At 38.8% G+C, this 72,089-nt stretch overlaps 2 protein-coding genes, 1 long non-coding RNA gene and 4 other non-coding genes across 7 annotated transcripts; 6 read left to right on the forward strand and 1 right to left on the reverse strand.

Moving 5' to 3' along the window:
• Positions 1–26,870: 26,870 nt before the first annotated feature.
• On the forward strand, positions 26,871–28,996 carry LOC110883865. The gene is made up of 2 exons (XR_002560753.2): positions 26,871–26,972; positions 27,213–28,996. It is a non-coding gene; the product is annotated as an uncharacterized LOC110883865 (long non-coding RNA).
• On the forward strand, positions 27,031–27,133 carry LOC118483621. The gene has a single exon (XR_004870908.1). It is a non-coding gene; the product is annotated as a small nucleolar RNA Z157/R69/R10 (small nucleolar RNA).
• Positions 27,218–27,306, forward strand: LOC118483625. The gene has a single exon (XR_004870912.1). It is a non-coding gene; the product is annotated as a small nucleolar RNA R11/Z151 (small nucleolar RNA).
• On the forward strand, positions 27,354–27,466 carry LOC118483626. Its single transcript, XR_004870913.1, has one exon. It is a non-coding gene; the product is annotated as a small nucleolar RNA Z152/R70/R12 (small nucleolar RNA).
• On the forward strand, positions 28,240–28,328 carry LOC118483624. The gene has a single exon (XR_004870911.1). It is a non-coding gene; the product is annotated as a small nucleolar RNA R11/Z151 (small nucleolar RNA).
• A 3,835-nt stretch (positions 28,997–32,831) lies between the features above and the next one.
• Positions 32,832–36,068, reverse strand: LOC110880455. The gene is made up of 2 exons (XM_022128978.1): positions 35,748–36,068; positions 32,832–35,606 (listed from the first exon to the last, which is right to left on the reverse strand). The coding sequence occupies exons 1-2, from the start codon at positions 36,066–36,068 to the stop codon at positions 32,832–32,834; spliced, it is 3,096 nt and encodes a 1,031-aa protein (XP_021984670.1).
• A 5,286-nt stretch (positions 36,069–41,354) lies between these two features.
• LOC118482581 lies at positions 41,355–41,795 on the forward strand. The gene has a single exon (XM_035978109.1). It carries the CDS (start codon positions 41,355–41,357, stop codon positions 41,793–41,795), a length of 441 nt encoding a protein of 146 aa, XP_035834002.1.
• The last annotated feature ends 30,294 nt before the right edge of the window (positions 41,796–72,089 follow it).

Here is a 72,089-nt window from a genome sequence, read left to right on the forward strand (position 1 = left end):
GTTCTGATAGTTGGTGAATCTGGAAGTCCCAAAACCATTAAGGCTTGGGTCCCTGTATCTAACTAAATTTGTTTTGGTTTGTGCAGGAACTGCTAAGGAGGCTGATCAACTTGTGGTATGTTGACAATCACTGCTCCAGGCACATGACGGGGGATAAGAGGTTGCTTACAAATTTTGAAGAAATTAATGGAGCGTATGTGAACTTTGCAGGAGCAAAAGGTGGAAAAATAACAGGTCAAGGGAAAGTGACCAATGGGAAGATAACGTTGGACAAAGTCAATTATGTCGAGCAGCTCAAACACAATTTGATGAGCGTGTCGCAAGTCTATGACAAGGGTTATTCTGTCCACTTTACCAAGTCTGGGGCATTGGTGTTAAAACCTGGTTTGATCATTCCTGATGATTGGGTAGTTATGAGGGTGACAAGGAAGAATGATACCTATGTCATGGACATGAATGTCAATGATTCTTCAATGGTATCTACATGTTTGTTGTCGAAAGCATCTGAGGAAGAGTTGATGTTATGGCATAGATGCATGGCACATATCCACTAAACAAAAATGAATTATATAATCAAAAATGGTTTAGTGGAAGGTGTGCCTATGCAGAAGTTTTCTATAGATGATAAATGTCTTCCTTGTAAAAAGGGAAAGCAACACAGAAAACCTCATAAGTATAAAACCGTGAATTCCATTGCTTCCCCACTCGAATTACTTCACATGGATTTGTTCGGTCCAGTATGTAAGGAGTATTGGAGGAAAATATTGTTGTTTAGTTTTTATTGATGACTTTTCTCGTTTTTCTTGGGTTTTCTTTCTAGTGACAAAGGATGAGACAACAGAAATGTTGATCAATCTTTTTGCAAAGTTGGAGAATCTACTTGAGACAAGGATCAAGCGCATTAGAAGCGACAGAACATCAATTTAGTGCTCCATACACACTGCAATAGAATGGAGTGGCAGAACGGAAAGACAGGACTTTAATTGAAGCTGCTAGGACCATGCTTTCTAATTCTAAGCTTCCTGTCCTCTTTGTGGGTAGAGGCTGTGAATACAGCTTGCTATGTTCTGAATAGGGTTTTGAAGGTTAAACGACATAACAAAACATGATATGAAATTTTGAGAAATCGTAAACCAAATTTAGAAGGGTTTGAACCATTTGGGATGCATTGTACAATAATTAGAAATAAAAACCAACCAAAATTTGGTTAAGTTACTGACGAAGGATTTTTCCTAGGTTATGTAGACGGTTCACCAAACAAGAGAGTTTTTAATAAAACTAGTGGTAAAATTGAAACGGTTATTAATATTGAAATTATAACGTATTCACACAAATAGTCCAGCCCAGGTCCAGCAAAGTTATATGATTATGATCTATTCTTTGAGTCTTCTAAAATTCCTGAGTTTTTTGATGCAGGTGATGTGGAGATAATTCACAAATTGACTAGGGATGGAGATGAGAGTACTTTCGGTCCGAGATCAAGTGTTCCAATTACGGATGTGCCAGGAATTTCCTCAAATGTAAATGCAGAAGTAGCGGATTCGAGTGATAGTGAGCCGAAACCTCTTGAGGGGAGGACTTTACAAATCCGTTTGCTAATCAAAATGGTCAAGGGGAGATTGGATCAAATCTAGGGACTAACTTGGAAGTTGACGCCATTGCTACTACAAGAGCAAATAGAGATCATCCAGTTAACAACATTATAGGCGATCCGAATGCAGGTGTTTAGACATGGCGAAGAATAGCAGAAGGTTCATGCTTGTATGCTAGGATTGAGAAGACTGATATTATCAACAAGTGCTTGTATAGCTGTTTTATTTCTCAAGAGGAGCTGAAAAACATTCATATGGCTCTGAAGGATAACTCATGGGTTGAAGCTATGCAGGAGGAACTAGCTCAGTTTGAGAAGTTAAAAGTTTAGGAGTTAGTTGATTTCCAAGAAGGAGATAAAGAAATTGGCACCAAGTGGGTGTTCAAGTGTAAGAAAGATGACTGAGAGATCGTGACAAGGAACAAAGCTCAGTTAGTGGTAAAAGGATTCAGTCAGCAAGTGGGGACTGACTATAATGATGTGTTTGCACCAGTTGCAAGGTTGGAAGCAATTCGGCTGTTTCTAGCGTATGCATCTTTTAAGGGCTTCAAAGCTTATCAGCTTGACATGAAGAGTGCATTTCTTTACGGGAAAGTCAAAGAACTGGTGTATGTCTTACATCCAGATGGGTTTACTGATCCAAACTATCCAGATCGAGTGTACAGATTGGATAAGGCGTTGGATGGATTACATCAAGCACCCAAGGCGTGGTACGAGACACTATCGACTCATCTTTTAGCAAATGGCTTTGAAAGGGGTCAGATCGATAGTACACTTTTCATTAAGAGGAAGAAGGAAGATTTTCTGTTAGTACAGGTATACGTGGATGACATCATTTTTGGTTCATCTGATGAGAGCATGTGTCATGAATTTGAGGTGGTGATGAAGAGTAAGTTTGAGATAAGTGCAATGGGTGAGTTATTATTCTTCTTGGGGTTGCAAGTTGAACAAAAGAAGAATGGGATTTTTATTCATCAGACAAAGTATGTATATGACATTTTGACTCATTTCAAGATGGAGGATTGTGCAACTTTCAATACACCCATTTGTGAAAATCACAATATTGGTCTAGATGCTGAAAGTGTGGAGGATGTTGATCCAACTCAATATAGGGCCATGATTGGATCGCTAATGTATCTTACTGCTTTAAGACTCTAACATCATGTTCACCATATGTATGTGTGCCAGATATCAAGCAAATCCAAAGGAGTCGCATATGAAGTGTAACAACCCGACTTTCCGAAGTCGAAGTCAAAGTACAAGTCAAAGTCAAAGCCAAAGTAAAAGTCAGGTTGTTATTTAAATCTGTCTTTTCTTGCTTAATTATTGTCTTGTACTCTCGAACTTCGATAATCGATATGTATTGGTTAACGCTATTTTAGACTACGATTTATTTATTATTAGAAGTAATAATGCGATAAACGGAACTAAACGCTATCCTATTTTACGCTATCACCTCGCTATCACCTCGCAACACGAATCGCAGTTATTGGTATTTGTTCTGTGTGTTATTATGTGCTTTACTTGTGTGTGCTGATGATATGTTTTGGGATGTTATTTACAAACGCAATCGCAACTCTATCGCAACGCAATCTCATCGCAAGGGCCTGAAAGTGAATCACAACCATTATGTGTTTATGCTTTTTATGAGTTATGTTATTTGTGTAACTATAGTTTAATACTATCGCATCGCTTACTCGCAACTCGCCTAAACGCAACGCAACACTCAAGGCATGAAACGAAGGTCGGAAAACTAACTCACGTAAGCCAACCGATCGAACGACCAACGTATCAAATGGACATCCAACCGGATGACCATTCGACAGATGGCCATCCGATCGAACGGTCGTCCGACCTATGTAGCCCTACACCGCCTCTCACCCTCTCACACTATAAATAGTCACCTGTCACATCAACTTTTCATTGATGTGACAGCTTTATCCGACCAACACGCTCTCAAGCTCCTTTTTCTCTCGATTCCTCGCGATTCTTGTAAGTTTTCTTCCTAAATCTTATACTTCCATCTTCATTACACACTTTCTCATCATCTTCTCCATCAAATCACTACTTTCCAACGTGAAATCACCTGATTTGGGCTGTTCTAGGGTGACATCACCTCAGGTTCTTATGAACATTGAAGTGTGACCTCATCTCATCAAGAACGGTTCGGATCTAAAGGATTTCTACATGTTTTTAAACTTATTTCGTCTGAATCTAAACATGTTCCAACTGATTTCCACTTTTCTTCAACATTCTTCACTTTTTACACAAAACCGTTAGAATCTGGACTCGTTCAGGCTCTCTACTCATTCTCTGGTGGAGAACCGGTCTGAGAACGGATTTCTACTGAAGAGACGACTGATTCACGGGTTGAACATGAAACTTCATCTTGAACAGTTAAGTCTGATCGAATGGGGTAATTCCCATCCGATCGACTGAGCTGAACTTAGAGTGGTTTCCGTTGTTTGACACGTCGTCACACAGTCTCGGTTAAACCGCAAAGCTTTTTAACTTAGCTGATTTTACAAAGTTTACAAATGAAAGGTTGCACTATCGTCACTCATCTCACTCGACATGCTGTTAACACGCTGTTCAACGCTTACACTATCGTTCTCTGATCAGGCTAATCTTCCAAGAGCTCCCTTCAATCCAAGATTGTGTTTATTTACTAAATACGCTCTGTGAGTATACTCGATCCCTTTTTGCTTAACGAACTTTTGGTTGTTACATACGTTACCTATATCAAATCACTTCTAACACACAATGAAAACACTTTTAACGCTAACCGCTCTTGCATGTTATATGTGTCTCGATGAATGCTTGTATGTTATGTTTACACAGTGATTGTTTGCCTAACACCTTAGCAACGATAGTACTATAGTTTGGACTCAGCACCTGTCGTGGACAGGGGTTGTTAAGGGTTTTACTTCACATGGTCATAGTGGTGATTATGTGTTGCGCATTCTACAACTCGCAGTCATGTTGGTTGCATATGTCATTGTCGATAGCTTACTTGCTTCACATTTCTACGTGTTACATGCTGGTTATGCGTAAATCGCTTTCGCTACTATATGCTATTAAACTTGTGTACTCACCTTTACACTCTGTGTATTGACTTTATTTTAACGTATGTGACAGGTGTTTAGGATGCTATACTATGCTTGCTGATCTTTTGAGTAATCAAGATAGGCAGTCTAGAAACTACATCAATTAGAAAATCTAGGTTGTCAGACTTGTTTTGTTTGAGAGAAACTCATTATCTGTAATAATTATTTGTCGAATATTTGTTGATTGGTATTGGACAATAGACCTTAAAAATATTGGTAACGTTTAGTTGTTATGGATCTCTTGAGAAATCTGGTTTGCCTAGTGCCACGCCCTGATGTTTTCGCCATCGGTCGGGGTATGAGAGATTGGTATCATTGCCATAACTATAGGGAATTAGGCAAGACACGACCTAGTCCGGGTTGATGTCTTAGAATTGACCTAGTCTATAGCCTAAGCACCAACAGACCACCTTGTGCGAACCCAGCAGGGGTTTCATACAAGCTTACTCTCGATATACTCGGTCGAACTCGCGAAAACTACTTAGCTTTTCCTAAAGCTAACACAATACACACACAATTTCGAAAACACTCGCATAACACAATCGAGTGATTCAGACGAGAATAGGTGTGAAAACCGAGAACTCTCGATAAGATCGCTCATTCTACACGCATTTTTACTATCAAACACGAGAATTTGCATTGAGTCAGGAGTGAAATCCATATCTCGACAAAATTCTCCATCACTATTCTGTGGTTATACCGCACAAACAGGAATGAAGTTGTTAAGTTAGGGGTGAAACCTGCATCTTAATGACTTGTTCCGCTCTCTATTTGGTTTTACAAAACTCTCACCAAAGTCTCGACGGACTCCAATTGCCCGAGTCACACAGTAGCTGGAAGGATGCGTGTCGTTCGCCCAGATTGAGGCGAGAGCACAGTCTAGAAGGCCAAAGTGTGCACTCGAAGTCTTTGTGAATAGTCAAAACACTTTGGGTGTGAGACATGTTTTGATGGAACCCAGACACTCCGTTTGGATTCTAAGCTCGCAGCTGTCGACTCTGTGGATCATTGATTTTATGTGATTTTACATGTTTAAATGTTTGTATGTTTCAATTTTGGAGATTTATTCGCTATTCACTTTTCGCTCATCGCTTTGTTAAACACGCACAACTCGCACAGCACACATATCTCAACACGCTATTAAATAGTAGACACGCTATGGGCTCTCATATGCTACTAGCAAATCGCTACTCGCACTCGCAACTCTCGATCGCCATCGCAGCTTTAAAAGATAGGCGAATACATGCAAAATATATAGGTGAATACGTGCAAAATATAATGGAATGTATGCTTACATGGACTATGTGCTTCTGTGATTACGTGCTTATGTGCCTATGTGGAATATGTGCCTACGTGACTATGTGCCTATGTGTTAGACGTGTTCCTGATGCTTTATCTAGTAACAATAAGTATGTTGGTATGGAGAGATTCGATTATATCACATCTGAATCCTATGACGATGTCTGTTGCAGACAATGTCGTCATTTGGATCTCACACCGCTCGCGCTACTCGCCGCAACCACGCTGACAAATGTATCACAATCGCTGGTGGCCAAGGAAATGGCCAAGGTCATTCCACAAATCGTCAGCGAGACCAACAAGGTGAAGAGTAGCTCCTCTGTTAAATCTAAGAGCGACTCGCCGAAAGCTTCTTTTAGCTTCAAACAATTCAAGGCCTGCGGTCCTAAAGACTTCACCGGTGAAGACAGGCCCAACGCCATGTTTCAGTGGTTTGACTCGATTGAAGTCACTCTTCGTCAAAGCGGATGCCCAGACAACCTCCGCACTGTTAACGCAACTGGGGTCTTCCAGTCTAGGGCACTGGAATCGTGGTCTGTTGAACGAAACAGGCGAGGTAACGATGTAACCTTTGGACTTTCCTGGGAGAAACTGAAGGAAGTCATGATGAAAGAATGTTGTCCCCCACATGAGCTCCAGAAGCTGGAAAATGAGTTTTGGGGTATTAAGCAAGAAGGTGGCGACAATGTTGGTCTTACTGCTCGCTTTAAGCAGCTTAGCATTATCTGTCCTGGCCAAGTGTCAACTCCCGACATCACAATCAAGAAGCATATCCGCACTCTACCCGATTGTTTGACGATTTTGTGCAAGCCTCTAAGCCAACTACCATCAAAGAGACTTATCAACTCACCGTTGAAATCAATGATAAGCGAGTTTTGGCTGGTTACTTCAAGAACACCACCAAAAGTCTCCATCAAGTCACCGCTACCCCCGCTTCTAAAACCGCCGCATCGCAAGGATCGAAATCTTCACGCCACAAGCGCAAGAGCAACAACAACAACAAGAACTGTGCTGTCACCGCTGCTGCTCTCAATGTTGTTCCTGCCCAACCTCAGAATCAGAACCGACAAGTCGCAGCACCAGTGACCAACGCACCGCCTGCTAAGCGTGCTTATACCGGTCCTCACCCTCTGTGCCCTACTTGTACTTACCATCACCCAGCTAGGATAACTTGTCGTTTCTATGTCCACTGCAATCTCTACGGACACTTCACAGCGAACTGTCACACTGGCCCTCATCAGCAAGCTCAAGCTCCTCCTGCACTGCCAGCTCCACTCCCCGCTCTTCAGTGTAACCAAGCAGTTCCTGCTCCCGCTGTTCATGCACGAGCCTACTTCGCATGTGGTGACCATAACCACTTTGCTAATGTCTGCCCAAACCGAGTGGCGAAACAAGAGCCGCAGCAGCCACCGCAGCAACAACATCAACAGCAGCAACTAGCAGCCCGTGGAAGAGCTTTCAACATCAATGTCCGCCAAGCTCAAACTGACAACAACGTTGTCAATGGTACGTTTCTTGTCAACGGTATTTATGCTTCGTGTTTATTTGATACTGGATCTGATAACTGTTTTGTGTCGTTTGAATTCGAAAAACTCCTAAACCGTAAACGCGCTAACCCCCCATCGACGTTCGACATAGAAATTGCCACTGGAAGAACCGTCACCGTTAGTTCTGTTCTCCGTGATTGTACTCTTGAACTCAACAATCACGTTTTCCCGATCGACCTTATTCCGATGCAACTTGGTAGTTTCGTCATCATAGTAGGCATGGATTTTCTTCGTGAAAATCGTGTTGGAGTCATTTGTTTCAATAAGATGATTCATTTCTCTCTTGCTAATGGCGACCAACTCTGTGTCTATAGCGAAGTATCATCGAAGGATTTGAAACTAATGTCGTGCGTACAAGCAAGCAAGTATCTCCAAAAGGAATACATCGCTTTCTTGGCACACATCGTAGAGATCATGGATCGAGAAACCAAGAAACTTTGACGCTCTCACATTCCGAGAGTGAAGGTTCGCTGGGAAGGCAAACGCGGTGCCGAGTTCACTTGGGATATCTAAAGTGAAATGAAAGCTAAATATCCACAACTATTCGTTACGCCTGCACCTTAATTTCGGGATGAAATTCCCTAAGGTAGGGAAGGCTGTAACAACCCAACTTTCCGAAGTCAAAGTCAAAGCCAAAGTAAAAGTCAGGTTGTTATTCAAATCTGTCTTTTCTTGCTTAATTATTGTCTTGTACTCTCGAACTTCGATAATCGATATGTATTGGTTAACACTATTTTAGACAAGGATTTATTTATTATGAGAAGTAACAATGCGATAAACGCAACTAAACGCTATCCTAATTTACGTTATCACCTCGCTATCACCTCGCAACACGAATCGCAGTTATTGGTATTTGTTCTGTGTGTTATTATGTGCTTTACTTGTGTGTGCTGATGATATGTTTTGGGATGTTATTCACAAACGCAATCGCAACTCTATCGCAACGCAATCTCATCGCAAGGGCCTGAAAGTGAATCGCAACCATTATTGTTTATGCTTTTTATGAGTTATGTTATTTGTGTAACTATAGTTTAATACTATCGCATCGCTTACTCGCAACTCGCCTAAACGCAACGCAATGCTCAACGCATGAAACGAAGGTCGGAAAACTAACTCGCGCAAGCCAACCGATCGAACGACCAACCGATCGAATGGACATCCGACCGGATGACCATCCGATCAGATGACCATCCGATCGGATGCCATCCCATCGAACGGCCGTCCGACCTACGTAGCCCTACACCGCCTCTCACCCACTCACACTATAAATACTCACCTATCACATCAACTGTTCATTGATGTGACAGCCTTATCCGACCAGCACGCTCTCAAGCTCCTTTTTCTCTTGATTCCTCGCGATTCTTGTAAGTTTTCTTGCTAAATCTTGTACTTCCATCTTCATTACACATTTTCTCATCATCTTCTCCATCAAATCACTACTTTCCACCGTGAAATCACCTGATTTGGGCTGTTCTAGGGTGACGTCACCTTAGGTTCTTATGAATATTGAAGTGTGATCTCATCTCATCAAGAACGGTTCGGATCTAAAGGATTTCTACATGTTTTTACACTAATTTCGTCTGAATCTAAACATTTTCCAACTGATTTCCACTTGTCTTCAACATTCTTCACTTTTTACTCAAAACCGTTAGAATCTGGACTCGTTCTGGCTCTCTACTCATTCTCTGGTGGAGAACCGGTCTGAGAACGGATTTCTACCGAAGAGACAATCGATTCATGGGTTGAACTCGAAACTTCATCTAGAAAAGTTAAGTCTGATCGAATGGGGTGATTCCCATCCGATCGACTGAGCTGAACTTGGAGTGGTTTCCGTTGTTTGACACGTCGTCACACAGTCTTGGTTAAACCGCAAAGCTTTTTAACTTAGCTGATTTTACAAAGTTTACAAACAAAAGGTTGCTCGATTGAATAGTCATCCGATCGAACGACTATTCGACCTGGTGACTTGACTTTATAAATTCAACACTTAAACAATTTTTCAAAACTTCAAAGAATATCAGCTTTTCAAATTGGATTGCCATCCGATCGAACGGCCATCCGTAAAGATGACCATCCGATCGAATGACTTTATTTATACTACAACGAAAACTTCAAAATTTCAAACATTTTACAAACCCACTTCTCCAATCGAATGACCAGCCGACCGAATGGTCATTCGTCTGGATGACCATCCGTCCGGACAGTCATCCGATCGAATCGCCATTCGTCACTCATCTCACTCGACACGCTGTTCAAAGCTTACACTATCGTTCTCTGATCAGGCTAATCTTCCAAGCGCTCCCTTCAATCCAAGATTGTGTTTATTTACTAAACATGCTCTATGAGTATACTCGATCCGTTTTTGGTTAACGCACTTTTGGGTGTTACATACGTTACCTATATCAAATCACATCCAACACACAACGCAAACACTTTTAGCGCTAACCGCTCTTGCATGTTATACGTGTCTCGATGAATGCTTGTATGTTATGTTTACACAGTGATTGTTTGCCTAACACCTTAGCAACGATAGTACTATAGTTTGGACTCAGCACCTGTCGTGGACAGGGGTTGTTAAGGGTTTTACTTCACATGGTCACAATGGTGATTATGTGTTGCGCATTCTACAACTCGCAGTCATGTAGGTTGCATATGTCATTGTCGATAGCTTACTTGCTTCACATTTCTACGTGTTACATGCTGGTTATGCGTAAATCGTTTTCGCTACTATATGCTATTAAACTTGTGTACTCACCTTTACACTATGTGTATTAACTTTATTTTAACGTATGTGGCAGGTGTTTAGGATGCTATACTATGCTTACTGATCTTTTGAGGAATCAAGGTAGGCAGTCTAGAAACTACATCAATTAGAAAATCTAGGTTGTCGGACTTGTATTGTTTGAGAGAAACTCATTATCTGTAATAATTATTTATCGAATATTTGTTGATTGGTATGGGACAATTAACCTTAAAAATATTGGTAATGTTTACTTATTATGGATCTCTTGAGCAATCTGGTTTGCCTAGTGCCACGCCCCGATGTTTCCGCCATCGGTCAGGGTGTGACATGAAGGCGGTGAAGCGAATTCCACGTTACTTGAAGGGAAAACCTAAGTTTAGGTTATGGTACCCTGCTGATAGTGACTTGGAGTTTATTGCATACACTGATTCAGATTTTGGAGGGTGTAAATCAACCAGAAAATCTAACACAGGTGGTTGTCAGTTCTTAGGGGGAAGACTTGTGTCATAGCAGTGCAAGAAACAAGCATGTGTGTCTACGTCTTCGTGTGAAGTTGAATACATTGTTGCAGGTAGTTGTTGCTCTCAGGTTCTGGGGATTCAACAGCAGATGGGTGATTACAGTTTAAATTTCACTCGCACCCCTATTACGATTGATAATAATGCCACAATTTCCATCACAAATAATCCCATAAAACACAGTCGCACAAAACATATTAACATTCGTCATCATTTTATACGGGATTGTGCTGAAAAGAAAATGACTGAACTGTACAGAGTCGACACATTAGATAACCTAGCAGATCTTTGCAAAAAAGCATTTAACAGGGCTCAATTTGAACATCCAGTTGAACTCAACGGGATGAGGAATCCTTGAATAATCAGTTTTCATAAGAATTTTGTCAATAGTTTATGGATTTCTTAAAAAAATCAAAAATTAAAAAAAAAGTAGAAAACCATACAATAAAAAAATAGAAAAAAATAAAAAATAAGTTATCACTGTGTGAAAAAGAAGAGATGATAGTACATCAGTAAGTTAGACTGTCACACTGAAACTGAAATTAAATTGCTTAAGTGTGATAGCAGCTTCATCATATGATGTACTAGTAGGCAAGAAACTTGAAATAATCAACTTACTATGGTGATATAAACATAACGAACTATGTATGAGTGGGTAACATATCAGTGGCATATGGTTTTATAACTTTAAATCTTGCGTTGCTAGATTGTCAAATTCTTAGGTTTTAGGTCTTTATACTGTTATTTCATCTGGGGATATCAGGGTTGTCCTTCTGCTGCATTCAGATATATGCTGACCTAGTCATAACCAAGATATCTTAAAAGAGCTAGTCAAAAACCAAGAAATTGAAGAAGCTCTCCTAGAGAGTCATTCAACTGTGCACAATGCATAAATCGTACCAAAATTTGGTATTTGCCTTACCCCCCTTGGATATGGGTCTCTTTGCTATACGGAAGTACTGACCTGATCACCAATTATCTAATGTTGTAAAACAAAACGGATAAATTCAGTATACTCACCTACTACGATGAAACTTTATGCATTCCATGATCACGGGGGTATGTCTTGAAGTGGGACACACTAGTATATCGGAATAATATTACCTTAACGTATCACCTGGTAAAGGTACTTGAAATGTTCATGTGTTTTGTTTAAGTGGATAAACAATATTGGTAATCGTCTTGAACTGCTTTTCATGAAAATAAAAAAAGAATTAACTACAAGTGTGAAACAGTTTAAGTTAGCTGATATGATCTTCTTGACCAGTGATTCTCACAAAAACTGAGTGTTTATTTTTATTGTTATTCTTTTTGTTATTTATTTGCTTTCATAAAAATATAAAAATCCAAAAAGAATTTTTTTTCTTTAAAATTCTTAACATACGGAAAATGGTTGTTCAAGGAGGATTTATTACCGATAGGGGGAGCTGGTGATAGAATTTAAGTTCTAAATTTTTACTTATTGCCGGTTCTATTGTGTTGGAAAAAGTTTTGAGAGTTTGGTGTTGAGTTGAAAAAGTGCTTAATCTGTAATACAATTTTCACATCTCTCGATTAATAATAATTTGTTAACTTGTGTTGAAAAATTCTTATGGTTTCTCGAGATGTTTATATTGTATACAGATAGTTGCAATTTGTTCCTGTGAAGCAAAGTGAGGTAAAATGATGAGTTGCTGTAAAGTTTAGTGAAGAGGAGTCTGATTGGATGCATGGTAGAAACCTCCTTTCTACATTGCTGACAAAGATTGAAGAGTTTAAAGATTGTTATACAAATGTTGAACTAGAGTTTACTCAATGTATAACGATTTAAAGATTTGGTGATTGGATGCATCAGCTTAGGGGGAGTCTGTTGCTAACAAAAGCTATTGAAGCTGAAGCTATCCAAAGACTAAAGATGATGAAAATACTACAACAAAAATGGCTTTTTAGGACCTTTTCTGTGGGACGCTTGCGAAAGAGGGTCCTAAAAAACTATTTAATAGAACTAATGAACTTTTGGGGTCCTTTTATAATATACTCTACTAAACCGGTGTCCTAAAAAACTATTTAATAGGATGGATGATTTTCTTGGGTCCTATTATCATATAATTTAATAGGATACTTAAAATGTAGATCCTAATAAAGTACTTTATAAGACATTTAATTGTTAGTGTCCCATTATGTGGTACTGTATTAGGACACTTGATCATCTGGGGTCCTATTATAACATAACTTAATATGACACGTTGTAGTTAAGTCATAAATGCTTAGTGTTATACGACCCATTCTAGTTGAAGTCATATTAGAACTTAACTTAATAGGACACTTGATACTTGGGTCTTATAACTTTAAACTATATAGGATGCTTAATAATTGTGGTGTTATTATGATACACCGTAATAGGACACTTGATATTTAAGTCATAAAACATTAGTTTTATAGGACGCTTATTCGCTAGAGTTTTATTATAATATAACTTAAAAAGACACTTGACACTTCGGTCTTATAAATTTAACCTTTTATAGGACGCTTAATCATTGTGGTGTTATTATAATGCACTGTAATAGGACACCTGAATTTGAGTCATAAAACATCAGTTTTATAGGACACTTATTCGCTAGAGTTCTATTATAACATAACTTAATAGGACACTTGACACTAGGGTCTTATAGCTTTAACCTTTATAAGACGCTTAATCATTATGGTGTTATTATAATACACTGTAATATGACACTTGATATTTGAGTCGTAAAACCTAAGTTTTATAGGACGTTTATGTAAACTCTCGTATTTTTTTGATACAAAATGTCCTAAATTGGGATCAGAATGGAATTTTTATTCCCTCCTAATTTCTACGAAAAAAAATTAGAAACTCCCTCCCATTTTCATTCTTTGAATTCCCATCATAATAGGATCTCAAAGTATTTAATCCTTCATTCAATCGATGACCTATTTTCTGCTTCAAGCAACTGCTATTCTGTTAAACACTGGCACTACTAGAAAATAAGACTAACACAACTTTTTAGATGCAACCTTTTCCAAATTAGTTGCATTTGACTCTAATGCAACTTAATTAAACAGAAAGGTTGCATTAGAAGATCTAATACAACCATTTTCAAAAAAGGTTACAAAATTGTAAAAAAATTGCAACCTTTTTTTAAAGGTTGCAAAATTTATTAAAACTTTGTAACTTTTGTTAAAAATGTTGTATTATATAAATTCAAATGCAACTCTTATTCTAAAGGGTTGCATTTTTAAAAGTGAAATACAACAAACAATTTAAAAAGTTTTATTCAAATGTGCACGGTGTCATGTAATAACATAATTACTTATTTGTCCACAAACTTTCACGACATAAAAGTTTTAGGTTTGAAAATTAAATAAAAACGACAAAGAAAATATAGGAAGCCTTAATATTTAAATAGTAGATAAGTTGGAGGAGTTTAAGTGGAACAAAAAGAAGAAAAATCCGGTGGTTTGTGGGCTTGGGGTAGATTCTACTCAACAAAAGAAAGGGGAGGAGAATTTCTAAAATCTGTTTGGTTTTAAAAATTGTGGACACCCCTCATAAGTTAAAAGAAAGGGGAGGAGAATTTCTAAAATCTGTTTGGTTTTAAAAATTGTGGACAACCCTCGTAAGTTTTAACGAGATGCAACAGACATACTTGAACAGTTGAACGCCCAACTGAAATATTAAAATCCAGTTGGAAGCCTCATCTTGCCTGATAATTATTAAAGTCCAAATCTCATCTTGCTTGAAATCTGGTTGAAATCGACTTCAACGACCAAAGTTGAATTCAGTATAGGCATTTTGAGGAGGGCTGGTCAGAATTCTCAGGCTAGACGGTATGGGGAGCGTCCTCCACCCGTCCAGGCCCGGCGACGAAGCAAACACCGTGCCCCCAACCCCCCCCCCCCCCCCCCCCACCAAAGTTGAATTCAGTATAGGCATTTTTGAGGAGGGCTGGTCGGAATTCTCAGGCTAGACGGTATGGGGAGCGTCCCCCACCCGTCCAGGCCCGGCGACGAAGCAAACACCATGCCCCCCCCCCCCCCCGGGGTCCTGAGCGTCGGCCACAAGCCGTTTGAGACGGAGCAGAAAATGACAAAAATGGTGGAATTTCGAGGCTCGTGACCGTTTGAATAAAAAAAATAAATTCCAATATCCAGTTAAATTCCAACGGCCATTTTTTTAAAAATTTACCAAAATCAAACCAAATATTATAAATATTCACCACTTTTACACCATTTTTCACACCTTTTCACCCACTACAATCTCATATCTCTCTCACATTTTATAAACACTCTTCCCTTTTTACATAAACTCAACATATTATATCATTTTTTACTCACTACCATCCCATCTCTCTCTCAAAATTTACCATGTCTTCATCTTCTTCCATTTTTTCATCTTCTTCGTCTACGTGGTATTCATCATCTTTGGAAGAGAATGGCGCATTTTTCGAAAACATGATTATGTACGTGGCTCAGATCTTCATGGCGGATGATGAAGCGTCGTCCCAACAGCAAACTAGACGAGCAAAATTAAACCGAGACAAAGAAGGTACTTTACTTTTTTTCCGTATGTTTATTTAAATTTAAAAATGTATTTTATAATGAATTTGATATATTTTTCGTTTTAAATATATAGCCGTCCACGATAAACTATTGGCCGATTATTTTGCCGACGAACCCGTACCAGACGAGATGTTTCAGTTATTTTGGAACAACAAGATTTGAACATCTTCTCTCTACGTAACGAGTACACACATCATAACCTACAAGCGGACTTGGTGAAATACATTTGGAACAACGCTCAAAACGAACTAGACAACCACATGCAGGATGAAGACTAGTAGCTTTTTTAATATTTTTTTAATCCTTAGGATTTTTTTAAGTTTTTTTTTTAGTTTATGTTTTTTTTAAGTTATTAGGATTTTTTTTTAAAGTTTATGTTTTTTTAAGTTTATGTAATGTGGTTTAATATTAATGAAAATATTTTCTTATTTTATTTGTTAAATGTTAAAAAAAGAGGATGTTAAAAAAACAAGTAAAATGGTGAGATAAGATCATCCTCCCATTTTCATTGATTTTGTGGGATTGACCATCCTCAAGAGGATGATAATGTGATGCCTAAGTGGCCAATCATCCTCCAAGGAATGATCATCCCCATACCATGTAGCCTCAAAAGGGCCTATTAAGTGGCTTTGATAAACTATGGTGGAGCCAATAACCGATAATGAATGGTATAAACAAACTCGTTTCCCCTCTTTTTGCCACAATGGTTCGAACTAGTGCTAGAACAAATATATTAGTTTATACAAGAAATTTACAAATAATTTATTTTATTATGAAGGGCATGTTTCGCTAATCTTTTTGAAACAACTTATTAACTTATTTGTTTTTTGAAAAGTCATAAGCTCCAAAATGACGTTTGGCAATGAGGGTGTATGTGAGGGGAAAAAACCAATAAGTCAATAAGTCACTCCATACTAACTTTTTCAAAAAGCCAATAAGTTTTTTCAAAAAACTTAGCCAAAACATGCCCGAATTATGATTCTCTAAAATTTAATTCTTCGTTACAATTTTTTTCACGTTCCCTCCTATTTCCCCCCACGTAGTTTTTGTAGGACATGGGTCACGATAATAATAAAAATTATATAAATAAATATAAAAAATAGTAAAGATATCCTCTTTACATATTTGGGAAATTATAGTACATGTACCGTGTACAAATCCTTACGAATATAACGTATAAGACAACATATGTATTTAAATTGATTCAAACTATGGTCTTCAACAAGAGCTTTAACCGCGTCTTCTTGTATAGTCTGTTGTGTTTTCAAACCTTTGTGTATGCTTCAACGAGGTCTTGAACCACGTCTTATTGTACATTAATTTCCTACAAAAAGACCAAACAAATGTTGACGGTTGTGGCTGAGGCACGTGTTCAACACGCTTCCCTTAAAACAGATTTCGCGTCTCTAATAAAGACGACGCGTCTGTCTTCCAGGGTACAACAGCCGAAACAGTCTGTACTGCCGGAGAAGGCCACGTGCCCGAGTTTACACCGGGTAAAATCATAGTGTTAGAACTTTTGGAAACTAAGAATAGAAATGTAGTTGAATCGTGTAGAGAAAACTTATCTCTATATGTTCCCAACATATGGGTCATCAAGTACTTCTTCTCCAAGGACTCTTCATGCATACATCTCTCTTTCTTGTATTTAGCCTCATCAAAAGAGGCACATAGCCTACTAAGTATGCAAGAGTCATGCGTGGTGAAAAGTCCAACATAATTAGAGACTTAATTTTGCCATAAAATCTCTAATCAATTGTCATAAAAGATATCAATATACTACATAAAAAAGTACTTAATTTTGCCATAAAATCTCTAATCAATTGTCATAAAAGACATCAATACACCACATGAAAAGTTTATTATATTAATAGAAAATTAAACAAGTGACATAAATAACTCTACTCAAAAGTTTATCACTATATGTAGAATTTAATATTAATAATGTCACTAAATTTCCATTCATCACATTTAAAAAATTTCCAAACAGTTTTCCCCAAATTGATTTCAAACTCCCCAAAATTGAGCGCACACATTACGATCTTCACTCGTTACTTTTAGCCCTAAATCGGTTCTTTTCTCTGAAATACATTCCACTTTCCTGGTTATATATAACTTTAATGGACAAAGATGATGACTGCGGATACCGCGGTGGTGGCCATAGTGTCGTTGCTTGTCGATGGAGGTTCAACCACAATGATTCTCGATTGGTTTTGCCTCCCTTCACTCTCTATCACACCAGTGCTTCTCCACCATTCACTGCACCGTCATGTTGGCATTTAGGAGGTAAGTTTTTTCTGTTTTTATTTACTCATTACGCCTTTTTGCATATTGGGAAATCCACGCCTCTTACGGTTTTTGTTGTTTTTGATAGCATGGCTTGCTATCCTTAAGGGAAACTTACATGATTGGCTTCTTCTATCACCATCCATGTATTGCAACCCATCCTTGTTTTACTTTTCAATTACTCACTACATACAACATATATACATACGTATACCAGATTATGTGAAGAATCATGTTGTTTTCAAGTTCTGACTATGTTTCATGAGATGGATGCTAATAGTGCAGTATTACTTAAATGTTTATTGTGTTTGCAACACATCTTACAAATTGTTGGTGAATGGTTTATAAAATGTGCAGTTGGATACCTAAAACGAGAAACTAATGGACAACTTTAGACTTTGCATTCAAAATACATGTCTATCTAAGGGCTTTATATTTTCAAATAGGTTAGAAAATCTTGCTTTTGTTTCCCATCTCCTTTAAAGGGGTTCTTTTTTGTCTTTTAATAATTTAATGATAAGAAACAAGCTAATGTGTGGGGAAGAATACTTGGCTCTATAAAGAAAGCTTTTGTTGTGCACTAACAAAAAACAAGAGGTAAAAGATGCATTATCCCTTATAGCCGAACTGACAAAAATACTGCTGAGGGACTACCTGATTTTCATACTCAAAACCCGATATACCTTAATTGTTCTACCTGTATTATAAACAAGTTGGTTATTTTATTCAGGTATTAGTTATTTTCAGGAGTCCTATATGTTATGGTTAAAGAAATCATAATTACTTTTTGAGTCTCTGTGTTATAGTGGTTTTAACTACTTGAGTCCAAGATCAAAAAGTTTAACGTCATGAGTCCCTATAGTCACTTTTCTTAACCATTTGAGTCCAAATTTCTAACACTGTTAACATTTTTTGGTTAATTATTGTTAAATGACCAAAGTACCCTTATAGTTAAAAAATAAAAAAATAAATTATTGTCAGCAAACATTCAGATCTTCTTCATGGAGTTTTCATCCCTGACATCAACTCAACCAAGTTATAGTTAAAGACCACTTCCCCCAATTCACCCGTTATCCCTGACATCAACTCAACCAAATAAATTTACTTCAAATCTCATATCCAGTGTGCAAACCCTCCATCGGATCTTCATGGGGTTTTCATCTTCTTTCTGATTTTACAATTTTCTTGAATAATATAACCCACCTTTACCTATCATCACCACCACCATGTAGATCAAACATAAGTAAGAACCCTAATATTCTTTCTTACCACAAACTGCAACCTCCAATCATCAGTAACGATTCCCAGAAATCAAAACCCTCCCAATCTCAAAACTCACAAACGCATCAATAGCCGCATACTGCACCTGAACCGGAGTAAGACACTCAGTGGCGAAGGTTAGTTGGTGCCCAGGGGTGCGCCCGCCTACCCCAGGGTTTCGGTTAGAAGTGTATAGGTTCTGATTTTTCGTTCCGAAATTTTAAAAATTATATAGAATCGCCTCCCCTAAATTATTTTTCCTAAATATTTATACAATATATAAATTAAAGTAAAGTTTGTTACCACTTTGTATATCCTAAATATTTATACAATATATAAATTAAAGTAAAGTTTGTTACCACTTGGTATATAAGTGATGGAAGTAAAGTTTGTTACCACTTTGTATATAAGTGATGAGTAGTTTTGTAAATATAGTTTAACTCTTATTTGTTTAAACCTAGATTGCTGTAACAACTGTCACTAAAATCAATAATTAGAACGATAATTAGTCAATAAGAAAACCCTAATTGAGACACCCAAGTAATTCTGCATTAGCCCTAAAATTTTCAGAACAATCGGAATCAGGATCAGGGCCCCTAAAACTCAAGGGGGGCAAACCCTAGTTGAATAATTATCTAAATATTACGTTGCTTAAAGCTGATTGGCCAAAAGTTTTGATTCACCCAAGCTAGTCCCGAGCCTAGGCAGCCTATGAATTAGACTGCTTAGCTTACGAACCGTAAGGGATCAGGCATACGGTCCGTAAGGGAGTCCCAAAAATTAGTATAAATAGCCGACCTTGGGACTTGCCTTCTTCCTTTAGAACGACGTTTGTGTACGTCGAGTTATACTCAAAACAGTCCCCAACACACACACGAATCAGGAGGTGTTGCCGCAATCAGGGTAATAACTCGATCGCTATTACGATTCAACGTCCGATCGATTATAACTATCCAACGATTGTTTGAGTGCTGCTCAAATTGAACTGATACTTTGTTATTCATTGTGATTTCGACTTGAATGTTTGAGTGCTGTTCGAATTCGGACTATGCTCTGTCATTCGTTGTGAATCCATTGAGTTATTAAGTATTGCACTTATTAATTGTTGTGAATGTTTAATCTCGTGAATTGACGTAACTGCTGAATTAGTTACTAACCCGTTTGTGTGTGCATTGTTAATTAAATTAGGTTAATCACAGGCAAATCAGTAAGGCTTAAACTCTGCTTGTAAAATCTGCAAAGTGAGTCATTCTCTTTTTATCAACTATTTTACAAAACTCCAAATTATTTTCAAAGTTATAATTACAGGGATTAAGTCTTTGTAATCACCATATTACAGCCGGCATGTGGGGTTTTGTATACATTACTTGATAATCTTCAACATTGGGGCAGCCAATGGGTGATATGACCATAATCACAGACACCACTGGACAGGTGGGCCAGTGGGTCGAGTGGTAAAGTACCGTGGGTAGTTGGTTTGATATCAGAAACATTGTAATCGCTCTTAATACTGTGAATTATAACTAATGTGTCGTTTTAGTAAAAATGAATGATTCACTCAGTATTTCCCCGCTGACAAAACCTTTTTCAAACATGTTTCAGGTGATATGTTGTGAGCAAAGAAAGAGAAGTGCCGTGAAGCACTCCCAGCTTAGAAAAGTGGCTCAGTGTAAATAAATAAAGGAAACATGTTTTGAAAATAAAAGATTTCCTGGAGAAATCATATTATTGTAAATTATGGGATTTATCCCTCAGCTATAAAACGGGCAGTTTGAATTATTAAAAGATCCTGTTTTAAAAAGACTTCCGCTGTCGCCTAATATTTAATACCGCAGGATTTCTGTCCCGCGGCTCCTGAAACGGGTCAAACCGGGTCGGGGGCCGTGACAATTGCCCACCACACAATAAACTTAATCGCAAGTTTTTTATGTGTAAGAATTGGTCCTTAGAATGAATGAAATTTTCTAGTTTTATTTGGAACTATTATTATTTGACCTGACCCGAATCGATTGCCGACCCGACCCGAAACATAACGATAGGAAAAAATTGGGTCCCATCAATTTACGCCCCCTCGAAACTTTTGGTCAAGCTCCGCCACTGAAGACACTTATTGTCCCAACCACTCATCGTAACCCCCTTCACAAACGCTCCAGTGGTTTTTGACGCATAGTTGGAGGGTGGCGACGGGGTTTGGTTGGGACGCCATTCGACGTCGAGGCCCATGATGAAGGAGTGGAGATGGTGGCGATGGTGTGCTGGATTATGGAGATCCATGTGTTCACGTAGGATGGTGTGTCAGTGACTTGGGTTTCGATGGTGTTGTTGAAGAATGTGAGGAGGTAGCCGTTGTGGGTGTTGTTGATGCTGGAATTTGGGGATTTTGAATCGGAAAAGCTTCGATTTTCTCCGATCTGAAAACCGGGTTTCTTCTGATGCATTGACTGGAAAACGAAATTGATAAACTTGATCAACAATAATGGAAATTTTATAAAATCTTGATTTTTTTGGTGTGAATTTTCAAGATAGTTGAATGGATTTGAAGATGGGTTTTTTGGGATTAAGAGATTGTTAAGATTTTTGGTTTATTTTTCGTCTGGTTTTTGGTGCGACGGTGACGATGGTGACTGTGCTGGAGGTTTGTGGTTGTGGTGGTGGTTGGTGACGGAGGTGGTTGTGGCTGTGGTGGTGACGGAGGTGGTGTGGTGGTGTGGTGGGGATGCAGGGGAAGATGAAGAGATGAAGGGTGAAGATGAGAGGTTTGGTTTATTTTTTTATTTTTTTAACTATAAGGGTATTTTGGTCATTTAAGAATACTTAACCAAAAAATTCTAACAGTGTTAGAAGTTTGGACTCAAATGGTTAAGAAAAGTGACTATAGGGACTTAAGGCGTTAAACTTTTTGATCTTGGACTCAAGTGGTTAAAACCACTATAACACAGGGACTCAAAAAGTAATTTACCCTATATAATATATCCCATACCCAGGAAAATGAAGATGCAAAATTGACCTGTGGCGTTTTTCAATCTTGAAGTTAAAGATGCTTCGTAGTTGAGCTTGAAGGTTTCCAAAAGAAGTAAGTCAAGATTTAACCTTTTTGGCTTGATTTTGATAATATTGACTATTTTGTGAGTTTTGTATCTACAAATCAAGGAGTTGAAAAACAAAAAAAAAATAAAAAATCCAGAGTAGAAATTGTTTTACTTTGCTTTGATTCCATAAATCTGATCCGCCACTGCATATTCACTAGATATCGTCTTCGCAAAGACTATGCTACTAGACTGATTAATGTTATGGAGTATGAGGAACATGAGAAACGAGCATGGAGTGTTGATTTCTCACGTACTGAACCTACAATGCTAGTATCTGGTAATGATGATTGCAAGGTACTTTGCTTTTGGTGGGGATGTGTACTCATTTTTCTTTTGGTTTCTTAATGCATTGCATAATATCCAACAGGTAAAGATTTGGTGTACCAAGCAAGAGACAAGTGTTGTTAATATTGACATGAAAGCAAATATTTGTTCGGGCAAGTATAATCCTGGATCTAGTTATCACGTTGCAGTAAGTTTTTACACATTTAAAAGCTTATCTGTCTGTATACATTCATTCGCTTATTGGCACCTTGCAGGTGGGTTCTGCATTCGTTATTATGACCTCAGAAATATAAGTCAACCATTGAAGTAGTAGTGGATATCAGGTATATATTTTTCTATAAATGGCTATTGAACAACAAAATATAGGTTTTCTATAGTATGTTGAATGAATGCCTAAATGTTTGAGTGAGTGTTGAAAACACACTGGTCTTCACAATTTAATAAAGACAATGGCGGCATATGTAGATGTTGTTTGCATAGAACAATGATACAAATAACTTAGATTAGATGATGCAATAGGGTATGTTTCATCAAATGGAATACTAATTGTTATTGTGAATGTTACGCATGTATATAGATGATGCAATAGGGTATGTTTCATCAAATGGAATACTAATTGTTATTGTTTAAATCGTTTCAAAGTAGTTGACATTGTATTAGATCATTTATGTTGAATAGGCAAAACATGGGATTGACAATTTGGAGTAGGGATGAGCACAATATCCGTTCGGTACCGAACCGGTACCGGTACTGAAATACTGGGAAAATTGGTATCGGTACCGGGCTTGGTACCTGTACCAGAATACAAGGAAAATTGGTACCGGTACCGAATATATCGGTTCGGTATCGACCTTTTATTATTTTTCAGATTTTTTTTTTATTTTTAAGAGTTTTATTGGATTTTTTTAGAACTTTTAGAATTTTTTAGAAATTTTTTTATTTTTTAGATTTTTTTTCTTTCAATTTTACAATTTTTTTGTTGGACCATGGATCGGATAATGATTCAAATGGATCGGATAATGATCCATTTAAGTTGGATCATTAGTGGATCGGATCATTAGTTGGATCATGATCCATCCATTAGTTTCAACTAACAATGGTTAGTTTTAAGTTAACTAGGACCATTGGGAAAATATTTTAAAAACATGGGATTATTATGTACCAAGAGTAAAGGTGAGATTATTGTGTACAAGATTGTAAACGTGAGATTATTAAAAACTAATTTTCTTTAGTTTTTCTATAAAAATGTTAGCCTGCTAGTGTAAAACGTTATTAATTTTTTTTTTTTTTTGTAAAATGATTTTTTTGCACTATTATGACTAGAGTTTAATAAACATTTGTTGAAAACTAAAATCTAGGTCGGAGATGAAGTTTTCCTCAAAAGCATTCTAAACTCTACCGAGACTCTAGCAAGAGGAAGGGTCCAGAGCTTGGACCCAAATGATCTAGTTGGTGGTACAGAGATTGGACCAGAATGGTGTGAGGTAAACGTTCAAGTACCAATAAAAAAGATGAAAACTTGTTAAGACCATATGGTTTATTTTCTACAATTCAAGATTGTATTGGTGCATCCATTGCATGGCCCTATTCATTCATATGGGTATGTATTTGTTAATCTTGTGATACAAATAATTTTAGTATCATGGAACTTAATGCTTATACATGGATGGTTTATTTGTAGGTAGTCCATGAGGATTGAGGATGCATGATGACTCAAAATTTTATGCTTCTTATTTCTTTAATTGCTTTTAATTTCTTTGTTAAATGTCAAGACTTTATGTTAGATAATATTATAACTTATTTATGGTTAGTGTTTTTGTTATGAACATGCTTATTTGAAATATAATGAAGTTTTATTTCTTTCATTAGTTGATTATACAATAACTATTAGGATGTTATATGTTGATGGTCTGTTTATAAAATTGGTTTTATAATCTTATTTGGGATATTAGGACCATTTTCTTGATATTAAAGTAACTATAACGTTACATCATAAGGGTCCTATAAATTAATTTTTAAGGACGCTTGTATGTGTATCAAAAGATTAAAAGTAGGTAATCACATATTAGAACATTGTAAAAGTATCCTAATATGTTCTTTTAAAGTAGCTATAACGTTACATCATAAGTGTCCTATAAATTAATTTTTAAGGATGTTTGTATGTGTATCAAAAGATTAAAATTAGGTAATCACATATTAGAACATTGTAAAAGTATCCTAATATGTTCTTTTTAGGACCCTATTTGAGTTGTCTATAGGCATATTATGTGACCATAAAATTGGTTTCATAATCTTATTTGATATATTAGGACTCTTTTCTTGGTACTAAATTAGCTATAATGTTACATCATAAGGGTCCTATCAATTAATTTCTAAGGACGCTTGTAAGTGTATCAAAAGATTAAAAGTATGTAAGCACATGTTAGAACATCGTAAAAGTGTCCTAATATGTTTTTATTAGGACACTATTTTGGTTGTTCAAAGACATATTACGCGACCATAAAATTGGTTTCATAATCTTATTTGAGATGCTAGGACGCTTTTTTAGTTCCGGGACTTATTATGACCCCTTTACATGAAACGCTTTTACCGTTATTCCTATTAAATGAAAGGTCCTATAAAGCTGGAATTTTAGGATGCTTTTGTGCGTACTAAAAACCCAGTTTTCTTATAGTGGTCTGTTGGTGCATGTTTATGACAAAAACTTTTAGATATGGGTCTTTGGATATCTTGTAATTAGAGAAACGATAAATGGTTAGCGGGTTTAGCTTTGTATTAGTTAATTAGTATTGATTAGGCCAAACCAAACCCATATTGAGGTATGGGGGCCGAATTGGGCCTTACCCAATTCGAAGCCCATGTGGTGTAAACCCTAGCCCATGTTGCAAACTTGTGTTATATAAACAAGTCCTTGCAATTAGGGTTTAGGTTAATCACCATATTCACTAGAGACTAGAGAGAGATTTCATGAGAGCAAAAGCTCGGACGAATTTGTGTGGTTAGAGATTTTGATTGATTGTAATCGTTTGATAGATAATCAATAAAGATCGGTTTGTTGGTGATTTACGTTTCTGCTTATTTCTGTAACAATCTGATTTAGAGGATTCCGCACTCTAGATTAGATAGACAATTCTCTTAAAATCCATAGGACTAAAGGGACCTACAAATTACCTATATTATCTCTAATAATAGGGTTAAAATGATAATTGGTCGGATTAACGAATAAACTAATGATTTTAACATGTCTATGGTGAATTTCTTCTTTATAGACACACCAGTAATGAAACCAATCAAATAATATTAGCAAACAACAGTACACATAATTATAATCAGCAACAATCAAAAATATTTTAAATTTTAAACATAAACTTGGATAAAAGTAAAACTGGACAAGTAAAAAACACATGATTAGTTCATCAAACCTAGGCGACTACAAAAGTTTAGCCTCTAAACATGTTTGTATAATCAAAACAAAGTTCAAAAGCAATAAACATCATGTTCAAAACAAAAAAAAAATGAATAAAACTTGAAACCAAAGCCTTAGAGTAGTTGGCTTCAATATGCGATCTCAACCTTCGAACTTCAAATCTTTCACCACGTTGTCTACTCTTATTCTCACCAGATTCACCTCACTGCATAACAGTAGCAGATGGTCTCCATAACAGTAGGTTTGGTATATTAATACCGATTGCATGTGTTATACGGTGGTACAATTGGAATAAAACTCAAATTCTACTAATGGGTTGCTAGGTGTTTACTTTACTACGGTTGTATTTAAGTTTTCAAACAATGCATATTATAAAGCAAATAATTTGTACTTGAGTGAATGTTTGTTATTGTAATTTATTTTAATTACTTTTACAAATTACAAACCAAATTTATTTTGTATGTAAAATAAATAAATAAAAACTTATTTTGTTAAAACCGGGTATACATGAAGCCGATCATACCCTACCGTACACAAGGTATGGCTTTCCTCCTCAATACACGTACCAGAACTCTACCCGGTTTCTCTCAATATTTCATTTTTCAATACACAATCATACTTGAAACCGGATCCATACTCCATGTATTAGAAAAAGAATCCGATTTGTGCACCTCTACCACCCGAAAAACCCCTGCCTTAGGGTGTGCGGGGTGGGTTAGGCAACCCCCTTCGGCAACCCCCTTGCCGCACGACATGTCCACCGCCAACATCAACTTGCCGATCGGGTGGAGGATTTTCGAGGAAACTATGCCGCATGCGGCAAAGATGAGGAGAGGGAATAAATGTGGGGCCCACTACTTCTCAACCAATCACGTGTTTTTTTTAATTAGTTTGCCTAATCTCATTTTAGGCATGCACCCCTTGTGTTTTTTGGGCAAGAGAAAAGAATAAGAGGGAAAATGACATGACACAATAAAATTGGGTGGGGAGAAATTTTGCTAATCTCATTAGACATGCACCCCTTACACCTTTAGAATTTTAAAATGGCCTAAATGTGTATCCTTAAAGCCTAGTGTAGAACTTTAAGATTAGACTAAACAAAGGCCTGAATGTGTATCCTTAAAAGCCCAGATTACACAAGCCCATAACGTTCACCTAAAACCCTAATCAGGCACACTCAAACGCCATAAATACGCATAGTGATCTTCTCTTCTTCCATCATTCGTCGTTCTTCTCTAATGGCTGGACACGTTACCATCACTGGTAAGTTGGTAACTTCATTTTTTTAATTTCTGTATTCAAATCGTTTTTGAAATTGTTAATTTGTGCGGTGATGAAGCATATATTGTGGACTAGAGTTTCTGATGTTGGGCTCTTCTTCCCATTTCTTTTGACGACAAACCCTTGGCTGTCTGAGCACCAATTATCAATCTTTATTTTTTCTCCAAGTTTTCTTAATTTTGTAAAATATTTTCACTCAAATTTTGATTGTTTGTAAATTAGGTTAAGAGCTAATGATGAGAAATACAATTATCTTAGCGGATTTCGGTGAGATTTCTTTGAATCAATGATCTGATTGTTACACACACTGAAGCTCTTAATAATTTTTTTTTTAAATTAAATGGGATGTAAATAATAATAATAATAGCAGTGATGAGGTAAAACACATGAGGATGTGTTTAGGGAAGTGGACAAGACGATTAAAACCGTTTTGCCGTGATCCCCATTTTAAACGACTTCTCCTTCCACTGAGCTTTTTTTTTATTTTCATTCCAACTTTTATTCAAAAATACAGTTTTCGGACTCAATTTGCTGCTTAATGATTTCGAGTAATAGTGAAACTGTTACAAAGCAAAATGAATATATGGTCATCAAACAATTTAAGGGTGCTGAAAGTAGTAGAGTAGAGAAGGAGAAAGCACATCTCATAAGGATGATGATAAGTATGTTTTTAAGTTATTATTATTGTTTACCATTTTTCAATTAGAAACCTGAGTTAAAAGTTTTTTTCAAGAAGCTTTGGTAAAAAAAGATAATGCAGTTGTGATATTGGCAGTTCTGCTGCTGGTGGTACGATGATACTTGAGTGGTCCGTTAGTAATTCAAATTTGCTGTTCAAAAAAAATATTCATGGGTGCAAAGTTGTTGGGCGCTCTCTAGTTGTTTGACTAGGGAGCTGAGAGAACTTGGCTTAGACAGGGAGAGAAATTAGTTTTTGCAAATATAAATATAAGTCAATTAATTTAAAGTCAAATTCGGCTCAGTTGATGAAATTTGTCTCTGCAGCTACTAAGGAAGTAATTGGTCTTAGAGATCTTGCTTTACAACCATGGTAATAATGTATTATTTAATTTGAAGACATGTAAATTGTTAGTTAGTGCAGTAGAGTTTCTGATATTGGGCTCTTCTTCCCATTTTATTTTGACGACAAACCCTTGGCTGTCTGAGCACTATACCTTTCATCTTATTCATAAGTTTTCCACTGATTTTTTAATACTCAGAGTTTATTCTTTTTATAAATTTTGGTTAAGAGCTAATGATGAGACATACAATTATCTTAGCGGATTTCAGTGAGATTACTTTTAATCAATGATCTGATTGTTACACACACTGAAGCTCTTCAATCTCTTTATTTTATTAAATGGGATGTTATAGCAATAATGAGGTAAAATAGAAGATAAGTAGTTATTTATTAGGCCACTCGGTGTGGAGTGTCCCCTGGCCGTCATGGGGTGGCGCCGCCATATCCTCCCAATTCCCTTGGAGTGCCGGTGTCAAGAACAGCATCCACAAGACGTTGAAGACTTGCCATGTGAAGACAAAATATTGCTCGTTCCAAATCCACCATCTGAAAGCTCCGAATAACCGGTGGGTAAAATTGAATTTGGGGTTCTGGGTCTGATTCTGTTGAGATTGAAGATCGAGTGAAGTAAAGATCTCTGTTGGTTTCCAAATCAAAATCTTCTCTGTCACAGTTGCCGGAGAAAGTGATGGAAATGGTGAACCAGATGGCATCAGTGATGGTGAACCATCTGCCATTTTTGGTGGTGGTTGGTGATTTTTGGTAGGGAAAATAATTAGTTTGGTTTTGATAGTGTAGGCAACGGCGGTTGGAGATGGAAGATGGTGGAGGTTGGATGAAGGTGGTTGTGCTGTGGTGGTTTTGTGGAGGTGGTGGTGTTTGTAAAGAGAGACTGAAATTAGTTGGTTCTCTCTATTTTTTTAATACTGTTAACTTTTGTTTAATATTTTAAATGAATAGTTATGAAATTGAATAAATAAGTGGAGTCAATTGCCAAAAACTAAAACAATAAATAAATTAAATAAGTGGGGTAGGACGATCAACCATTTTATTGGTTCCATCCTTGAAGGGGCATCCTTTAAGGACAGTGACGAGTTGTTGAGGTAGAGGAGCATCCTCTAAGGGTGATCGGGGCACCCTTCGGGGACCCCTTCGGTGACTTCGGTTGCCGCATAGGGGGGTGCTGCCAACCATTCGGGGAGGGAAATCGGGGACCATTTTTGGTGGCTGTTCACCGCAAGCGGGGAGGGAGAGAAATGGTGGGGCCCATTTTTCCAACCAATCAAACCTTTTTGTTTTTTTTTTTGAATAAAAAAACAAGGGTAGTTAAGAGGGGAGTGGCGCCATCAAATTGGGGTGTTAAGGGAGTTTAAGAGGGGAGTTGACGTGGCACACGAGGATTGGTTTGGCGTAAGAGAGGGGACTCACCTATTAGGTGAGCACCCCTTACACCCTAATAACTACCCTCCTTTCGTACCAAGTAGCCCTAAGGAAACAAGATAAAGCTAGTGCAGAACTGCAGCCATAGAAAACTTGTAATGCATGTTTCATTTTAGCTTTATATTTTTTTTAACAGCATTAATGATAATAATAATATACCATTCGATTTGAACTCATGTTACCTATACCTTCACCAACCCAATCGTCCCTTGTGTAAGCAACAAAGCCAATCTCTTTAATAACAAGAAGCAAAATAATGAGAACATAACATAACCAGCATTGGTCCATTTCAAGCTTTGCGCTTCTGAAACTGTTGAGCGAGAGCATCAATTTTTTATCTTGGTATTAAATTGAAGGAGAAATTCCATATAATGCCTGGAGCGGGTCGGTATAATGTTCCGGTATTAGGTGGTATTTCTACCTGCAACTTTGCAAGAGTCATCTGTTTTGATCACTGAGCAATTACACTTATCGTGGGCCCGGGTGAGTTTTTCCCTCAAGGTTTCAAGTTTGAGTCTGGGTGATATGAGTTTCTCATTGAGGGGTTTAAATTTAGGATCTATTGTGCGAGTGAGCTCTCTAGCGGGGACCTGGTATGCTAGACCTCCCGACATTTGCAAATATTCACACCTTTCAAAAAAATCTGTTTTGGTCACCAATTAGCGGTATCCCACAACTTAGGTAGAAAAGAGTGTTTGGTTAGTCATTCCAAAATGCATTCCATTCCCTCAAAATCATTCCATCCCTCCCCCCCCCTATTTTTTTCCATTTCATTCCCTCTTCACCCTTCGTTAACAACACCAAAATCCACCAACGTTGCCACCACCCACCACCACCATCATCCACCGTCGCCACCCGCCACCGCCGCCACCCACCATCGTCGCGGCCACCACCCACCTTTGATCATCGCCGCCGTCACCACCCACCTCCACCACTGCTATCAACCGCCACCACCCACCGCCGCTACCACCTGCGACCACCGTCGCCGCCGTTACCACCTCTGACCACTGCCACCACCATCACCACCGCCGTCACCTACCTCCGCCATCACCCACCACCACCACCGCTCTCACCACCCGTCGCCGTCTCCACCCACCACAACCGCTGTCACCACCTGCCGCTGTCACCACCCGCCGCCGTCTCCACCCACCACCACCGCCACCGCTGCTACAACTGCCACCTATCATCGCCCCCATCACTGACCAGCGGCATCCGATTTTATTTCTTCGTCTTTTCTCGCATACCAAACAACAAAGAGTAATGGCTCATTCCATTCTCACATGGTAACCAAACAAGACATGGAATGATAATGATCAATTCCATTACCTTATCCATTTCATTACCTCGTCCAATCCATTAACTCGTCCATTCCATTACCCCATACCAAACAGACCCTTCGTCTTAAACTTTTTTGTAAACTAAAGGCCACAAAGTTTTTGTGAACTCTACAAAATTGCTTCATTTTCATTTTGGATAGCTGTAAACGAACGGAACTAATATGAACAAGGTCTTGTTCGTTTGTTAAGAAAACTAGTTTTGAGACCCGCGCAATGAGGCAGACCGTTATACAGAACACAAAGTAACATAAAATGTTAATCCATACACACGTGTTGCGACACATTAATTTACAAAAAAAAAAAGACTGGAACGTAAAATATAGAAAACAATAACTAACTCGATAGAGCACATGCGTTATGACAGGGCTTTTAAACCAAAAAAAAAAAGATATAAAATGTTGAACCTTATTTAACTGTTATTTTTTTTGTTTTGTTTGATGTATCAAACACATTTGAAAGTGTGATCACAAATTCATAATCAACTTATAAAAATAGCATAATTTTTTTCTTTGGAGTTAGTTCTTGCTTCACTAAAAAAAAGATAGAAATAAAAAAGAAAGAATTAAAAAAGAAGAGTTAGAAGTGGGAGACAACATGGACCAATTAGCTAACGATATAAGAGAATGATAACCAATAAAAACAATTAAAAACTGAATAGTAAATATGTGAGAAGAATAAATTTTTCTAAATAATAGAGTGTTAATGTTAATAAGTTGAAATAAGGAAAAGAAGTCAATAAATTCTAAAGTGATTTTTATTTGTTAACAAATAACAATGTTTATGTTTAACAAAATTACTTAGTATAACATATAATAAGTAAACAATATTCAACATTCTAAAGTGATTTTTTTAACGAATAACGAAACCTGATTCATTCAGATAAACACAATGACAAAAGGTCATCCATGCCAGTGAACACAGACCACGCTTGTAACCCATCCCACCACCATTCCAGAGAAAACTCACCACTAAAAACCCTACTACAATAAAACCTTCTCTGGCTCAACCCGAAACAATTTTGCTCCACGTAAGACTCAAACTTATGACCTCCACATTGGAGGTCACGAGTCTGTCAAGTCAACGCAACAGAAGGGCATCGGCAAATATGATTTAAAAAAGTTAAATAATAAGTGTTAAAAATAATTAAATATATTTACTTTTATTTTAAATTTGCAAATGAAAGATTTTGAGATAACAAGGAGAAAAGGAAATTGTGATTCTTGAAAATAAAAGAATTGAAAATGAATAAGAATGAATGGGTAACCAAACCGTCCATCCTCTTTTTTTGATATCTACTACAAGAAGTTACCGAAAATCTTGGGATTTCGCACTCCATAGCTAGTAAAATCAAGAAAAATTACAAGTTTTGTCATTTATCTTTATAAGGCGGTATTCTTTTTAATGAATTTTAACAGGCGATGTCCTTTACTAGGTATTTTGTTGCAAGTTTAGTCCTTTACACCCAACTCAGTTAAAAAACCATGTTAACTGTTGGGTGTAAAGGACTAGACTTGCAATAAAATACCTAGTTAAAGGACTAAACTTGCAACAAAATACCTAGTAAAGGACACCGCTTGTCAACAATTAACAGTGTTTTTTAACTAGGTTTGGTGTAAAGGACTAAACTTGCAACAAAATACCTAGTAAAGGACACCGTCTGTCAACATTCATTAAAAAGGACACCGCCTGAAAAGTGGTATAAAGATAAAAGACAAAACTTATAATTTTTCCTAAAATCAAACATTATTCAATTTATTTATTATAGTTATTCAGAGATAATATTTCTAAATAAAAATCTTGATACCTTAAAATGTGTTCCCTCCAATTTCTTAATCAGAAAAGAAAAGATGGACACGTGGCAGTAAAGCTATTCTCATTTATTAAATAGTATAGATAGATATAGATATAGATTTTTTTTTGAAGAAAGGCTATCTTATTAAAACAAAACAAACTGACAAAAAACCTTAGCATCTTGCTAAGGTAATTGCCCAGGTACAACACACCAACAATTCAATGTACAGAGTAAAAAAAAAAAAAAAAAAATCACTTGAAACAACTAAAATCTCCCCATGCTCCCCATTCTAGATCCCTTCTACCAGCTCTTTCTTTTACCCATAAAAATGAAATTGCTTTAATGTCACCAATAGCCCTTGAAATGTTCGTTGACCTGCAGTTGAAGATTACATTGTTTCTGATACGCCAAAGTGTCCAACATGTTGCCGCAATAATCATATATGCCGCCTTCTTTTTTTCTTGTAACGCACTATGTGATTGAATGTGTTCCATCAAACCAACCACGCTAAGCAAATATCTTGGAAAAGGAATTTTGACCCATAACGAAATCGTCGTCCAAACCAATTGAGCATATTGACATGAAATCAGTAAATGGTCGACCGATTCGTTACATCGATTGCATAGCGCACATAAAACCGAGGGAATTTGTATATTCCTAATCGCCAATGCTTCTCTCGTCAGGATTCTATCTTGCACCGCTCTCCATAGAAAACAATTAATCTTCTTTGGTATCCAGCCCAGCCACATAAGAACTTGAGTTTCCGGAACCGGATTAATCCCATCCAATTCTGATCGCAGATTTCCCACGCTGAATTCTTCTTTGTTTTCTTCCTGTTTCCACAGCCATCTATCCGTTTTCTTATTAAATTCTACATTTTGTAACAGTGATTTGCATTGTTCCCATGTGTCTTCGGCTTCCGATTGAATAACCGAAGTGTCGCCACCCCATTTCCAGGAGATAACTCCGTTCTTGATACTATACATGTGTTGAACCAAGTTGTGTTTATTAGTTTGCAGAGCAAAAAGACTTGGGAACCGATCTTGTAATGAGAAATCGCCTGCCCACTTATCTAACCAAAAAAGCGTTTTATCTCCACAACCGATTTTCACCTCCAACCTTTTTTCAACATCAGATAGCTTAAAATTTGATCCCTTTCCCAGTTGTACAATATTTTTCCATACCCCTGTTATTGAATTCTTCATAGGAATAACATTGTAATTGCGTATTTTCCCATGTATAGCCATAATCACTTTCGTCCAGAGATGTAATGTTTCATTTCTGAATTTTACGATCCATTTTACCATCATAGCTTTGTTCATCGAAGCCAAATTGCCAATACCCAAACCCCCCTGTCCCTTCGAAGCCACCACTTTAAACCACGGTACCCAACTCATCTTGTTTTTATCCATGCACCCCCCCCAAAGAAATTTACGCCTTATTTTTTCTAGATAGTTAATCGCATGCATTGGTGCACTAAATAACGAGAAATAATAAGTTGGAAGGTTACCTAGAACTGCTTTCACAAGTGTCATCCTACCTCCAAAAGATAGCGTCCGTGCCTTCCATAGTGAGAGTTTTTTTTCAAAACGATCAATGACAGGTTTCCAGTTTTTCACAAGACCCATGTTGGAGCCTACCGGTAGACCTAAGTAGGAAAAAGGTAGCGAACCTTTTTCATTCCCAAGTATCGAAGCCATTTCCGAGACATCATTGTTACCGACCCCAACTCCAAATACTTTACTTTTTGAGAAGTTTACCTTTAGCCCTGAGGACAGATGAAAACATCTAAGAAGTCTGGCAAGATTGTGAAAATTTTCTTCCGACCATTCGCCAACAAATAGTGCATCGTCTGCATACAGGAGGTGTGAAATAGATGGACCCTCTCCAGGTGTTTTAACGCCTTTGAAAATGCCCACATTAACCGCACTTTCAGTAGCTATATGTAGTGCTTCCATAGCCAAGATGAATAAAAGTGGCGATAACGGATCACCTTGTCTGACCCCTCTTTGAACATCAAATTCCAACGTTGGTGAACCATTTACTAAAATCGAAGTTCTGGCCGTCTTTAACAATCCCATAACCCATTTCCTCCAAAGTGCCGGAAATCCCATCTGAGATACAACCGAGTCTAAGAAAACCCAACTTATCGAATCAAACGCCTTTTCAAAGTCTACTTTAAAAAGCATAATCTTTCTCTTACTGCTCTTTTCCCTAGAAATGATTTCGTTAATAATTAATGGGCCTTCAAGAATGCTTCGTCCTTCTATATATGTTGTTTGCACGTCACTAACCAAAAAATCCATGACTTTCTTGAGTCTGCTCGCCAAAATTTTTGTAACTACTTTTGAGATACAACCAATCAAATTAATTGGCCTAAAGTTGCTGATAACTTGAGGATTGTTTGTTTTAGGAATAAGAGATATGAAGCTCGAATTACAACCTCGATTCAACTTACCATGTACATAGAAGTAATCGAGAGCTAAACCAAAATCCTTTTCAAATAGATACCAAAACTCTTTGATGAATTTGAACGTAAAGTCGTCTGGGCCTGGAGTTTTGTCTCCACCACAATTCCAAACTGCCTCTTTGATTTCCTCCTTTGAGAATCTCCTCACTAGCATCGCGGACTGTGCCAAAGATAGTACTTTGAAGCCGTTATTGATGAATTCTGGTCTATTGGATTCTTGATCTGTAAAGATCGATTCATAATACATTTTAATATTCTTTTTGAGCTTTGCCCTTTGTTTTAGATCCTCCATCCTGCTATCATCCAATTCATTTATTATTTTCAGTGACGACTGTTCGGTCAAAACATCCGATTCGGCTTTTAGATCCATCTCTTCCACCTTTTTTTGAAGTTCACTTAACCTTTTCCGGTCCCTATTTTTTAATTTAGCACACCATGGTTTTATAGCGGCTTTGACGGTTTTCAATTTTGCTGCTAGAAGTTTGTCTGGGGGATCCGAGCCTGTTACTCCCTCATACGTTTTTTTCACAATTTCTTCTAAACCCTCCTCTTTTAACTAAGAGTTGAAAAATCTGAATGGAGGTTTGCCAAAAGATACATCAGAACATAACAAAAGTAGTGGTCTATGATCTGATTTATATCTCGGTAGTCCCCATAGCTTCGCTGAGGGCCAAAGAGACAGGAAAGAGTGGCAAACCAACATACGATCGATCTTGCTAAGCTTTATTCCATCATCAGTCACATACGTAAATGCACAACCCAACATCGCGTATTCTACAAGGTCAGCTGCATTTATGAAATAATTGAAATCCTCTGCCTCAGTTTTGTTGAATCTTGAGTTTTTCCTTTCACTAGGTTCTCTTACAAAATTGAAATCTCCCAGGAAGATCCATGGACCCGGGAAGGAACCCGTAAGAACAAGTAAGTCATCCCAGAGCCGTTTTTCCTGATTTTGATCATGAGGTGCGTATATGTTTACGATTGAAATCTCACCTCCCCCATTGCGAAATTCCCCCATTGTGGCTAAAAAATGTCTATTCTTTACGGTTGCCTTTTTAGCAAACAGACTAGGGTCCCAAATACTAAGTAAACCCCCCGATCTGCCGGTTGCATCAATTGATTCAAACTCGAAAAGAGAATTATCCCAGAAGTTCCTGACTTGTATAATTGATGAGTTCGACATCTGCGTTTCTTGAATGGCGATAAAACCAAGTTTGTTGTTCTTTTTGAGATTCCTGATGTGCTCTGCTTTGCAAGAGTCACCTACCCCCCTGATGTTTGATGTTAAGAAATTCATTGAGAATTGTTTGTCACCTGTACTTCACTAATCTGCCTCTGTACCCTTTCTTCATAACCGGTTACACGAAAACCAACATTTTCCCCAACCTGAATAGTTGCAGATGCCTCTTGTGAAATTCTTTGTTGATTACTGTTGACCGTATTTCCATCAATTTCCACATTGCCTCTAGCCGATGGGACATCTACCATTGACGATTCTCCATTACCATTCGATGATTTACTCTTATTCTTCGCTAAATCAGAATTCCTGCCACAGCACAACGTATCCTTCATCTTTAATGAGGGAAAATTATGCTTTTTCTTCTTTGGAGCAATCTTCTGATGAGATTGAGGATCTTGAGTATCACACCTAACGTCGCTTTCACTGTTATGTGAGGAACATGGGGCATTGTTCAGGTCAATCTTTTTATTCTTTTGTTGGGCCTCCTGGTTAATCAAATCCATAATGTTAAATGGGTCAGACGATGTGACTACTTGATTCACAATGTTGTCTTCATTGGGCTTAAGTGGTGGAGTATCCTCAACACAATCATCATTGTTAAACAGCTCGTGTAAGCCCAATCCTGAGTTGGGCTCCAAAATGGGCCCATGTTGACGTATAGGTGGAGGTGGTGGAGTGTTATATGGATCTGCAGAGCTGTCAATAGTGGGTGAGTCATTATCATCAGAATTATTAAAATCTCCATTATTACCTTGGTCAACCTTGGAGTTTATTCCATCCGCCGTATTTCCAACGGCATCATTAATAATTTCCTTTGTATTACCAAGATCCCCATCATACCCATGAGACGTATCGTTTCCCGAAGAGGCTGTACCATGCACATGCACAATGTTTGGCATTTTTGTCGTTCCATTCCCCCATTCCGGTGACCCTTCATGTTTCCGGCAAACTTCATCCCCTCCATTCCTAGTGTTTTCCGATTCTGATATCAAGACCATGAGAGGCTCTCCTCCCCATCTTAACGTAAGCATACTATTAATACGACCGACTTTTTCTGATATAACTCCCACCACATTGACAGAAAGATCATCATCGTCTTCGGAAGCCTTCGAGGGAACTATCACCTTACCAACCAAGTTACCCCGATCTGGTTAAATAAATCTGAATCCCAGAACTGTAATGGTATACCTCTAATACTAATCCATGCGAACCTTTGATAAGACATGTTTTGCCCTTCCCACCAATACATTGAGGAGAACCATGTAGACCATAGTGCTTTTTTAGATTTAACAAAATTCTCTGCATCAGTACTATTAGTACTATTACTGAATAAGAGTAAGACCCGTAATCCGCCCAAGTATTTGGTAGAGAAACCCTAAATGCCGTCAAGTTTTAACAACGTTTGTATGTCTATTAGATCCATAGGGTTTTTGATTTCGCTAATAATTGATCTACTCCTCCATTTTTTTAGATATCACTCTCCTTTAGCTTGATCTCCAACTTTTCTTCTGGTACTCTTAGATCTTGAATACCCGTATTGAGATTTGGTTTCGTACATGCCTTTGTTACGTTCACCTGAGCCTGCTCTGTTGATCGTTTTGGAAACCATGCATTGTTTTGATACGGATTTCTTTGATGCCCATCCATGTATCTCGCCCTAACCGGTTCAACCTGTGGTGGTGGTGGTTTTGGTTTGTCATGAGGTAGTGGTGGTCTTGCTCTTGTCTCCATTGGCTTCTTCTGAGCATATCTCACTCTGTCATCATTCTTCCATTTCATGTAATTGTTGTTGCCGGAGTTGTAGCTTTTTTCAAACTTTTCCAAATTAACCGAGACTCTCTCTTTATCGATTTTTACTGAACCCAGATTCTCCCCATGAGCATGTACATCTCTTACTCTAGCAAACCTTATAAAACTAAAAGTGTTTCCAATCTTGTCTTTCTTCTTTGCAATATAAGCATCAGTCATATTCCCAAAACCTTGAAAAATATCCCATAGAAGATAACTTGAGCAATCATTTGGTAGGTTGCCGATGAAATACGTGGTTTCTTTTATCTGAGGTCTCTTCTGTTGAATATCTTCCTGAATCAGTCTTTTACCTTTATATTTAGCAATTCTCCATGGCTCTTCTCTTATGTTGTCTTCCCGTCGCATATTGTCGTCGTATCTTCTTTCATGGTCAACGAAAGGTCGTTGGTCATCATATCTCCACCCATTGTTGTCGAATGCTCTTCGTCCTCTCTCCATTTCTGATGAAAGTATCACCACACTCGCAGACACAAATCTTTAATATGTTAATAGGATTCGTATCAATCTAGCTTAACTATAAATATAGCCGTGATCAATAACAGACCTACTAAGCTATCAAGATTTCGACTCGAGCGATGATAATCACAGAAATTTAAACACGGGTATGAGAACCAAGTCCCAGAGGCGAATGGAAGAATCAATGAATCGATTTAGAATGAAAGGTAGCTACCGATTATCATCAGGTATGCTAATAACAACAAAACCTCGCACGCTAAATCAGTCGATCTCAACTTCGTCGAGCCGCCGGCAACCGTCCGTTGGGTTACCCGGCGATTTTTAGATAGAGAGTTCTACTTTACTATCAAATAGTCAAACTTGGGTTACCCGCCTAACCATAGATGGTTGTATAGATAGATATAGATAATGTGTTTATAAACACTCACCGAACAAAATCTTATGTCTGTGGCCGTGTTTGTTGTATTAGCTTTAGGTACTTAACAAAAGTGAATGCAAGCTAATGCAAACAAGTGTTCATAAATAGAAACAAACACAAGCTGACATAAGTTAAATTTCAAATAAAATTATCTTAAATTGATCATAAAATCTCAAAAAGAAAAACTAAATTAACCCAAATTATATTAAACTTGAATTCTTCAATTAACAAAAAAAATCAAAGTCTTCATTTAATTCATCTAAAATAATAGTTAATCAAGTGAAGATATGCTAATATGTAATACACTAAATTTAGTTTAAATTTTTAAATAAAAACCATACTATAAGAACTATCTTAATCACATAATTATCTTAAGACTAAAATTGCAATTTACATCCTTTAACTAATGAAATTACACTGAATGTCTTTTATGTTATTGTTTCTCACTAGACAATATCCTTTTGGTCTAACCCAATTTTTTTTGGTGTCAACTTTTAAGACGTGGCACTCACGCGAGGTTATAGTGGTTATTTTCACTTAATATCTAGAGTAAATTGCATTTGACGTCCTTTAAGTTTCAACCAAATTCCAGAAGTTGTCCATTGGTGTAACTCATCTACAGATCTTGATGTTTCAGATTTTATAGAGAAGATGTCCATTGTTGTAACTCATTTACATTTTAACATTAAGTTAGGTCATGTGCCACTCATAGGAGTGAATGCAGTCATTTTTGCTAAATAATACACACACATAACAACAAAATAAGCCTCCCTATTCTTCTTTTTCTTTCGCAAAATCACCATCATCTATCTATCTCTCTCTCTCTCGATATCAACCATCAACTCTCGGAGTCACCGTCGTTTGAAACCCCAAATCATAGAGGTTGATCTCAACAATCCACGCCTACCCACCAACAAAACACTTTAAGTTATGTAAAATCAACACGCAAAATGATCATAATGCCCTAATTTGAAACGTGCAAAACCTGACTTAACGTTAAAATTTGGGTTACAGCAAAAGGGCATGAATTAACGCCTGAAATTTGGTTGAAACTTAAAGGACGTAAAATGCAATTTACTCTAGATATTAAGTGAAAATGACCATTTACCATTATGTGAGTGGAACGTGCTAAGAGTTAACAAAAAAGTTAACCGAGTTAGGGTAGAAGAGCAATGCCTGATAAGAACCAAGAACATAAAGGATATCCAGTATAATGTTATTAATTAAAAGACAACACCTGCAATTAAGCTCAAACTTATAGGAGGTAAATTGCAATTTAGTCTTACAATAAAACAATGCCTCAAAAAAAGCTAAATTATTATATTAAACTTGAACTCTTTATGTAATCCATCTAGAATAAACTCGAACTCTTCTTTTAATCCACCAAAAATAAATTCGAAGTCTTTGTTTGATCCACTCAAAATAATAAGTATAGTAATACTAATCTATACATATAATAAGACTGGAGGGTGTGGGGGCGCCACCCTTGCCAGCTGGCCATCTATAGCGCCCCCCCGGCGCTATAACACCACACCCCAGGCGCCATTGAACTCTCGCCACCATGGTAACGGGCTTTAATCGTGTTGATCGAGGATGAATGGTCAAAATGACCGTTTGACAACGGTCCATTATTTAAAAAAAAAGCTTTTTTTATTTTATTATATATATAAACCTATCCTAAACTACAAAACTCACCAATCACAACCAAAAAAACACACCAATCACAACTAAAACACACATCAATCACAACAAAAAAATGTCTTCTTCGAGCTCCTCATCCGACGGTGTTCTTGATGATATGGTTATCGCCATGACGCAGGAGGCGATTAATTATTTGCTAGAAGAAGCCGAATCCTCTGCATCGCGTACCAGACAACCGCCTATTGAATGGAATCGGTTAGCTGCTCATGAACGTCTAGTGCAAGATTATTTTTGTGAAACTCCTTTGTACGATGATGTTCAGTTTAAGCATGCGTTTCGTATGAGCCGATGACTATTCGTTAAAATTTCCAATGATCTTGCGGGTGAATCCCCTTTTTTCACGCAAAGGGTAAGTGCAAGTCGCAAAGTTGGTTTCTTTGGACTACAAAAGTGTACAACAGCAATTAGGCAACTAGCCTACGGCACAGCGAGTGATGCGTGGGATGAGTATTTAAGGATGTCGTCAAGAATGTGTCGTGAGTCTCTTGAAAATTTTTGTGAAGGTAATTTTTATCAACACTAGTATTTATTATTTTTATTTACGTCGTTATTATTTTTTAATTAGCAATAATTTATTAGGTGTAATCTCTCTGTACGAGAGACGATATTTGAGGATGCCAACCGCAGCCGACGTTCCACTTCCATACGAGGCCCATTAGCGCATACACGGGTTTCCTGGAATGTTGGGTAGTCTTGATTGCATGCACTGGGAATGGGGGGCATGTCCAACCGCTTGGAAAGGGCAATATCATCGTGGTGACCACGATGGTCCTACCCTAATATTACAAGCGGTCGCTTCTCAAGATTTATGGATTTGGCATGCATACTTTGGCATGGCTGGTACGAACAATGACATTGCAGTTTTAATGTCCTCGAATCTATTCGACAATGTCATAGACGGTGTTGCACCAGATACTTCACTCTATGCAAACGGCGTGCAGTATAAGTATGGCTACTATCTCACAGACGGTATTTATCCCGAGTGGGCGACGTTGGTAAAAAGTCTTTCGTGTCCAGATGACGAAAAAAGATTGTATTTCAAGAAAAAACCAGAGTCAGCAAGAAAAGATATCGAGCGTGCTTTCGGTGTGTTAAAGAAAAGATGGTCTATCATCGTCTAGCCGTCGAGGATACTTGAAAAAAGTAAAATGAGAAACGTCATGTATACGTGTATCATTTTGCATAACATGATATTGGAGGACTCGGGTAGAGCGTTTTGTGGAGAAAGCTATGATGAAAGTATCCAACCGACGAACCCAATACTAACATACGCTGAGAAAGAAGATATCCGAGCGAAGATACGGGCTAGGCACACACACCATAACCTTCGAGCCGGTCCGACAGAGCACCTATGGTTTTATCGTGAACAAGGAGGAGTCGACACAGACGACGAGTAGTGTTTCTATTTTTTTAATGAAATTATGTAGTGTTTTTATTTTATTAATGAAAAAATGTAGTGTTTTTATTTTTTTAATGAAATTACGTAGTGTTTTTATTTTTTTTAATGAAATTATGTTTTTTTTAATTTTCTAGTTAAAAAATTAAATATTTAAATAAATAAATAATTAGGTAATCATGACATGGGGCTCCATCCACACCCTTCAATTTAAAGGGGGGCATGATAAAGCCCTAAGGGTGACATGGCGCTAGGGATAGAATTTCACAGCTTATGGATCATGGATCCTCAAATGCAGCTTGGATCACGGATCCTCAGTTCAGTTTGGAATAAGGATCCTCAGAAGATATTGCAGGACTAAGGATCCAGGATCCTCATTATTATCCTAATACTAACAATTGTTTCCATCATTTTTGAACTTGTTTTGTAGGTGTATTCGAATAGGACTTGGTCCAACCGAGATTCTAGGGGAATATGCTTAGAGATTCTGCACGTGCTTGAACTCTTCGACCGTTGTGGTGATCGTGGGGAGCTTGCACCTTTTGTGGATAGTTAGTTAGGCTAGTTAATTTCTATTTTTAAATGGGGATACAAGCTTGATTTAGCAACAATTAGCAACACAACTGCACTACACTCGAACTCTCAAGAACTCTCTGCGATTACACACTTTTGCACACTAGTGATCCTTGTACCAAGCTTGTTATCATCTCGATTTGTAAACCTTGTTTGTTTAATATAGTTGGTGATCGGTAGTTTCCATCACCTGAGGTTTTTTATGCCGGAGATCATTCATTGATCAAGGGCTTTTTCCTCGTATAAATCCTTGTGTTCATCACTCATTTCATATATTTGTTGTTCATACATTTGTCCAATTAACCAAGCATCATACCTCACAAAATCATATTTGGTTGCATTATCCTTATGTGATTTTTGACCAAAACAGTTTGGCACCCACCGTGGGGCAATCGGTGCTTCATTCTTGAAAAATTTTGTTCATTTCATCCATTTTCGTTCATTACCTTCAACTACATGGCTTCTCACGCGAAGAACACTTCAAGCTCCATGCCGGCGATCACCTCTTCACAGGGCATTCCACCTTTGCCTCTTGTCTCTTCTGGATCCCAGAAGAATGCTGAGAATGCTGCGAAGAAGCCACTCCCCGTTTTCTCAAAAGCGACTACTACTGTTTCTTCTAGTCCTACTAACAATGATCTTTATTCTTTGATATTGCAGATGAAGGATTACATGCAGCAGCAGGACAGAACTAATGACAGGATCCTTCGAGAAATTGATGAAATCAAGAAATTGAAGAGATCAGCGGAGGATGACTCTCCATTGGTGCCGAGATCACTGAATTTCGATACTCTAACCACAACTGGCCAGCATTCCACAACGTCAGGTGTCCAACATCAGGGAGGATCATCAAGTATGCACTATGGATCATCGACAATGACACAGGCTCAAGGATCCTACTTCCAGCCTTTAGGATCCTCTCTTCAGCCTCAAGGATCCTCCTTCCAGCATCAAGGATCCTTCTCGAGTTCAGGAGGATACATGGGGACATAGTCAATTCAAGGATCCTACTCTCAGTATCCAGGATCCTCAACTCAGGTTCAGGGATCCTCATCTCAGGTTCATGGATCCATAGATTATCCTCCAAGACCCCCAGCTTCGGTGTATTAGGGATCCAACATCTTTCAGGATCAAGGATCCTTAAGGAGTGTACAACCCAGAAGTTCAGAGATTCATTTGGGAGACTTCATACCTATGCAAACTATCGCCTCATCTGGTCCCTCAATCGTGCCAGAATCACATCAATATGGATTCACATCAGGAATCCCAACCTTGAATCCGTCAGGTGGTAACACTTTAAATACTTCTTATAATGCTAACCATGGCTTTGTGCAGGATATAGGAATCAACCAAGCTATGGCTAGGGAATTGCAAAAACTCAAGGATATGATATCCAGCGTCCCAAGAGTGGTTAAGCCCATTCCTGAGATTTCGGATGGGAGTCACATGATATCTCGTTTTGCACCACCTATTTGTGATGCAGAGATACCAAAGAGGATTCAAACAACAAACATGAAGCTGTATGATGGCTCAACTGATCCAGAAGAGCATGTAGCTCAATACAGGGAGAGAATGAAGATCAATCTCATTCCTGAAAGGTTGCAAGAAGCATGTCTATGCAAGGGTTTCGGATCCACACTGACAGGATCAACTCTTAAATGGCTGCTAAGTCTTCCCCTTACTCTATTACTTCATTTGCTAACCTAGTTAATTTGTTTAATAGCCAATTCTCATGCAGTATGAGATTTGAATGATTAACTAGTGATCTGTATAGGGTAACACAAGGTCAAAATGAATCACTTAGAGATTATATAACTAAATTCAGTAGAGAATCCTTAGAGATTCCTAATTTGGATATTTGTTGGTACACTGAATGTCTGTTTACTACGTCTTAATCGAGTCTTAGGTCTAGATAGATTGATTAGGGTTGGAAAACAAGAAAAGTGGGTTAATCATGTAATTCCGCTTGAAATGACAAACATGTCATTTCAAGCGAAATCTGTTGTCTTGTTATTCCGCTCGAACCATCACTTGGTATTCCGCTTGAGCTCATTATAGTGATTCCGCTTGGACAGTTCAAGCGAAATCAGGTTCTGTTTGGAGCATTTCAAGCGGAATCTCAACGGCTATAAATAGGTGATGTGTTCATTTCATTTGTAACGTTGGAGCGGAATTAGAAGTCGAGGTGCTGTCAAATTTTTGTCAGAATACATTGTATTTGACTCAGAAAAGCAGTAATAGAAAGAGATTAAAAGGATACAAGCTGTTTGACGTTGTTTACTTTGATTCCGCCTCTGTAAACAATGATGAAGTGCCTTTACTGACTGTTTTGGGTCACGGAAACGGTCCAACAAGTGGTATCAGAGCTCAGGACGAGGAGTTCATACCATAGCAGCTTGATTCTACCAGATTTTCTCATTTCTACTCACTTCTTCTCATACTTTTCTGATTTGAACAAGTTCTAATGGTTGAAATGGCCTGAATTTCAAGTATATTGTGTAAAACATAGTATTAACAAACCCTAGAAAGAATCAGAGTAAAATTCGAAGTAAAAGGGGTAAAAATGGCATAAAAACGTAATTCCGCTTGAAAAGTTGTTCGGTGATTTCACTTGTAAAACCATATTTCGCTTGAAAGAACAGTCTGAATTAAGTTAAAATCAGATTCCGCTCGAGATTATTGTTCTTATTTCGCTCGAAATCCTGATTCCGCTTGAAATACCATTGTATTTTCAAGCGAAATCAGAACAGATCATATTCCGCTTGAAAGTTTGTTTCTAATCCTGCTTGAAAGCTAACCCGCTTGAACATTTCTGTTGATTTCGCTTGAAGAGATTCCGCTTCAAGAGATTTCGCTTAAAACTTGCTGTTTTTCAAACTTAAAAATTTTTCTAAGTGTTTGCTGATTTTTCAGGTATGTGAAAGATGGACGATCTATTCATGAATCCATTTAGTGATATGTATGCTTTTGCTGGAAATTCTGGAGACGATACTACGTCGAACAACACCAATGAGAACACGCCGAGTACGAAGAAAAGTTTATCCGATGCATTGGGTGTGGAAAGTGCTTTCGGAACTTATAACAAACCCCCGAAGTTGATGGCTATCGAAGAGTACAGTCGGTGGGCCAAGAAGTTTGAAGAATGGTTGAAAGCCTTTGCATATCCTAGCTGGAAAAGTCTTAAGAATGGCTACGTTGATGGAGGCAAAACTGGTGAAAGCTTGACATCATCTGAAGAAATTGAATCGTTTGTTGCTGAGCAAAAATGCATCGCACTGCTGTTTCAGTCTGTTCGAGAAGATATAATTTCTTTGATCGAGTACAGGTATTCTACAGATATCTGGAAAAAGTTGAAAGATAAATGTTTGGGAAGTGCAGAAATAGTGAAAAACAAAAAGAAACTGCTGAGAAAAGAATTTGATTTGTTTAGTTGTTTAAAAAAATGAATCAGTTTGTAAAATGATCGAGAGATTTGGGCACTTGAAGCTAGAGCTGGAAAGACATGGGATTTTATACTCACAAGAAGAGCTAGTCAAAAAATTGTTTGACTCGTTGCCAGATGAGATGGATTGGCAGTACTTTGCATTGATGTTGAAGAATACGATCAAGTCTGAAGATCTTACAGTTGACTTGTTGATTGAAAGACAAGAGAGTCATGAGCTGGAGATAAAGAAAACACACAAAGTCAATCACTCATCTTATCACCAGAACTTGGATTTGTACTATCCAAAAAGCATGATGCCAAAGAATACATCACCCAAGACAGCTTTTACTGCTGAAAATTCCAACACTTCAAACAAAGAAAGTCAAAGCAGTGGATTTCACAGTGGTTCTTCGTCACATTCAAGCCAATCAGATGCAAAGAACCTATTTCAATGCAATATCGCTGTAGATTTAAAGAACGCTCAAAACTTCAGCGAGGAGTCGGCAAAGCAACAAATGGTTTTCCTAGCATCTGTACTAGAATCATATGAAAGCCTTGTGGCTGGCAAGATAGGCAACACCAACCTGACAAAAGAAGACTACGATCAGATAGATCCTGAGGAGATGGAACTGATCGACATAAGGTGGTGTATTGCCAGTGTAGTTCATCGGGCGCAACGTTTCATGGAGATCACAGGAAGGAAGTCTATTGGTGGACCTTCTACCAAGTTAGGCTTTGACAAGTCTAAAGTGACATGCTTTAAATGCAAACAGAAAGGCCACTTTAAGCGTGAATGCCGAAATGCTTATGCTGATGAGTCTGAAAACCCGTTCAGAGAAAATTACTACAAGAAAGCGATTTATCATCAGAATAAATCAGAACCGCCAAGAATGAAGCAGCTTGAGGATAACAAAGAGAAATCCAGAGCTCTTGCAGTAATTCATGATGATGAAGGTTTCGACTGGAGCGAGTTGTTACCTGGGGAGGATGCGGTTGGATACGCTTTCATGGCAAGATTTGCTGAACCTGTTCCTTTTAAAGACACCAGACCTGAAGAACAGAGGTATGCTTACAGAAAGATGATAGCTCAACAAAGAATGATCAGAATATCTGGTATCTATCTTGAAGCAAAAAGAGCGAGGAGATGGGATCCAGACAGAGAATGTTATCTTGATCCTGATGGAAATATAGCCATTAATCATAACACTCTTGATCTTGAAACCATAATTAAAGAAATGAAAGAAGAAGATGATTATTGGCAAAGAAAATGGTGGGGAAGCGGAGAAGAGAAAGAAAAAGAAGAGAATGAGAAAGAAGAGAAAGAGATGACAAAGAAGGTTGATACTGGGATCATTGACACGACTCAAGAGTTGAATGCTGAAAACTTTAGAAAGATGGCTGACAAGGTGCTGGCTGCTAAGGCACTTGAGGTAGACTCTAAATCCGTCTCTGAGTCTAAAAGCCAGGTCAGTTCAAACGCGTCAACGACTGAGTCAGGTAAGAAAGTCAGTGGTGATGTTGACTGCAAAAATTGCATCAAAGAATGCAAAGTTTGTAGTACAAATACTTATCTCAAAGGTAAGAAAATTGATGATCTGACTGCTAGAGTCAGAAGTGTTGAGGATCAGATCCTTGACCGTGATAAAATGTTGAAAGCTTCAACTGATAGAGTAAGAGAATTAACTAACAAAATTGAAAATGATAAAATTGATCAAGAAAAAGTTAGGAAAGAAAATGAGAAGTTATTTCTTGAAAATCGTCAGATCACTGAAAAATTTGAGAAGCTTAAAAGCACCGTTAAAGATAATGATGAAAGAAATGGTAAAACATATAAGGAAAATGTTCATCTGTCGAGTGTTCTTCGGATAAAGGAAGAATTAATCAACCAACAACTGGATGAAATTGCTAAATTGAAGCTTAAATTTCAAGAAGCTGAAATTGAAAATGAAAGAATCCAGTTGAAGCTAAAAAGTTACAACTCTACAAGCTTTGTTTTGCAACACATTGTTCCAAAACCCATAGGCAAAAACAAAGCTGGCGAAGATGTCTTTTCTGATGGAACCGGGGTGGGTTATCATCAAGTTCCACCACCAGTTCTGGAAAATTATTCGAAAAAGCAATCTGGGTTGGTTAATCTTGAAGATGAAAATGAGGTGAAACTCCCTAACACAATAGATGTCACGTTCACTTCATCTTCCGATGACGATAGTGTCCAAACTGAAGTGGTGAAAAGTGTGGTCGAAAACGTTTTGAAACTTGAAGGTGACACTACTGAGGAAGATGAATGTTTCTTGGACAAGTACATTCCGAAACAAAAGTCCAAGAACAACTTAAATGAAGGACCAAATCTTGTCATGTACAAGATGTTGGGTTCGGATAAGTTGTTTTCGGATTCTGAGTTTCCAATTGAGAATGTTAATGTGAACAAATTGACAAATGTTTTCAAATTGATTGAAGTTGAGTTGTCAGAAGTGAACAGATTGAACCAAACAAATAGGCAAATGAATTTTGAAAAAGATAAAGCTTACTACAAGAAGCCTGTTGTTCCACCACGTTTTTACAACAACAATCAAAACAAATGGTCGGGTGGTTATCAGGGTGGTAAGAATTTTCAAAAGAAAAATGTTCAAAATAAGAAGTTTGTTGAGAAGAAAGTGTTTGTGAATAGTTCAAGTTCACTTTCTGATGAAGAGTCAAAAATCTTTTCGAAATCAAATGAAGAATTCTTTGAGAAGAAAGCTTCACAGTCTTAGTCTGAAGGCACAAGTCGAGTAGTTGACACTCGAACATGCTTCAGATGTAATCAAGTTGGACATATTGCACGAAAGTGTACCAACTTGAAGTCTAAGACTGAAGTTGTGAAGATTCAAAAGAGGAAAGATGATGCGAAAGGAAAAGCTCCATTGGTTGTTGAGAAAAATATTTTGAAAAATGACAACAGAATCAAAACTGAACCTGTTAAGAAGATGGTAATTAAAAGTGACAAATTTTACAAAAGGGTTGCATCAGCTCAACAAACATGGAAGCCGAAAGTTGTTGAACAAAAGAAAGAAGGTGTTTCAAAACCAAAGGTTTCTGAGACTGAAAAACAGTCATCTTCTACCACACCGGTAAAGGAGAATGTTCCTTTGGATTATTATGTGAAACTTGAGAAAGCAAACATCTGAGAAGAAAAATGTTCAAAAGAAAGACCAACCATCTGGTCAACCACAAAAAGATGAGTTTTTCCTATATAAAAAGGTTGAGGTTGGGTCTGAAGAAAGTTTGAAAATGAATGATAAAAATTTTCCGCCACTTTACACTATAAAATCTCACATCAAAGTTGAGTTACCTGAGTCAAAGCAGGCTTGGGTAGCTTCCAAATCTAACTAAAGTGTTTGTGGTTTGTGCAGGAGCTTCCAAGATCCGTTTCAAGATGGATTATGGATAGTGGAGCTTCTCGGCACATGACAGGGAAGACAACGTTGCTGTACGATGTTAGGAATTTCAATGGAGGTTATGTGGGATTCGCGGGTAATCAAGGTGGTAGGATTATTGGTGAAGGAACGTTATCCAATGGGATTGTGACGTTTGAAAGAGTTAACTACATTGCTGAGCTGGAGAATAATCTGCTGAGTATCTCGCAGATATGTGACAGAATGTATACCACTCACTTCACTGACAAAGAATGTTTGATCTTGAAGCCAGGATTTGTTATCCCTGCAGAATGGATTATCATGAGGGCACCAAGAGTCAATGATCTGTACGTGTTAGATATGAGCATAGCTACTACAACCACGGGTCAGGCTCATTGTTTTGTGTCTAGAGTAACGGAGAAGGAATCAAGATTGTGGCATAGGAAAATAGGTCACATTCACCTACGAAAGATGAATCACCTGGTGCATAATGATTTAGTTTTGGTGTTCATGTTAAAGGTTTTCATCTGGAAGGGGAGTGCATTAGCTGCATCAAAGGCAAGCAGAAGAAAAAGTCACACCTTAAAAAGCAAGTCAATTCAGTTTCAAGACCTCTGGAGAGACTTCACATGGATTTGTTTGGTCCTGTGAATGTCAAAAGTATTACAGGAGATTACTACTATCTGGTCGTTACTGATGATTCTTCCAGATTTTCGTGGGTATCGTTTTTGAAGTCAAAAGATGAAACATATGACAGTTTCATGGCGTTTTTCAAGAAAATTGAAAATTTGTACCAAAGGCGTATCAAAAGAATCAGAAGTGATGATGGTACTGAATTCAAGAACAACAAGATGGAAGAATTTTGTGACGAAAGAGGTATATTGCATGAGTTTAGTGCTCCGTACACTCCGCAGCAGAATGGAGTCGCAGAACGCAAAAACCAGACACTAATCGAGACGGCTAGAACAATGCTCGCAGATTGAAAGCTACCGATAAATTTTTGGGCAGAAGCTGTTTCCGCCGCATGCTATATGCTCAACAGAGTTCTCACTGTCAAGAAATTCAACAAAACATGTTTTGAGTTAATCAATAACCGCAAACCTGATCTGAAGTATCTTGAACCGTTCGGGTCACCCTGTACTGTTCTAGAGCCTTTTGGAAAGTTTGGTCCGAAAAGTGTTGAGGGGATATTCAATGGCTATGCAAGTCCTCTTCGACGTGTCTTCGTTCTAAGTGAGAAGCGGATTATTGAAGCTCCAAATGTTGAATGTCAAGGTCATACAATGTCGCCGCAGAATCCAGGAGATTCATGGCGTTATCATTACGACACATTGTGGGATTCGTTTGACATGAAAGAAAATCAAGAAGAAGAAGAAGAAGAAGAAGATTTCTTTGATGAGTTGGATATTCTGAGGGAGTACGAGTCTTTGCAAGAAAGGTTCCCAGCTGAGTATTTTCCACGACCACGACAAACTTCAAATGACGATGAAGCGGGTCCAAGCAATGCTGGTGAACACGATGATGTCCAACAAAATGAAGTTGTTCAAGATAATCAGCTGGTTCAGAATGATAATCAAGAATCTGAGAATATGCCAGTATTTAATCGTGGTGATACAGATTCTAAGGGGGAGCAAATTCAGGATTCAAGTCAAACAAACCCAGTTAGTGAACAAGGTGCAAATCAGAATGTTACTAATCTGGAAGGCGATGTAGATGTTCCTAGCGAAGTGATGCCAAGAACTCTTTCATACCATCCAGAGGAGCTGATCATTGGAGAACTACAATCAGGCGTTCGCACGAGACGTCAAATTGACCAAGGCCTTACATGTTTTTATTCTACAGTAGCACCTTTACAAACTGATTTTTTATTAAGTTGTTTTATTTCGCAGATAGAACCGCGAACTTACAAAGAGGCGCTTACTGAAGATTCTTGGGTCAATGCGATGCAAGAAGAGTTGAGTCAGTTTGAAAAGTTAGGAGTGTGGAAGCTAGTGGATTTGCCGGATGGTCACAGGAAAATCAATACGAAATGGGTATTTAAGTGTAAGAGAGACGACAGAGGAGTTGTTGTACGAAACAAAGCTCGACTCGTTGTTCAGGGCTTTAGTCAACATGAGGGAATTGATTTTACTGAAGTTTATGCTCCTGTGGCACGACTAGAAGCAATCAGAATTTTCCTGGCATTTGCATCTTGAAGAACTTCAAAGTATATCAGCTAGATGTGAAATCGGCGTTTCTTTACGGGAAGGTTAAAAAGGAGGTATATGTCAGACAGCCACCGGGCTTTACCGATCCAATCCACAAGAACAAAGTCTACTTGCTGGACAAAGCGCTGTATGATTTACACCAGGCCCCGAGAGCTTGGTACGAGACTTTGTCTCAACACCTACTAGCCAACAGCTTCATTCGTGGAAAAGTGGATGCCACTCTCTTCACTAAAGAGGTCGACGGACATATTCTGATAGTTCAAATTTACGTGGACGACATAATATTTGGGTCAACGAATGAGAATCTGTGTAAAGATTTTGAACAAGTGATGAAGCAAAAATTCGAAATATCATCAATGGGGGAGATGAAATTCTTTTTGGGACTTCAAGTTGAACAACTACCTGAGGGAATTTTCATTCACCAGACGAAGTACGTTCATGATATTCTAGAGAAATTTGGGATGTCAAGTTCTACTCCAGCTGCTACCCCTTTAGCAACAAATCATGGGATTCACCCAGATCTCACCGGAGACAGGGCTGATGAGACGTTCTATCGTTCCATGATCGGTTCATTGATGTACTTAACAGCTTCAAGACCCGATATCATGTACCCAACGTGCCTCGCAGCAAGACATCAATCTAACCCGAGAGCATCGCACATGGTTATTGTGAAGAGGATATTACGCTACCTGAAGGGAACTCCTACATTGGGTTGTGGTATCCTAGAAAAGGCGACTTTACGCTCGAAGGGTATTCCGACTCGGATTTCGGATGCTGCAAAGTTAATGCAAAATCAACAACAGCAGGATGCCAGTTTTTTGGACCTCGCTTGGTTACCTGGCAGTGTAAGAAGCAAACGTCTGTGGCGCTATCCACATGTGAAGCGAAGTATGTGTCTGCTAGCAGTTGCTGCTCTCAGATCCTGTGGATACAGCAACAGATGCGCGACTACGGTTTGCAGTTTCTTAACACACCTCTCTTTGTTGATAATGAGGCCGCTATAAATATAACGAAAAATCCAGTACATCACGCTAAAACTAAACATATAGAAATTCGACATCACTTCATTTGAGATTGCTTCGAGAAGAAGTTGATTCGAATTGAGAAAATCCACACTGACGAACAGAAAGCTGATTTACATACCAAAGCTTTTGATAAAACACGTTTTAAATATCTTTTAAAACTGAACGGTATGATGCTTCTTTCGGTGTCGGATGGTATTGTTGGCATTGATGAAGGTACTGTTGTAGATGAAGATGAGAAACAATTTGCAATGGTTTGTCGATTTTTTACCTGTTTTGGTATTTAGGGGGAGTAGATATTTTCAGAAAATACAAAAACAGTAAAAAATTCTAAAATAAAAAAAAACATGATAAAATTTCAAAATCCAAAAACAATAGAAAACTGAAAAAGAGCTTGTGTAAAAGGGAAAATGATAGTACATTGGCTGGACAGTTAGGGTATGCTAAAGATTTGTAAAGTTTAAAAGCATTAAACAGTCTCGCCGATGATGTGTCAATAGGTTCTTACACATTTAGTAGATTTGTTCGGGATATAAACATAAAAAAAGTCAAACTTGAATTATTTTGTGGGGAACACTACTTGGATATATAGGTAACTGTTTTGGTCAAAAAATCACACAAGGATAATGCAACCAAACTCTATGTAAACGGGGAATGATGCTTGGTTTGATGAAAAAGTAAAGGATCACTTTAGTATGAAATATGCAAGTGACACAAGGATTTATACGAGGAAAAAGCCCTTGATCAATGAATGATCTCCGGCATAAAAAACCTCGGGTGATGGCAACTACCGATCACCAAACTTCAATATAACAAATAATGATTACAACTTCGGATGGTAACGAGCTGAGTACAAGGATCACTATAGTATTGTGTCTAAGCGTGTGAGGAATGTGTTGTGTGTCTTCCGAATGTGGAAGAGTGCTATATATACAAGTGTGAGTGGCCCTATTTTAGGTAAATAGACTAACTATCAGCTCATTACCCCTTTAGGAATAAAAGTAAATCTAGCCTAAATTATCGCCCTTAAATCATGCTGAGTTTCCATATCCTCTACAACGTTCATCTCTGATTAAGCATATGCCAAAGTTGTAAAGACGAGTCCCTTGATTACGTTGCTAAGAGCGGATCCTGCTAGACATTCCTGCAAGATAACATTAAATCCAATGAAAACAACTGTTAGCATGAGGATCCCTATGACGGTCCGTGATCCTGATCCTGGAACTCTTCTGAGGATCACTATCTGCCAAAGAAATAAGGATCACTGGTTAGGATCACATGTAAGGATCATATGTCATAAAAATCCAGCCCTAACAATTGCCCCCAAAATATAAGGAGTAATATTGTAAATAAATGAGTTATATTTTGCTTGATCTTATCCGCAACAAGTTAATCGGATAACTAGCCGTTGAAGTCGGACTAGCCGTTGCAATTCTTACGTCACAGAAGTGACAGCCCTGCAGATCATCATTATAAATAGGAGATAGAGATAGGATCAATTTGCATTTAAATTCAAGAGAAACTCCCTTTATAATCTCGTCCGAAGATTGATCAGGTATTCTCCTCTTTTCTTCCTTCTCTTACTCTGTTTCTCTGTCTCTTTCCATTCTTCTACAAATATGTTGCTCCGGAATTCCCCTCATAAGGATCCTGAGAAGAACAGTCCCTTGAAGGGTCAAGGGATCATCAAAGATTCTCCTGCCGAGAGGTGCTGCTTTACCGATCCTCAGGTTGACAAGATCCGTCATTGTTTTCCGGCGAACACCATCTTCAAGCCTTTCACTCCCACTGCTTTGAGTGACTTTATTTCTGATACTTGGGTAGCCTTTCCCGTTACTCCGTTCTTAATAGGATATTCGTATCCTTTTCCTCAATTCACCCAGTCCTTCTTTTCCCTCACCGGCATCTCCTATATCCAGGCCATGCCAATGATCTGGATGGTTTTATATACCCTTAAAAGGATCATTGAGCAGGAAGGGATTGATTTAGGAATGGCGGAGCTGGCTGAGATGTATGATCTCACAACGTTTGGATCCTGTCGATATTTGTTTAAACGGAAAGCCGGAGAGGATCACCCTGTTCTCAAGGTCACCAAGAATGACACGAATTGGAAGCGACGGTTCTTCTTTGTTAGGAGGGATACCATCCCTGATGGGAAGGATCTGCCCAAGGAGTGGGCTACTCATGGTAGGATAGAGGATCCTAGAAGGATCACCATCAGATTTGTTCCTTAGGATGAGGATCACTAATATTTTCTTTGTTTTTTGTTTATTGTGTAGCTATCTCCATCTCTCATCTGAAGCTGACACCTGCTGCAAAAGAGAGGCTTTTGGCCTTCAAGAAGCTTGATCCGGAGACAAGAAGTTTTCAAGTTGCCACCCAAGATTCACAGGAAGTATCCTCCGCATCTGCCACAATGTCAAGTAAGTATCCTCATTTAAAAAGTAGTTTTACGTAGGATTTCTAAATCCGTTAGAATACTTATCTTATTTTGGTTGTGTAGGTGCAGGAAAATCTGCTAAATCTGCCTCCAAGTTTGGCATTGATGATCTTGCTAATGTTAAATCTGCAAGGAAGAAGACCCCTGCTGCCAGTCCAACCGCTTCGGCCCCTAAAGCACCTATTAGGTGTAAAGGAAAGAAGAGAAAGGCCTCTGAGGATCTTCAAGGATTTCCCCTGCTCCGCCAACAGTTTCTTGATTACGTTAACGAAGTAAGGATCACTGCTCCTGCTTGTATATCCTGCTTGTATATCCTGCTTGTTTGAGGATCACCTGGTCCTGAACTTACCCTTTTCCCTTTCTGCAGAAACTCGCTGAAATAGAAACATATATTGGCCACGTTGAGGATCAAGACCGCCAAATTGCCGACCTCCAACAGATGGGTGTGCTGAAGGATCTCAAGATTGCTGATCTTGAGAAGGAGCTCCGGGCCACCAAGGATAAAGCTGCCAGGATGCTGATCAATTTTGATTATGAGAAGCATGACATTACCCAGGATGCCAAGGTCTCTGCTGCGATAACCATGTATAAGATCCAGCTGCAGATGGCTGCGGAGGCTCAGGATCCTTCCTTCGACAAGAGCACATGGGACGTGGAGGGCTGGAAGGCGAGGCTGGCAGAGTTGGAGGATGATGAGGAGGCTAAGGAGATCCCAATGCTTGAAGGAGGTGATGCTGGCAAGGATCAGGGGGAAGCAAGTGGAGCTGGTGGTGATGGTGCAGTGAAGGTTTGAGCTGCAGAATTGGGCGATGAAGGAAACTTCTAGACATAGCCGGAGCCCAATTTTTTAATTTTGGTAGTGGTTTCTTTTGTGGTTGTGATGTTTTAAACAATGATGGTCTGTAACTTAAACAATAGTTTTAGGATTGAGGATCCAGGATCCTTCAGACAATAGGTAGGATTGCAAATGGTGGAGGGATCCTCTGTTTGGGGGATGAAGCCTTTGTGATCCTGCCGCTTTTTATTTTCCTGCATGCTACGACCGCACAAACAATGGACACCCTTTGCCAACCCATGTGGACGGGCCACGTTTTGCTGGTAGAAACGTGGGTTGGCAATTTTGACAACTTTGAAGGGTTTAATATCCTTTGTTAATAAAATAACTCTAATCTTTTTGGCTTATCTCGTGTTGTTATCCTTTGTTTATCCTCTTATTTTCCAATTGTTTAAAAACATATTCATTTGAGTAAGAAAGGTTAAGCAAATCATGTTCAAGAATTTTAGGATATGATCCTGGATCAAATATCCTATAATCGAAAATTTTCAAGGTAGTTTATTTTAAGAATCATAGGTTCAGTTGTCAAGGTCTAAGGGTTATTCAAATGAATAATGAATGAAATTAAAAATAGTTAAGGATCATACCTGTTAGGGCTGGATTTTTACAATACATGATCCTCACGCGTGATCCTAACCAGTGATCCTTGTTTCTTTGGCAGATAGTGATCCTCAGCAGAGTTCCAGGATCAGGATCACGGACCATCATAGGATCCTCATGCTAACAGTTGCTTTCGTTGAATTTAATGTTGTTTTGCAGGACATCTAGCAGGATCCGCTCTTAAGCATCACAATCACAGGACGCGTCTTTACAACTATAGCATGTGCTTAATCGGAGATGGACGTTGTGAAGGATATGGAAACTTGGCATGATTTAAGGGCGATAATTTAGGCTAGATTTACTTTTGTTTCTAAATGGGTAATGAGCTGATTATTAGTCTTTTTACCTAAAATAGGTCACCTACACTTTTATATATAACACTCTTCCCCATTCGGAAGAACACACAACACAGTTCTCACACGCTTAGACACTCGAAACTATAGTGATCCTTGTACCCAGCTCATTATCATCCGAAGTTGTAACTATTTTTCTTATATAAAAGTTTGGTGATCGGTAGTTGCCATCACCCGAGGTTTTTTATGCCGGAGATCATACATTGATCAAGGGCTTTTTCCTCGTATAAATCATGGTGTCTTTGCATATTTCATAGTGAAAGTGATCCTTTACTTTTTCAACAAACCAAGCATCATACCCCGTTTACATAGAGTTTGGTTGCATTATCCTTTGTATGATTTTTGACCAAAACAGTTTGGCGCCCACCGTGGGGCAATTGGTGCTTCATTCATAAGAAAACCTTTTGTTTGAAATCATTTCAAAGAATTACATGGCTTCTTCATTGAAAAACATGTCCACGGCGATGTCTGCAGTCACCTCGTCTCAGAACACTCTGCCTCCTCCACCGGCAGGATCCCAGAAGAATGCTGAGAAGAGACCAACTCCTACTAATTCTAAACCTCCATCTTCCTCTGCTATGAATTCTTATACTCCCAGTACTAGTGACGTATTTACTTTGATTTTGCAGATGAAGGATCGCATACAGCGGCAGGATGAAACTAATGACAGGATCCTCAGGGAAATTGGAGATCTCAAAAGACAAAAGAAAACGGCAGAGGATCATTCCCCACTAATGCCCAAATCCTTGAGCTTTGATACTCCAATGATCACTTCTCAGCCATCGGGAATTCCAGACGTGCAAATTATGGGAGAATCAAGAGGATTGCACCTCGGATCAACAGCAATGACTCAGGCATCAGGCCCACACTTTCAGCCGGCAGGATCCTATCCCCAGCATATGGGATCCTTCATGAATTCAGGAGCCTATCCGGCAGCACAGCAATTTCAAGGATCCTTCCTTGTTCCAGGATCGTCCCAGGTTCAAGGATCCTCCTTCGTTCCAGGATCATCCCAAATACCAGGATCCTTCCAGATGCCAGGATCCCTAAAAAGTTTGCAAACAGGAAGTCTAGATGTCCATCAAGGGGACTTCATTCCAATGCAGACAATTGCTTCCACTGGTCCCTCCATTATCCCAGAATCCCAGCAATATGGATTCACGAACTTGAACTCAATGGGAGGTAACACTTTAAATAATTATCTTACCACTAACCATGGATTCATGCAGGATACAGGTATCAATCATGCTATGGCCAGGGAGTTGCAGAAGCTAAAAGATATGATCTCAAGTGTTCCAGGGGTAGTCAAGCCTATCCCAGAGATTGCAGATGGAAGCCATAAGGTATCTCGCTTTGCACCACCAATTTGTGATGCAGAGGTACCCAAAAGGTTCCATATCCCTACTATGAAGCTGTATGATGGTACAACGGATCCAGAGGAACACGTGGCACAATACAGGGAGAGGATGGAGATCAATCCTATCCCAGAAAAGTTGAAGGAAGCATGCCTATGTAAAGGATTTGGATCCACTCTTACTGGATCAGCTCTTAAATGGCTGCTAAGTCTTCCCCCTTACTCTATTACTTCATTTGCTAATTTAGTTAATTTATTCAATAACCAATTCTCTTGTAGTAGAAAATTTGAAAGATTAACTAGTGATTTATATAGGGTAACTCAAAGTCATAATGAATCATTAAGGGATTATATAACTAAATTCAGTAAAGAATCCTTGGACATTCCCAACTTGGATATGGCTACGGCTGTTGAAGCCTTCAAAATGGGACTGCTTAAGGATTCATTGTTCTATGATGATCTTGTTATGACACCATGCAGGAACCTAGATGAAGTAAGAACTCGGGCACTCAGGTTCATCCGGCTAGAGGATGACAAGAGGATCCAGGAGAGACAAGTAGGATCCTCAAAACAGGAGAAGCAAGGATCCTCCTTCAAGAGCAATAAGTTCAAGTCCTACCATAGAAATGAGAACCAGAATGTGCATGCTGTTGACCAAGAAGAGGATGATGAAGATTATCCTCCAATCTCAGAATATTGTTTTTCCGTTGATAATCATGAACTAATCCTTGCAATGCAGAATTTAGGAGAAAAAGCTAGGTGGCCCAGGAAGAATGATAAACCATCCGGGACTAAAGACAAGTCAAAATGGTGTGCCTACCATGAGGATTTCGGGCATCTAACTGAAGAATGCATAGCTTTAAGAAAAGAAATTGGATATCTGTTAAGCAAGGGGCACCTAAAAGAATTGTTGGGAAGAAAAAAGCAAAGGACTCAGGATCCTGAAAGGATCCCTGAAAAGGCTCCAGCACCTCCGGCAAATGCACAAGTGATCAACTTTATTTCCGGAGGATCAAATATCTATGGTACATCCTTCTCGGCGGCCAAAAGACATGCAAAGGAATCAAAAATGGATAATGGAGAAAGTCCCATTAGAACATCAAGTGTCTCAGAAGGGAAGATGATAACGTTTGATGAGGATGATCGCATTAACATTCAGGATCCTCATCATGATAGTTTAGTTATTACTCTCTTTATCTCTAACCATTTTGTCCGCAGGATCCTTATCGATGGAGGAAGCTCAGTGAACATTATCCAGCTTGATGTTCTGAAGAAAATGGGTATCCCAGAATCAGACATCACACCAAGATCCTCTGTGCTTATGGGGTTCAGTGGAGAAACGAAGAAAACTCTGGGGGACATCAAACTCCCAATCTACGTGGAAGGATTACATAATTATCAGAAATTTTGTGTTATTGACTGTTTATCTTGTTGCAATGTTATCCTTGGCAGGCCTTGGATACATGATATGAAAGCAGTCCCATCCACATACCATCAATGTGTGAAGCTCCCTAGCCCATGGGGAATAATCAAGATCGACAGTGATCAGCAGGAGGCTAAGGATTGTTATACCTCATCCATGAAGCCAACCTCGAAGCCAAGGGAGCAATAGCAATTACAGTATCCTCCGAGGAATGTCTTGGAGGCAAGGGAACAAGATGTGGATGAAATCCTCTTGGATCCTAGTGATCCTGAATCAAAAATCTATATCGGATCAGGGATCCTTGGTAAGATGAAAGAAGATATGATATCCTTCCTCAAAAGAAGAAAGTCTACCTTTGCATGGAAGCACGAAGATATGACAGGTATATCTAAGGATATCATAACTCATAAACTTGGCATTGACAGGTCTATAAAACCAATCCATCAAAAAAGGAGGAAGTTTGCACCAGAAAGGAATGCCATTATCCAAGAAGAAGTAGAGAGACTACTTCGAGCAGGTATGATCAGAGAGGTAAAATATCCAAAATGGCTAGCCAATGTGGTTGTTGTCCAAAAGAAAAATGGAAAGTGGAGGGTATGTGTCGATTTCACCGATCTGAATAAGGCATGTCCCAAGGATCCTTTCCCATTACCCCACATTGACTCCATGGTGGATGCAACGGCGGGACATGAACTGTTGACCTTTATGGATGCATCATCTGGATTCCAACAAATTCAGATGGAACCATCTGACCAAGAGGATACAGCCCTTATGACCCCAACAGGTTTGTATTGCTATATTGCCATGCCTTTTGGATTAAGAAATGCAGGTGCAACATATCAAAGGCTGGTGAATATGATGTTCAAAGATCAAATTGGACAAACTATGGAAGTATACATAGATGATATGGTAGTCAAATCAAAGAAAGCTGAGGATCACCTAAGGGATTTGGAAGAAGCATTTGATATCCTTGATAATTATAACATGAAGCTTAATCCTTCAAAATGCCACTTTGGTGTTAAGGCAGGTAAATTCCTAGGATATATGGTAACTCAGAGGGGCATTGAGGCAAGTCCGGAGCAAATTAAAGCACTAGTGAACATCAAGTCCCCTGCCAATGCTAAGGATGTGCAAAGGCTAACAGGCAGGATAGCAGCTCTGAACAGGTTCATATCAAAATCCTCAGAAAAATGTAAAGAATTTTACGATATCCTAAGGAAGAACAAGAAGTTTGAATGGACTGAGAAACATGAGAATGCTTTACAAGCCCTTAAAGAATATATGTCCTCAGCACCAGCATTATCAAAGCCCGAAAAAGGAGATGTGTTATCCTTATATTTGGCGGTATCCTCAACCGCTGTAAGTGATGTCTTTGTTAAGGATCATGAAGGTACATAATATCCTATCTACTATGTAAGTAAGAGTTTACTTGATGCCGAATCCAGGTACTCACACCTCGAAAAACTTATTCTTGCATTAATCATGGCATCAACTAAGCTAAGGCATTATTTTGAAACCCATACTATTGTTGTTAGAACTAACTTTCCAATTAAGAATGTCCTCAGGAAACCAGAGATGTCAGGAAGAATGGCTAAGTGGGCAGTAAAGCTTAGTGCCCATGATATAAGATATGAGCCAAGAACAGCCATTAAATCCCAAGCACTAGCTGACTTTGTGGCTGATTTCAGTAGTGATCTACAAAAAGAAGCAGAATTGGAGGTTCAACAGCTGGATGAGACCAAGGATCCTTGGATACTACACACTGATGGATCCTCAAACGTCAAGGGCACAGGGCTCGGGATACTACTAAAATCGCCACAGGGGGACATAATACCCCACTCCATAGCCTGTGAGTTCCAAGCAACTAACAATGAGGCTGAATATGAAGCCTTAATTGCTGGCTTGCAAATTGCTAAGGATATGGGGGTGAAATATCTTAAAGTATATGTAGACTCATTATTGATCACCAATCACTTTAACGGATCCTATGCTGTTAAAGGTGAAAAACTAACCAAATATTTAGAGATAGTCAAAAAATTGGCACTCTCTTTTGTCTCTTTCAGCTTAACACAGGTACCAAGGGAGGATAACACGGAAGCTGATGCATTGGCCAACCTAGGATCATCCTTAAAGATTCCAGAAGATATAAGTATCCCTATCATCCATATCCTGGCTCCTGCTATTGAAAATCAGCTGGCCATGGAAATAGAAGAGGATACTGCAGTAATCCCTAGTGAAGAAGCTCAATCTTATGCAGGATCATGGATCTCACCAATCATGAGATACTTGCAATACGGGGAGATTCTGACGGGAGAAAATCCTAGAGCTTTCAGGATTAAGGTATCTCAATTCACAATCCTAAATAATGTGCTATATAAACGATCTCTTGCAGGACCATATTTAAGATGTATCGAGGATCTTGAAATTAGAGAAGTGTTGAGAGACTTCCATGAAGGAGATTGTGGAAACCACACTGGGGGCAGGGCATTGTTCTCAAGGATCCTGAGAACAGGATACTACTGGCCAACCATGAAAAGGGATGCTATAGAATATGCTAGGAAATGTGATCCTTGTCAAAGACACAGCAATATCCTTCATCAACCAGCTGAACTGCTACACCCTATACCATCCTCTTGGCCATTCATGAGATGGGGGATGGATATAGTTGGCAAGCTCCCTAAAGCACCTGGTGGAAAAGTATTTATGCTTGCCATGACTGACTACTTCTCTAAGTGGATAGAAGCTGAAGCCTTTGCTCAAGTCAGAGAAAAAGAAGTTATATCCTTTATCAAAAGAAACATTATAACTAGATTTGGCATTCCCTCTGAAATTGTATATGATAATGGTTCCCAATTCATTGGAAGCAGAACCACTAACTTTTGTGACAGTTGGGGAATTAAGATGATAACATCAACACCAGTTCATCCACAAGCCAATGGCCAAGCAGAATCATCCAACAAGATCATCATCAACAATCTGAAGAAGAAGCTAGGATCCAAGAAGGGAAAATGGGCAGAGGAGTTACCTTATGTGTTATGGGCTGATAGGACAACTCCCAAGAATGCCACTGGTCAAACACCTTTCTCTTTAGTATTTGGGGCAGAAGCAGTGATCCCAACAGAGATGGTGATCCCAACTGCTAGAACAAGTGCTCGTGATCCTGAAGAGAATGCTACAATCCTGGCTCAGGATTTGGATACTATTGAGGAAATCAGGGATCTGGCTAGGATAAGAATGGCAAGCTACCAACAAAGAATGGCTGGTGCTTACAACAAAAATGTTAGGATAAGGAAGTTCCAAGTCGGAGATATGGTGTTGAGAAAAGCATTCCAAAACACTTTCAATCCTGCTGATGGGAAGTTAGCACCAAAATGGGAAGGCCCTTACTTGATTGAAGCTGAAGCAGGAAATGTTAGGGCTGGATTTTTTACAATACATGATCCTCACATGTGATCCTAACCAGTGATCCATGTTTCTTTGGCAGATAGTGATCCTCAGCAGACCTCCAGGATCAGGATCACGGACCATCATAGGATCCTCATGCTAACAGTTGCTTTCGTTGAATTTAATGCTGTTTTGCAGGAATGACTAGCAGGATCCGCTCTTAGCATCACAATTAAAGGACACGTCTTCACAACTATGGCATGTGCTTAATCGAAAATGGACGTTGTGAAGGATATGGAAACTTGGCATGATTTAAGGGCGATAATTTAGACTAGATTTACTTTTATTTCTAAAGGGGTAATGAGCTGATTATTAGTCTTTTTACCTAAAATAGGTCACCTACACTTGTATATATAACACTCTTCCTCATTCGGAAGAACACACGACACAACTCTCACACGCTTAGACACTCGAAACTATAGTGATCCTTGTACTCAGCTCATTATCATCCAAAGTTGTAACTATTTTTCTTATATTGAAGTTTGGTGATCGGTAGTTGCCATCACCCGAGGTTTTTTATGCCGGAGATCATACATTGATCAAGGGCTTTTTCCTCGTATAAATCATTGTGTCTTTGCATATTTCATATTGAAGTGATCCTATACTTTTTCTACAAACCAAGCATCATACCCCATTTACATAAAGTTTGGTTGCATTATCCTTGTGTGATTTTTGACCAAAACAGTTTGGCGCCCACCGTGGGGAAATTGATGCTTCATTCATAAGAAAACCTTTTGTTCGAAATCATTTCAAAGAATTACATGGCTTCATCATTGAAAAACATGTCCACGGCGATGTCTGCAGTCACCTCATCTAAGAACACTCTACCTCCTCCACCGGCAGGATCCCAGAAGAATGCTGAGAAGAGACAAACTCCTACTAATTCTAAAACTCCATCTCCTTCTGCTATGAATTCTTATATTCCCAGTACTAGTGATGTATTTACTTTGATTTTGCAGATGAAGGATCGTATGCAGCGGCAGGATGAAACCAATGAAAGGATCCTCAGGGAAATTGGAGATCTCAAAAGACAAAGGAGAACGGCAGAGGATCATTCCCCACTGATGCCCAAATCCTTGAGCTTTGATACTCCAATGATCACTTCTCAGCCATCGGAAATTCCAGACGTGCAGATTATGGGAGAGTCAAGAGGATTGCACCTCGGATCAACAGCAATGACTCAGACATCAGGCTCACACTTTCAGCCGGCAGGATCCTATCCCCAGCATATGGGATCCTTCGTGAATTCGGGAGCCTATCCGGGAGCACAGCAGTTTCAAGGATCCTACTTTATTCCAGGATCATCCCAGGGACAAGGATCCTCCTTCGTTCCAGGTTCATCCCAGGTTCAAGGATCCTCCTTCGTTCCAGGATCATCCCAGATACCAGGATCCTTCCAAATACCAGGATCCTTCCAGATGCCAGGATCCCTAAAAAGTTTGCAAACAGGAAGTCTAGATGTCCATCAAGGGGACTTCATTCCAATGCAGACCATTGCTTCCACTGGTCCCTCCGTTATCCCAGAATCCCAGCAATATGGATTCACTAACTTGAACTCAATGGGAGGTAACACTTTAAATAATCATCTTATTACTAACCATCGATTCATGCAGGATACAGGTGTCAATCATGCTATGGCCAGGGAATTGCAGAAACTTAAAGATATGATCTCAAGTGTTCCAGGGGTAGTCAAGCCTATCCCAGAGATTGCAAGATGAAAGAAAACTTAATATCCTTCCTCAAAAGAAGAAAATCTACCTTTGCTTGGAAACATGAAGATATGACAGGTATATCTAAGGATATTATTACTCACAAACTTGGCATTGACAGGTCTATCAAACCAATCCATCAAAAAAGGAGGAAGTTTGCACCAGAAAGGAATGCCATTATTCAAGAAGAAGTAGAGAGACTACTTCGAGCAGGTATGATCAGAGAGGTAAAGTATCCAAAATGGTTAGCCAATGTGGTCGTTGTCCAAAAGAAAAACGGAAAGTGGAGGGTATGTGTCGATTTCACTGATCTGAATAAGGCATGTCCCAAGGATCCTTTCCCATTACCCCACATTGACTCCATGGTGGATGCAACAGCGGGGCATGAACTGTTGACCTTTATGGATGCATCATCTGGATTCCAACAAATTCAGATGGAACCATCTGACCAAGAGGATACAGCCTTTATGACCCCAACAGGTTTGTATTGTTATATTGCCATGCCTTTTGGATTAAGAAATGCAGGTGCAACATATCAAAGGCTGGTGAATATGATGTTCAAAGATCAAATTGGACAAACTATGGAAGTATACATAGATGATATGGTAGTCAAATCAAAGAAAGCTGAGGATCACCTAAGGGATTTGGAGGAAGCATTTGATATCCTTGATAATTATAACATGAAGCTTAATCCTTCAAAATGCCACTTTGGTGTTAAGGCAGGTAAATTCCTAGGATATATGGTAACTCAGAGGGGCATTGAGGCAAGTCCGGAGCAAATTAAAGCACTAGTAAACATCAAGTCCCCTGCCAATGCTAAGGATGTGCAAAGGCTAACAGGCAGGATAGCAGCTCTGAACAGGTTCATATCAAAATCCTCAGAAAAATGTAAAGAATTTTACGATATCCTAAGGAAGAACAAGAAGTTTGAATGGACTGAGAAACATGAGAATGCTTTACAAGCCCTTAAAGAATATATGTCCTCAGCACCAGCATTATCAAAGCCCGAAAAAGGAGATGTGTTATCCTTATATTTGGCGGTATCCTCAACCGCTGTAAGTGCTGTCCTTGTTAAGGATCATGAAGGTACACAATATCCTATCTACTACGTAAGTAAGAGTTTACTTGATGCCGAATCCAGGTACTCACACCTCGAAAAGCTTATTCTTGCATTAATCATGGCATCAACTAAGTTAAGGCATTATTTTGAAACCCATACTATTGTTGTTAGAACTAACTTTCCAATTAAGAATGTCCTCAGGAAACCAGAGATGTCAGGAAGAATGGCTAAGTGGGCAGTAAAGCTTAGTGCCCATGATATAAGATACGAGCCAAGAACAACCATTAAATCCCAAGCATTAGCTGACTTTGTGGCTGATTTCAGTAGTGATCTACAAAAAGAAGCAGAATTGGAAGTCCAGCAGCTGGATGAAACCAAGGATCCTTGGATACTACACACCGATGGATCCTCAAATGTCAAGGGCACAGGGCTCGGGATACTACTAAAATCGCCACAGGGGGACATAATACCCCACTCCATAGCCTGTGAGTTCCAAGCAACTAACAATGAGGCTGAATACGAAGCCTTAATCGTTGGCTTGCAAATTGCTAAGGATATGGGGGTGAAATATCTTAAAGTATATGTAGATTCATTATTGATCACCAATCACTTTAATGGATCCTATGTTGTTAAAGGTGAAAAACTAACCAAATATTTAGAGATAGTCAAAGAATTGGCACTCTCTTTTGTTTCTTTCAGCTTAACACAGGTACCAAGGGAGGATAACACGGAAGCTGATGCATTGGCCAACTTAGGATCATCCTTAAAAATTCCAGAAGACATAAGTATCCCTATCATCCATATCCTGGCTCCTGCTATTGAAAATCAAGTGGCCATGGAAATAGAAGAGGATACTGCAGTAATCCCTAGTGAAGAAGCTCAATCTTATGCAGGATCATGGGTCTCACCTGTTTTGGTCAAAAATCACACAAGGATAATGTAACCAAACTTTATGAAAACGGGGTATGATGCTTGGTTAATTATGAAAGTAAAGGATCACTTTTGTGATAAAGATGCAAAAACACAATGATTTATACGAGGAAAAAGCCCTTGATCAATGTATGATCTCCGGCATAAAAAACCTCGGGTGATGGCAACTACCGATCACCAACTTCAATATAATAAAAATATGATTACAACTTTGGATGATAATGAGCTGAGTACAAGGATCACTGAGTGTCTAAGTGTTTGAGAGTTGTGTCGTATGTTGTGTGTTCTTCCGAATGAAGAAGAGTGGTATTTATACATGTGTAGGTGACCTATTTTAGGTAAAATAACTAATTATCAGCTCATTACCCCTTTAGAAATAAAGACAATCTAGCCTAAATTGCTGCCCATAAATTAAGCCTAGTTTCCATATCCTGTGCAACGTCTATCTCTGATTTAGCTCTTGCCATATTTGTGAAGACGCGTCCCTGGATCATGGTCTTTAGAGCATATCCTGCTAGATGTTCCTGCAAAACAATATTGTATTAAGCGGAAGTGGCCGTTAGTATGAGGATCACCATAATGTCCCATGATCCTGATCCTGAAGTTCTGCTGAGGATCACTATCTGCCAAAGAAACAAGGATCACTGGTTAGGATCATGTGTAAGGATCACCTATAAAAATCCAGCCCTAACAATTGCCCCCAAAATATAAGGAGTTAATTGTAAATAGACGAGTTATATTTTGTTTTGATCTTATCTCTAACGGGCGATTCCGAATAACTAGCCGTTACACATGGACTAGCCGTTGTGATCATTACGTCATAGATGTGATAATCCCTGCAAATCATCATTATAAATAGGAGATAGGGTTAGGATCATTCTGCATTTAAATTCGAGATATCTTCCCTTTATAATCGCTACCGAAGACCGATCAGGTATCCTCTTTTCTTCTCTTTCCCTTCTTCCTTCTCTTTGCTCTGTTTTTTCTACTCCGTCTCTGTTTCTATTCCGTCACAAACATGTTGCTCCGGAATTCTCCACACAAGGATTCCAAGAAGGATAGTCCCCTGAAAAGCCAAGGGATCATTAAGGATTCTCCTACGGAGAGATGTTGCTTTACCGATGCTCATGTAGATAGGATTCGTCATTGCTTTCCGGCGGATGCCGTTTTCAAATCCTTCACATCCACTGCCTTGAGTGATTTTACTTCGGATACCTGGGTGATCTTTCCTGCAACTCCATTTATCATAGGATATTCGTATCCTTTTCCGGCCTTCACCCAATCTTTCTTTTCTCTGACCGGCATATCTTATATCCAAGCTATGCCGATGATCTGGAGGGTTTTGTATACCTTCGAGAGGATCATCGAGCAGGAGGGGATTGATTTAGGGATGGCAGAGCTGGCCGCACTTTATGATCTTACCACGTTTGGTTCTCATCGATATTTGTTGAAACGGAAGGCCGGGGAGGATCATCCTGTTTTGAAAGTTACCAAAAATGACACAAATTGGAAGCGTCGTTTCTTCTTCGTGAGAAGGGATTCCCTCCCTGGTGGGAATGATCTGCCCAAGGAGTGGGCTACTCATGGTAGGGTAGAGGATCCTCGAAGGATCACTATCAGCCCTGTCTTATTTGACGAAGATCACTAATATCTCTTTTCCTTTGCAGCTATTTCCATTGCTCATCTCAAGTTAATCCCTGCTGCAAGAGAAAGAGTTTTAGCTTTTAAAAGGCTAAACCCTGAGGCCAGAAGTTTTCAAGTCACCATCCGAGATTCACAAGAAGTATCTTCCGCGTCTGTCACAATGTCAAGTAAGTATCCTTACCAAAAAGTAAAATATTAAATTAGTTAGGAGACTTATCTTGTTTTGATTGTGTAGGTGCTGGGAAATCCGCTAAGTCTGCCAAATCTGCCTCCTTGTTTGGGATTGGTGATCTTGCCAAGGTCACGTCTTCGAAGAAGAAGACTTCGGTTGCTAGTCCTTCTGCTTCAGCCCCCAAATTACCCATTAGGGGTAAAGGAAAGAAGAGGAAAGTTTCTGAGGACCTTCAAGGATTCCCCCTTCTCCGTCAGCAATTTCTTGATTCTGTCAACGAGGTCAGGATCACTGCCCCTGTTGGTTATCCTGATGGTTTTTGAGGATCACCCATGTCTGACGTTATATCCTGTTGTTTTTGCAGAAACTTACTGAAATAGAATCTTATGTCAGCCACGTTGAAGATCAGGATCGCCGGATTGCCGACCTTCATCAAATGGGTGTGCTGAAGGATCTCAAGATCACTGATCTTGAGAAGAAGATCCGGGCTGTTAAGGATGAGGCTGTCAAAGCATTGATCAAGTTCGATTATGAGAAGCATGACATTACTCAGGATGCTAAAGTCTCTGCCGCGATAGCTATGTACAAGATACAGCTGCAGATGGCCACGGAGGCTCAGGATCCTTCCTTTGATAAGAGCACATGGGATATTGAAGGCTGGAAGGCAAGGCTAGCAGAGTTGGAGGACGACGATGATGTTGAGGATATCCCTATGCTTGAAGGTGGAGATGCTGGTAAGGATCAGGGTGAAGCGAGTGGAGCTGGTGGTGATGGTGCAGCGAAGGTTTGAGCTGCAAGATTGGGCAATGATGGAAACTTCTAGACATAGCCGGAGCCCAATTTTTTTAAATTTTGATAGTAATTTGTGGTGTTTGAAACAATTATGGTCTGTAATCTTCGAACAATAGTTTCTTAGGGTTAAGGATCCTGGATCCTTTGAACAATGGGTAGGATTGCAAAAGGTGGAGGGATCCTCTGTTTGGGGGATGAAGCCTTTGTGATCCTGCTGCTTTTACTTTCCTGCAAAAATGCTAAGACCGCATAGACAATGGACACCCTTTGCCAACCCATGTGGACGGGCCACGTTTTGCTGGTAGAAATGTGGGTTGGTAATTTTGACAATCTTTTGAAAGGGTTAATGATCCTTTTGTTTAATGATATAACTTAACTTTTCTGGCTTATCTTGTGTTGTTATCCTTCAATAATCCTCTTATTTCTCAATTGCTGTGTTTGTTAAAATAACAAGAGTTGGAAAAGTGTTTAATAAACTTAGGGTATGATCCTAGATCAAATATCCTTATATTGAAGATTCTCAAAGTGTTTTAGTTCAAGGATCATAGGTTCGGTTGTCAAAGTACAAGGGTTGGTTAGGATAAAGAGTATAATCAAAAATAGTCAAGGGTCATACCTGAGGATCCACGTTAGGATCCTAACCTTCAATCAAGATAATCATAGATAAGACTTTGATAGTTAATAAGGATTAAGGACCCTTATATGTTTAGACTTCCAGAACCTGAAAAGTGAGACATAACTTGGGACTAAGCCAATGTAAAAGATAAATTAGTAACTGGGGACGTGCCCAAAGGATAACTGAGAATGATCCCAGAGGATCACTGGGGACAAGCCCATAGGATAACTGGGGATGATCCCAGAGGATCACTGGGGACAAGCCCATAGGATAACTGGGGACAAGCCCAAAAGATCGTATGTAAACTGGAGTATGGCCCTTTCTGGCAACTATCCAAACTTAGTGACATGAAAATGTCAAAACCTTAGCTAACGTGAAAACGTTAGAAACCTTAGGAACGGATGTATGGTGCGTCCACCATTATACGTAGGATCCTAAATATAGCCAGTACGATGAGGTTGTCAGCCCCGAAAGTGGGTACTGGTCCCAAAGACGTGAACTATACCAGGATCATCGTGCGCTGCTGGCGGAAACTGGGGATAATCCCAAGGATAACTGGGGTTGGACCCAAGGATCTGTGGTGCTTTTTGGAGATCTTTGACGATTTGCTGAAGATACCTGAACTATCATAACTCAAATGGTTTGTGAGTAGAGGATGAAGGATACATGATCCTTATCCTTAGGTAAAAAGTAAGAAAATGCAATAGTTTTAGGATAAGCATATTACCAGAGTAAGGATCACCGATATCTCCGGGATCCTTCAAGGATACTTCTATGTAAGGATCACATGCAGGAAGGATCATGTTCACATGAAATATTTCTTTAAGTGAACAGCATTCCAGGCTCTTGGTAACAAGTTTCCCTCCATGGTTAGCAACCTGTATGCCCCCTTTCCTGCTTCAGCTTCAATCAAGTAGGGACCTTCCCATTTTGGTGCTAGCTTCCCGTCAGCAGGATTGATAGTATTTTGAAATGCTTTTCTTAACACCATATCTCCGACTTGGAACTTCCTTATCCTGACATTCTTGTTGTAGGCACCAGCCATCCTTTGTTGGTAGCTTGCCATCCTTATCCTAGCTAGATCCCTGTTTTCCTCAATAGTATCCAAATCCTGAGCTAGGATTGTAGCATTTTCTTCAGGATCACGAGCACTTGTTCTAGCAGTTGGGATCACCATCTCTGTTGGGATCACTGCTTCTGCCCCAAATACTAAAGAGAAGGGTGTTTGACCGGTGGCATTCTTGGGAGTTGTCCTATCAGCCCATAGCACATAAGGTAACTCCTCTGCCCATTTTCCTTTCTTGGATCCTAGCTTCTTCTTCAGATTGTTGATGATGATCTTGTTGGATGATTCTGCTTGACCATTGGCTTGTGGATGAACTGGTGTTGATGTTATCATCTTGATTCCCCAACTGTCACAAAAGTTAGTGGTTCTGCTTCCAATGAATTGGGAGCCATTATCACATACAATTTCAGAGGGAATGCCAAATCTAGTTATAATGTTTCTTTTAATGAAGGATATGACTTCCTTTTCTCTGACTTGAGCGAAGGCTTCAGCTTCTATCCATTTGGAAAAATAGTCAGTCATGGCAAGCATAAATACTTTTCCACCAGGTGCTTTAGGGAGCTTGCCAACTATATCCATTCCCCATCTCATGAATGGCCAAGAGGATGGTATGGGGTGTAGTAATTCAGCTGGTTGGTGAAGGATATTGTTATGTCTTTGGCAAGGATCACACCTCTTAGCATACTCTATAGCATCCCTTTTCATGGTTGGCCAGTAGTATCCTGTTCTAAGGATCCTTGAGAATAATGCCCTGCCCCCAGTGTGGTTTCCACAATCTCCTTCATGGAAGTCCCTCAACACTTCTTCAATTTCGGGATCCTCAATACATCTTAAATATGGTCCTGCAAGGGATCGTTTATATAGCACATTATTCAAGATTGTGAATTGAGATACCTTGATCCTGAAAGCTCTAGGATTTTCTCCCATTGGAATCTCTCCGTTTTGCAAGTATTTCATTAT

This window comes from Helianthus annuus, chromosome 10 (assembly GCF_002127325.2).
Source record: "Helianthus annuus cultivar XRQ/B chromosome 10, HanXRQr2.0-SUNRISE, whole genome shotgun sequence".
NCBI classification, from domain to species: Eukaryota; Viridiplantae; Streptophyta; class Magnoliopsida; order Asterales; family Asteraceae; genus Helianthus; species Helianthus annuus.

What these genes read in the sequence shown, in the direction of transcription:
- LOC110880455 (XM_022128978.1), bottom strand. Translation starts at nt 36,068, where the DNA reads ATGGGGGAATTTCGCAATGGGGGAGGTGAGATTTCAATCGTAAACATA. An exon ending in GCAAGATCGATCGTATGTTG is followed by an intron (nt 35,607 to 35,747) that starts GTTTGCCACTCT and finishes TTCAACTCTTAG; the next exon opens with TTAAAAGAGGAGGGTTTAGA.
- LOC118482581 (XM_035978109.1), top strand. Translation starts at nt 41,355, where the DNA reads ATGTTGGGTAGTCTTGATTGCATGCACTGGGAATGGGGGGCATGTCCA.